The sequence below is a fragment of the Aegilops tauschii genome, chromosome 5 (assembly GCF_002575655.3).
Source record: "Aegilops tauschii subsp. strangulata cultivar AL8/78 chromosome 5, Aet v6.0, whole genome shotgun sequence".
NCBI lineage: Eukaryota > Viridiplantae > Streptophyta > Magnoliopsida > Poales > Poaceae > Aegilops > Aegilops tauschii.
In genome coordinates this window covers 279994485-280066573 of record NC_053039.3, presented here as the reverse complement: position 1 = coordinate 280066573, position 72089 = coordinate 279994485, and the positions used below count along the sequence as shown (strand labels likewise).

The 72089-nt window shown below is 42.0% G+C and overlaps 2 protein-coding genes and 1 long non-coding RNA gene across 13 annotated transcripts; all 3 read right to left on the bottom strand.

Moving 5' to 3' along the window:
- Window positions 1-38100: 38100 nt before the first annotated feature.
- On the bottom strand, window positions 38101-39193 carry LOC109756851 (ribulose bisphosphate carboxylase small subunit, chloroplastic 3). The gene is made up of 2 exons (XM_020315697.2): window positions 38877-39193; window positions 38101-38751 (listed from the first exon to the last, which is right to left on the bottom strand). The coding sequence occupies exons 1-2, from the start codon at window positions 39021-39023 to the stop codon at window positions 38371-38373; spliced, it is 528 nt and encodes a 175-aa protein (XP_020171286.1). The 5' UTR covers window positions 39024-39193; the 3' UTR covers window positions 38101-38370.
- A 2402-nt stretch (window positions 39194-41595) lies between these two features.
- LOC141022248 (uncharacterized) lies at window positions 41596-46807 on the bottom strand. Of its 11 annotated transcripts, none has more exons than XR_012183529.1 (8): window positions 46298-46783; window positions 46036-46205; window positions 45590-45645; window positions 43630-44051; window positions 43102-43323; window positions 42825-42968; window positions 42014-42068; window positions 41596-41872 (listed from the first exon to the last, which is right to left on the bottom strand). It is a non-coding gene; the product is annotated as an uncharacterized lncRNA (long non-coding RNA). The 11 variants fall into 11 exon arrangements; XR_012183537.1 differs by having other exon boundaries at window positions 43851-44051; XR_012183530.1 differs by lacking the exon at window positions 45590-45645 and having other exon boundaries at window positions 46298-46807.
- A 341-nt stretch (window positions 46808-47148) lies between these two features.
- LOC109756887 (uncharacterized protein At1g32220, chloroplastic) lies at window positions 47149-57367 on the bottom strand. Its single transcript, XM_020315726.3, has 10 exons — window positions 57021-57367; window positions 56633-56771; window positions 55744-55832; window positions 54363-54418; window positions 54226-54281; window positions 53229-53322; window positions 52094-52173; window positions 51147-51189; window positions 50669-50760; window positions 47149-47677 (listed from the first exon to the last, which is right to left on the bottom strand). The coding sequence occupies exons 1-10, from the start codon at window positions 57080-57082 to the stop codon at window positions 47504-47506; spliced, it is 885 nt and encodes a 294-aa protein (XP_020171315.1). The 5' UTR covers window positions 57083-57367; the 3' UTR covers window positions 47149-47503.
- Window positions 57368-72089: the final 14722 nt, after the last annotated feature.

Sequence of the window (72089 nt, the reverse complement as noted above, 5' to 3'; positions counted from 1 at the left end):
CTAGGAAGAAGTCAGCCAGGACTAGGCCCAGAGTCAAGCTCCACCATCACCTCTTCCAGGCGAATGCGATCATAACTCAGCTTCCCCGAGCCTCCAAGAGGAGCGCCAAGCCAACACTGCAGTCCTCCCAGATGATTGCTCAAGATGTTTTCAACAGCTCACAGCAAGCAAGAAGATGATGAGGATCATTACATCTGGCGGAGTTCAAGGAGCGTGCATCTCCAGCCTTCAATAAGGCTACTAACCCCTAAGTCAGAGTAGCTCCTTGCAGACCCTGTTTTCTTAAGATCATGAGGTTGTACATGGTCTTAGGAATGAGTTGGCTCGTCAAGCACCACGGCTCGCTAGACAGTGCCGACCATACTAACACCCTGACCTATGACTAAGGAGTCGAAGTTAAGTTCACTTCCAACCACCTCCCATGCTCAGGCCCAAGATAACCGTCTGGCAGAAGTTGATTTGGATCAAGTACCAATAGCATGTGAGTACCCCGATGTCTTTCCTGATGAGTTGCCGGGAATGCCTCCTATCCGTGACATCGAGTTCATTATTGAGCTCATGCTCGGAGCAGGCCCCATCTGTAAGAACCCTTAAGAATGGGATCAGAGGAAATGGCAGAGTTGGAGAAGCAACTAGCCGAGCAGTTGAGGAAAGGATTCATCCGCCCAAGTGCCTCACCTTGGGGATCACATGTTCTGTTTGTGGAAAAGAGGGGCGGTACCATCCCATTATGTGTTGACTATCGTTCCCTTAATGAAGTCACAATCAGGAACAAAGTATCCGCTCCCTAAGATTGAAGACATGTTTGATCAGCACAACGGAGCCAAGGTGTTCTCCAAGATCGATCTCAGGTCTGGGTACTATCAGCTAAAGATTAGACCCCAAGACATTCCGAAGACGGCATTTGTAACCCGATATGGCTTGCATGAATACAGGTGATGTCATTTGGACTAACCAATGCCCTAGCCTACTGTATATGTACCTCATGAACAAGGTCTTCATGGAATATGTGGACAAGTTCGTTGTCGTCTTCATCGATGACATTCTTGTCTACTCGAAGATGGAAGCAGAGCATGAGCAACACTTGAGGATGGTCCTAGACAAGCTTCGAGAGCACCAGTTGTATGCCAAGTCCAGCAAGTGTGAGTTTTGGCTACACAAGGTCGGGTTCTTGGGTCATGTTCTGACTGAAGATGGATTGTCGGTAGACCCCACGAAGATTGAAGCTGTGACCAAGTAGCAACCCCCAACCACCGTCAAGGAGGTAAGGAGCTTCCTCGGATTAGCGGGATATTACCGCAAGTTCACAGAAGGATTCTCCAGCATTGCCCGACCAATGACTCAGCTCTTGAAGGACAAGAAGTTTGAATGGACGCCAAAGTGCGAAGAAAGCTTCCAGGAACTGAAGAAGAGATTGACCACTGCCCCAGTTCTGGCGGCACCTGATATTCACAAGGAATTTGTGATATATTGTGATGCCTCACGAACCGGACTGGGGAGCGTTCTAATGCAAGAAGGCAGAGTCGTAGCTTACCTTTCAAGGCAATTGTGGCCTCATGAAGAGAACTATGCTACCCATGATCTTGAGATAGCATCAATTGTTCATGCCCTGAAGACATGGCGACACTACCTCCTAGGGAAACGGTGTGAGATATACACATATCACAAAAGTCTGAAGCATATCTTCATCAGAGAAGATGGATTGAACTGATCAAGGATTATGACCTCAGTGCTCAATACCACCCCAGGAAGGCAAACATGGTAGAAGACGCCTTAAGCGGAAGGGCTTGCTCCCTGAATACCACAATCGAAGAAAGGCAGCCAACACTGTTTAAAGAGCTGAAACAATTTGGCTTAAAGTTGGTTACATATGGGTATTTAGCCATTATGGAAGTCAAGCCTACCCTGATGGACGACATCAAGGAAGCATAGAAAGGGCACGCAAGCACCAAAGGCATCAAGAGGAAGATGAAGTAAGGCAAGGCCCCAGGATTCTCCGAAGACGAACACGGAGTTGTGTGGTTCCAGGCTCGCATCCGCATGCCTAACAAGAAGGATCTAAAGGATTTGATCCTGTCAGAAGCCCACGAGACCCCATACTCCACCCATCCTGGAGGTACCAAGAAGAACCAAGACCTAAAGAAAAGCTCGCACCAACTTTCGCAGGCCCCTTCAAGGTCACCGCAAGATGACGAGAAGTCGCTTGTTAGCTGAAGATGCTACTAGAGTTATTCGTTGAGCACGACGTTTTTTGCGTATGACGAACTTGGCTGTGTTTCCAACTTCCTAACTAAACCCGCTCTCTACAAACACATCGATCACCGAGCCATCGGCCTCCATCCTGACCTGGCCTACGCGAGAGACCCATTTGCAACCTGAATTAAGTGGAATGTTATACATGAAGCCGCATCATCGAGTACTTCAAGGTAAATGGAGCATCACACGGAAGCAGAAGCAGTATGAGGACGTGAAGACTACCCCAGATCTAAGTTTCCGTATTCCTTTCTGCGCCTTGTTTGGGAATCTCGGGGACGAGATTCTTGTAAGGGGGGTAAGTCTGTCACACCCTGATTTTCATGCCACAACACTTAAGCTAATAAATCTTGATAAAATGTGGTTTGACAAAAACTTTTGAGTGTCTTGGCCTTTGCTTTAACTGGATTTTGTCTACTGTTTGCAAGTGCTCTAAAATCAAATAAATCCTACAACTCCTATACTTCTTTATCCTAACCTAAAACTTTACCCAATGATCATGCCATGTGTATAGGCCATAAAAGTATTATCTTGCAAAAATAATTTGGCCAAAAAGTATTTTCTAAATTAGGTTTTCCAAAAACCCCTGAATTGAGACTTGAACTACAAGTACTTAATTTAGGGCATGAAAAATCTTTCAAAATTTATATTTGACTCCTATTAGATACAGGAATCCCATAAACCACAAAAATATTATTTCAAAACTTGTTTTACTATTTTATTTAAAGGCTTTTCTTAAGGCCAAAAATGGTCTTTAATAGGTTAAAATTATTTTAATGTTTCAAAAACATTTGAGAAAATTTAGGGCGACTCAGTGGACATATATAGTCCATATATAAGAGTTTCAACACATGGTCATGTTCAAAATATTGGTCAAATCCATCAAAAGCCCTTTCTGGATATTTCAAGCTTTTGAAATGTTTACAAAGGAAACATTTTCTAAATATTCCAAGAAAATTCTAGCATGTCACAAATGACATACTTGATGATCTTGCCAACGCTCATGTCTTGGAAATCAAAAGAACCCCATCAGAACCCCTCAAAACCATTTCTGTCTATTTTGAAGTTTGAGCAACTTCACATTACCAAACATGTCCAAATGTTCTCACACTGGGTACACATGCTCAAATGGTCTAATTGATCATCTGGACAAAATTGCACAAGTTGAAGAACAAGATAACTTGATCAAAGTGCCCCAAAACCCTCTCTGTCCAAATCCAAGTTTGAACAACTTTACATTGCCAACTGTCTCCTTTTGATCCGAAATATTGTGGACATGCTCTAATCCCCAAACGATGACACTACACCAAGTGGTGCATCAAGGAGAAAAGATTTGCATGACTAAATCTTGGAAAAACCATTTCTATGGATTTCTTGGGTTTGCCAAAGTTACATGGGCAACTTTCTTCATTTGACCTCAAAATTGGTGGGCACTACTAATTTGTGATGCCACTCAATCCTGTTAAATATCATGGCAAGGGGAATCATTTTACTAGCTCAAACCACCATCAAACACCTTCTAACACAATTTTGTGATCAATATTTGGGGCACCAAATGGATTCTCCTTGAGCCACAATTTTTACCACAGCATGTCCTAGTACCCCTCTAGCACTGGCAAAAGTTGCATGACTTCAACTCAATTATTTGGGGTTGAGAACCTCATTTTTCCTCTCTGTCCAGCAACTTTCTCTCTTTCTGCTCCCCTCGCTCTTTATTTGACCTTTCTGGCTCTCGAACGTCACCCCAGGCTTTAGTCCATCACCCAGCACACTCCAGATGCAAGTGGACATGGCAGAGCACGCAAAACGCGCTCATGCCGGCCAAAAGCCTGCTCTGGGACGCGCTATAGTGGTGGCCGAGCCTTGCCACCGCGCTCCCGTCCACCTAGGGTCGCACGAGCGCGCTAGTCGATGCGCCTCAGCGTCCGCATCACGCTAGCAGGCCGCCCACTTGCCCCCGCACCCTCCTCTCGCCCCTGCGGTGCGTGCCCGAGCGCCGCCCGCGCCCGCCAGTCGCTGCCCGCGTCCCTAGCCCGCCTCACGCTCGCTCCCCTCTCCCTCTCTCTTTCCCTGGTCATGGACCACCCCTAGGAAGGCCCCCGACTCCAAGCCGAGCCTTCCCGTGGCATCCAGCGACAGCTACGACCTCGCCAGTGCACGAGCCCGTGGTGCACCTCGCCCCTTTCATAAAGCCACCAATGAGCCCCCTCTCTACTCCTTTCGCTCTCTATCCCTCCCGTGCACCCCCTGGACTGACCCACTCCCCTCCTCGTGCCCTCCATAACTCTCCATGGTCGGAGAACCACCGTCGGCACTGGGCTAAATTCAGGCTATCCCGAGCCTCTCGTCTCTCCCTAGCACTCCAGTGCCCTCATACCACCACCACAAGGCCCTCCATCTCCGTCGTTCGTCCCCGGGAAGGCTATGCGCTCACGACCAAAGATGGGCGACGACCTCCCCCGCGGCCATCCAAGCCATCACCACTACGGCCCTCCCTGGCGTGCGTGAAGCACATGGATGGATGCGATGCAGCCTCCTGAGCACGCCGGTGGGCGGAGCATCATGGGAGACGCCCTATAGCGCCGGCAGTCGGCGTCGAATGCCTCCTATGTCTCCCGTCGCGCCCGCGCGGGAGGTTGAGGACGAATCTGCCAGCAGGCCCCACCTATCGGCCAGCCCGCAGGGCTGAGCCACTGACGGGAGGGCCCTGCCTCGTTTAAGTGGATACAAGCTCTGCCCGCTGTCGCCTTTGCTCAGGAAAGGCATATTCCCCGGAGTACGCCTCCTGCAACGACAGCCCGCGCGCGGCTGAGCCGTTGGGTCGGCCCACTCCTATCTTCGGCACCGTGCGCAGGATAAGGGTAAAGCCCTTTCCCTTTCCTTTTTTTCTTTTACAGATAGTTTGTACAATCTCTAGAGAGTTCAAATCAAGACCAAATTTGATGATTCAAATTTACAGTGACTCCATAAATCAAGATCTATTTAATGAAGGACAATGAACATTTTTACTGTGCTTGGTTTTCACTGGATCCATTAAATAGGTCATTTATCCACATAAATCCACTTCAAAATCCATACGATATTCATTTGGACTCCAAATCCAGTGAAAGCAATTTCTAAATGTTTCTAAAATCATGCCTGATTTAATGGGTGCTTTTACTCATTTTTATAAAAAGGAATTCTGTAGACAACTTGCAGATCCATTAAATCCATTGATTCCATCATATTGAAATGTTATTTTTCACTGATCTGTAGAAATATCCACTGATCCAATTCCAATGAAACCACTCTGGTTATTTTTCATATAACAAGAGAAATCCTAGAAAAGTCAACTTCATATTTTTAGAGCACTTTTATTTTCTGTCTTGTTGTGTTGCTTATTATGATTGCTTTCGATGATAGTTGACGAAGTAGACGAAATTCTCGGAGATGGACCAGAAGATTTGAAGACTTTGCTGAGCCAGGCAAGCAGCCCTTTGACCATGTCTATGAAACCCTTTTTATGCATTTCATATAGCACCTTATTATTGTTGCATAGGAATCATGATGAGATGGTAACCACCTTAGTGGGTTGCCTCCATTACTACCTCGTTGATACTTGCATTGTGCATGACCCTACCTTCCTATGAGGGTTATGTGGGTGGGAGTAGATAAGATGCTAAAGTAGTTGCTACGCAAGTGGGGCAGGGTATATGCATGGTGATGAAGATAAAAGTATTCTCAAAGACTTTTTGAAAACCCCGTCGGGTGCCACTAGTGCCCGAGGGAGATGTTGAGCTAGGTAACCACTTGATAAAGAAGTGGTGTACCGAGGCAAGTGAGTGTGTTGTTTTCGAAAGCGAACTAGTTTAAGTTGCGACCGTTACTCCAACCTTACATGCGCAACCACTCTACCCTTATGTGGGAAAGGGCATTATTGATTACCTAGTTCGTGCTAACATGGATGCTCGCATTACTAGTGACTGGAGTGGCGTGGTCACTCTCGGGACGGGGTCGTGCCAGGTAGGGCGGCCATGACTATTTTCACAGGGCACCGGACACACCGTTGGTCCCTTCGTGTAGTTGTGAAATGGAAAGGGCAGAGTCCCAAGATCTTTATGAAAATACACGAGGGGTGTGTAGCAATGAGTGGACTCTATGTTAGTCACGGCTAGGGAAAGGTAGTGATCGGGTGCTTCCCCCAAGTACTTGAGGTACTGCGGAATCGTGGACGACTTGAAAGCTTCTCGGATCTTGTGGGTAAAGTGTGCAACCACTGCAGAATCTCAAACTATTCGGATAGCCGTGTCCACAGTCAAAGACAGTTGGGTAACCGCTCTTGGGCTACATCCAAATGTTTGCGAAACCTGGTGTGTGTGTGTGTGTGTGTGTGGATGAGTGGAAAGGACTACTTGGGTCAAGTCAAAAGACATGTTGATTAAGCTGGAATTGATCCAAACTCTGTTGATGTTGATATATGTAACTTGTCCTCATGGTTACTTAAATTCTTATGATGCATGCTTTACGAATTGTTGAACATGTCATAGCACTCAAAACTAGCTTTCTGCAAAAAATTACCTATATGATGCATTGTGTACCTTGATCCAAAACATGGGTTGCGTGCGAGTACATTCAAAGTACTCATTGGCTTGCCACTGATTATTTAATTAGCCAGGCATGGAAGAGCAGGAGTTCAAAGAAGAGTTCTTTGGTGACGAACATGCGAACTAGGATGCTTTCCCAGTCAGAATGCCTATAGGGTTAAGGCAGATGTCATGGGTTCTACTTATCGGTGAAGATTTTCACTGCTTGTATTTCATCCGATGTTTAGCCCATAAGGCTTTATCTATGTAAGACTTGACCATAATGATCATAATTTGTGTAAGACAGCATGTATGGATGTAAGACTCTTGTTATTCAGCTTCTGTGTGTTCAGTGAGCATTGGTCTCTGGGATCACTGTACACGTGCATTCGGTGATCACGACTTATGAGTCGAGGTCCCCACAGATGTAATGTTTAATTCTTTGCCAATTAACCACTCTCGGATTAGTGCCTTCGGCATTGGAGATGTTGATAGCTCCGGAGCGATAAATTTCTTCGATGATATATGGTCCTTCTTATTTAGAGAGAAGTTTTCCTGCAAAGATACTGAAACGAGAATTGTACAATAGAACTTGTTTCACCAATTTTAAATTCCATTTTTGAATTCTTTTGTCATGCCACCTTGTAACCTTTTCTTTAAATAACTTGACATTTTCATAAGCTTGGGTTCTCCATTCATCTAGAGAATAGTTTGAAATCATAATTAAGTTCTTTTATTGCCCAATAGGCTTTATGTTCTAGTTAAGAGGCAAATGACATATTTTTCCATAGACCATTTTATATGGGGACATACCCATAGGATTCTTAACAGTTCTATAAGCCTATAATGCATCATCAAGTTTCTTAGACCAATTCTTTCTAGATCTATTAACGGTCTTTTGCAAAACTAATTTTATTTATCTATTGCTCAATTCAATTTGACCACTAGGCTGAGGGTGATAAGGTGATGCAATTCTATGGTTAACATCATATTTAGCTAGAAGTTTGCGAAATACACCATGAATGAAATGTGAACCACCATCAGTCATTAAATATCTAGGGAATCCAAACTTCGGGAAGATAACTTATTTAATCATTTTAATATAGGTGTTGTGATCAGCACTACTAGTTGGAATAGCTTCTACACACTTAGTGACGTAATCAATAGCAACTAAAATATGAGTATACCCATTAGAGGAAGGAAAAGGTCCCATATAATCAAAGCCCCAAACATAAAATGGTTCTATAACAAGTGAATAATTCATAGGCATTTCCTAACGTCTACCAATATTACCAATTCTTTGACATTCATCACACGAAAGGAAAAACTTATGTGCATCTTTGAAGAGAGTTGACCAATAAAAACCAAACTGTAGTACCTTATGTGTAGTTTTTTGTATCCTGCATGGTGTCCTCCATATGCTTCGGAGTGACACTTTCATAGGATTTGTTCCTGTTCATGCCCAGGTACACAACGTCTAATAACACCATCTACTCCTTTATATAAATGTGGGGTCATCCCAAAAGTAATGTCTTAAATCAAAGAAAAACTTTTCTTTTGTTGGTAGGTGCAAGTGCAACTGGGTGGTATATATTTAGCAACAATGTAATTAGCATAGTCTGCATACAAGGATTATTACGAGAAGTAGAAGCATTTATAACAACTAATTTCTCATCACGAAAACAATCATCAATAGGCAGTGGGTCATCAAGAACATTTTCCATCCTAGACAAATTATCTGCTACATGATTCTCAGCTCCTTTTTATCAACAATATGCAAATCAAACTCTTGTAATAGTAGAACCCACCTAGTCAGTTTACGTTTAGCATCTTTCTTTCCATAAGATATTTAATAGTAGCATGCTCGGTGCGAATAGTAACTTTAGAATCAACAATGTAAGGTCTAAATTTATCACATGCAAATACAACTGCTAAAGATTCTTTTCAGTAGTAGCGTAATTCTTTTAAGCACTATCCAGAGTCTTACTAGCATAATGAGTAACATTCAGTTTCTTCTCAACTCTTTGTCCCAGAACAACACCAATAGCATAATCACTAGCATCACACATAATTTTGAAAAGCAGATTCCAATCGGGTGGTTGAATAATGGGTGCAGAAATGAAGGCTTTCTTAAGTATTTCAAAGGCTTCTATGCAATCATCATCAAGAACAAATGGAACATCTTTTTGCAAAAGATTAGTAAGAGGCCTAGAAATTTTAGAGAAGTCTTTAATGAATCTCCTATCGAAACCAGCATGACCAAGGAAACTTCTTATACCTTTAATATCTTTAGGACATGGAATTTTCTCAATTGCATCAACTTTAGCTTTATCTATTTCAATACCTCGTTCAGAAATTTTATGCCCAAGTACTATACCTTCGTTCACCAGGAAGTGGCACTTCTCCCAGTTCAAGACAAGATTGGTTTCTTCACATCTCTGTAAAACTTGGTTAAGATTGCTTAAGCAATCACCAAAATAAGTTCCGTAAACAGAGAAATCATCCATGAATACCTCAACAATCTTTTCACAAAAATCAGAGAATATAGCAGTCATACATCTTTGAAAAGTAGCGGTTGCATTACATAAACCAAAAGACATACGTCTATAAGCATAAGTTCCAAAGGGACAAGTAAAGGTAGTTTTCTCTTGATCTTCTTTTGATACAGGTATTTGAGAAAAACCGGAATATCCATCAAGGAAACAAAAGTGTGTATGCTTAGACAATCTTTCTAACATTTGATCAATAAAAGGCAAGGGGCAATGATCTGTTCTAGTAGCTTTATTTAATTTCCTGAAATCAATCACAATTCTATAACCAGTTACAATTATTTGTGGGATAAGTTCATTTTTATCATTAGGAAAAACAATAATGCCTCCTTTCTTAGGGACACAACGAACATGACTTACCCATCTACTATCAGCTATAGGATAAATTATACCTGCTTTTAGAAGCTTTAATATTTCAGCTCTTACCACATCCTTCATTTTGGGATTCAGACGACGTTGATGATCAACAACTGGTTTAGTGTTTGGTTCCATATTAATTTTGTGTTGACATAAAGTGGGGCTAATGCCCTTAAGATCATCAAGAGTATATCCAATAGCAGCACGGTGCTTCCTAAGGGTTTTAAGTAACCTCTTTTCTTCATGCTCTGAAAGGTTAGCATTGATAATAACATGATATATCTTCTTTTCATCAAGATAGGCATATCTCAATGCATCAGGTAGTTTCTTTAATTCAAACATAGTGTCACTCTTAGGTGGGAGAGGATCTCCTAAAGTTTCAGCAGGTAAATTGTGTTTAAGGATAGGTGCTTGTTTAAAGGATATCTCATCTATTTTTTCCATTCATATGCATATCATTTTCATGATCTAGCAAATATTGTTCTAGTGGATCAGTAGGAGGTACAGCGATAGAAGCAAGACAAATAATTTCATATTTACTAGGTAATTCCTTATCATGTGGTTGTCTACTAAACTTGAAATTAAATTTATGAGATACATCACCGAAATTAACACTGACAATTTCCCTAGTGCAACCAATTTTAGCATTAGCAGTATTCAAGAAAGGTCTACCAAAAATAATGGGACAAAAATCATCTCTAAGAACTAGAAAATCAGTAGGGTATTTGATCTTACCACAGAAGACTTCAACATCTCTAACAAACCCAAGCGGTGAAATAGTATCTGTATTTGCAAGCTTAATAGTAACATTAATGTCTTCTATGTCAACAGGTGCAATATTATTCATAACTTCTTGATAATGAAAAAATGGAATGGCACTCACACTAGCACCCATATCATGTAAACCATGATAACAATTATCTCCAATCTTAACAGAAACAACTGGCATGCCAACAACAGGTTTATTTTTATTGAGGGTATCCTCCTTATCAATTCTAGTTGCTTCCTCGCAGAAGTATATGACATGGACATAAATATTATCAACTAATAGATCTTTAACCATTGCAACATTAGGTTCCACCTTAATATGTTTAGAGGGTTTATGTGTTTTAATATTACTCTTATGAACCACAGTTGTAGCTTTAGCATGTTCCTTAATCCTAACAGGAAAAGGGGGTTTCTCAATATAAGCAGTAGGCACAACTAGATCAACATTATAGATGATTGTCTCATCTTTAGCTATAATAGGTTCCTCATAATTTTCTTTAATAGGTGGATGAAATTTAAACCACTTCTCCTTAGGGAGATCAACATGAGTAGCAAATGATTCACAAAAGGTGGCTACTATCTCAGAATTAAGTCCATATTTAGTACTAAACTTATGAAAAACATCGGTTTAAAAGATTTAACACAATCGAACTCAAGATTTATACCTGACTTTTTACCTTTGTCGATTTCCCAATCTTCAGTGTTGCATTCTTTCCAGAAGATACCATTTGAATTCAATAGTCTTCCTAATAAAGAAACTAATACAAGAAGTATCGAGTATGGATTGATCATTATGAGAAATCTGAGCATAAAAGTTTTGTATAATAATTTCTCTTGAGGGCTAATGATTGGGGCATGCTGTGGTACACGGGGACGACTGCAAACAGAAATGGCGTAGGCATCTTGATCAACAAGAGCCTCAAGTATGGAGTGATAGACGTCAAGAGACATGGGGACCGGATTATCCTGGTCAAGATGGTAGTTGGGGACTTAGTTCTCAATGTTATCAGCGCGTATGCCCCACAAGTAGGCCACAATGAGAACACCAAGAGGGAGTTCTGGGAAGGCCTGGAAGACATGGTTAGGAGTGTACCAATTGGCGAGAAGCTCTTCATAGGAGGAGACCTCAATGGCCACGTGGGTACATCTAACACAGGTTTTGAAGGGGCGCATGGGGCCTTTGGCTATGGCATCAGGAATCAAGAAGAAGATGTCTTAAGCTTTGCTCTAGCCTACTGTTGGGAAACGTTGCATGGAAAACAAAAAAGATTCTACGCACATGTAAGATCTATCCATGGAGATGCATAGCAACGAGAGGGGAGAGTGTGTCTACGTACCCACGTAGACCGTAAGCGGAAGCGTTTAACAAAGCGGTTGATGTAGTCGAACTTCTTCATGCTCCAACCGATCAAGTACCGAACGTACGACACCTCCGCCTTCTGCACACGTTCAGCTCGGTGACGTCCTCCGCCTTCTTGATCCAGCAAGACGGCGAGGTAGTAGATGATTTAAGGCAACACGACGGCATGGTGACGATGATGGTGAAGCTATCTCTGGAGGGCTTCGCCTAAGCACTACAAAAATATGACCAGGGCTGTAAACGGTGGAGGGGGCACCGCACACAGCTAAGGGATTGATGTCCTTGTGCTAGGCGCCCCCTCCCACATATATATAGGTGGGGGGAGGAGGGAGCAGCCAGGAGGGCGCCCCAAGTAGGCCGAATCCTACTTGGGGTCCTCCCCAAGTGGCGCCCCCTTTCCTTATTTGCCGGAGAAGAAAGGAAAAGGGGAAGAGAGAAGGAAGGGAAGGTTGAATCCTCCCCCTTTCCTTTCCCCACTTGGGCGGCTGCCATGGGGGGTGCGCTAGCCCCTTGTGGGCTGGTGTGCTCCCGTCTTATGGCCCAATAGGCCTAATACTCTCCCGGGAGTGACTGGTACCCCCTCCGATACTCCGATGACTATCCGGTTTTCTCCGAAACACTTCTGATGTCTGAATACCATCGTCCTATATATAATATTTACCTCTCGACCATTTTGAGACTCCTCATCATGTCCGTGATCTCATCCCGGACTCCGAACAACATTCGGTCACCAAATCATATAGCTCATATAACACTATATCGTCCACGAACGTTAAGCGTGCGGACCCTACGAGTTCGAGAACTATGTAGACATGACCAAGACACCTCTCCGGAAAATAACCAATAGCAGAACCTGGATGCCCATATTGGCTCCTACATATTCTACGAAGATCTTTATCGGTCGAACTGTTACGACAACATACGTAATTCCCTTTGTCCATGGGTATGTTACTTGCCCGAGATTCGATCGTCAGTATCTTCATAACTAGTTCAATCTCGTTACCGGCAAATCTCTTTACTCATTCTATAATACATCACCTCGTGACCAACTCCTTAGTGATTTGCTTGCAAGCTTATGATGTGTATTATCGAGAGGGCCCAAAGATACCTCTCCGATACTCGGAGTGACAAATCCTAATCTCGATCTATGCCAACTCAACAAACACCTTCGGAGATACCTGTAGAGCATCTTTATGATCACCCAGTTACGTTGTGACGTTTGATAGCACACAAGGTATTCCTCCGGTATCCGGGAGTTGCATAATCTCATAGTCGAAGCAATATGTATTTGACATGAAGAAAGCAATAGCAATAAACTGAATGATCATTATGCTAAGCTAACGGATGGGTCTTGTCCATCACATCATTCTCCTAATGATGTGATCCCGTTATCAAATGACAACACATGTCTATGGTTAGGAAACCTTAACCATCTTTGATCAACGAGCTAGTCTAGTAGAGGCTCACTACGAACACGGTATTTGTTTATGTATTCACACATGTATTTAAGTTTCCGATCAATACAATTCTAGCATGAATAATAAACCTTTATCATGAATAATAAATATAAAATAACAACTTTATTATTGCCTCTAGGGCATATTTCCTTAGTCTCCCACTTGCACTAGAGTCAATAATCTAGTTCACATCGCCATGTGATTGACACCCATAGTTCACATCGCCATGTGACCAACACCCAAAGAGTTTACTAGAGTCAATAATCTAGTTCATATCGCCATGTGATTAACACTCAAAGAGTACTAAGATGTGATCATGTTTTGCTTGTGAGAGAAGTTTAGTCAACGGATCTGCCACATCCGTATGTATTTTTGCAAATTTCTATGTCTACAATGCTCTACATGGACCTACTCTAGCTAATTGCTCCCACTTTAAATACGTATCCAGAATGATACTCAGAGTCATCTAAATCGGTGTCAAAGCTTGCATCGACGTAACCCTTTACGATGAACTCTTTATCACCTCCATAACCGAGAAACATTTCCTTAGTCCTCTTAGGTCACTAAGGATAATTTTGACCGCTGTTAAGTGATCCACTCCTGGATCACTATCGTACCCCCTTGCCAAACTCATGGCAAGGCACACAACAGGTCTGGTACACAGCAAGGCATACTTTATAGAACCTATGGCTGAGGCATAGGGAATGACTTTCATTCTCTCTCTATCTTCTGTCGTGGTCGGGCTTTGAGTCTGGCTCAATTTCACACCTTGTAACACAGGCAAGAACCCTTTCTTTGACTAATCCATTTTGAAATTCTTCAAAACTTTATCAAGGTATGTGCTTTGTGATAGTCCTATTAATCTTCTCGATCTATCCCTATAGAACTTGATGCCCAATATATAAGCAGCTTCAACGAGGTCTTTCATTGAAAAATTCTTATTCAAGTATCCTTTTATGCTATCCATAAATTCTATATCATTTCCAATCAATAATATGTCATCCACATATAATATCAGAAATGCTACAGTGCTCCCACTCACTTTCTTATAAATACAGCCTTCACCATAAGTCTATATAAAACCATATGCTTTGATCACCTCATCAAAGCGTACATTCCAACTTTGAGATGCTTGGACCAGTCCATAGATGGATCGCTGGAGCATGCACACTTTGTTAGCACCTTTAGGATCGACAAAACCTTCTGGTTGCATCATATACAACTCTTCTTTAAGAAATCCATTAAGGAATGCAATTTTGACGTCCATTTGCCAGATTATTATAAAATGCAGCAATTGCTAACATGATTCGGACTGACTTAAGCATCGCTATGAGTGAGAATGTCTCATCGTAGTCAACTCCTTGAACTTGTCAAAAACCTTTTGCGACAAGTCGAGCTTTGTAGATGGTGACATTACCATCAGCGTCTGTCTTCTTCTTGAAGATCCATTTATTCTCAATGGCTTGCCGATCATCGGGCAAGTTCACCAAAGTCCACACTTTGTTCTCATACATGGATCCTATCTCAGATTTCATGGCCTCAAGCCATTTATCGGAATCTGGGTTCATCATAGCTTCTTCATAGTTCGTAGGTTCGCCATGGTCTAGTAACATGACTTCCAGGACAGGATTACCATACCACTCTAGTGCGGATCGTGCTCTGTTCGACCTACGAGGTCCAGTAGTAACTTGGTCTGAAATTTCATGATCATCATCATTAGCTTCCTCTCTAGTTGGTGCAGGCATCATGGGAACGGATTTCTCTGATGTGCTACTTTCCAATTCAAGAGAGGGTACGATTACCACATCAAGTTCTACTTTCCACCCACTCACTTCTTTCGAGATAAACTCCTTCTCTAGAAAGGATCCATTCTCGGCAACAAAGCTTGCCTTCGGATCTGTGGTAGAAGGTGTACCCAATTGTTTCCTTAGGGATCCTATGAAGACGCACTTCTCCGATTTGGGTTCGAGCTTATTAGACTAAAGCCTTTTGACATAAGCATCGACCCCAAACTTTAAGAAACGACAACTTAGGTTTCTTGCCAAACCACAGTTCATACGGTGTTGTCTCAATGGATTTAGACGGTGCCCAATTTAACGTGAATGCGGTTGTCTCTAATGCATAACCCCAAAACGATAGTGGTAAATCGGTAAGAGATATCATATATCACACCATATCCAATAAAATATGTTTACGATGTTCAGACACACCATTACGCTGTTGTCTTCCAGGTGGAGTGAGTTGTGAAACAATTTCACATTGTTTTAAATGAAGGCCAAACTCATAACTCAAATATTTGCCTCCGCGATCAGATCGTAGAAACTTTATTTTCTTGTGACGATGATTCTCCACTTCACTATGAAATTCTTTGAACTTTCAAATGTTTGAGACTTTGTTTTTCATCAAGTAGATATACCCATACCTACTCAAATCATCTGTGAAGGTGAGAAAATAACGATGCCCGCCGCGTGCTTCAACTTTATCGGACCGCATACATCGGTATGTATTATTTCCAATAAGTCATTAGCTCGCTCCATTGTTCCGGAGAACGGAATTTTAGTCATCTTACGCATGAGGCATGGTACGTAAGCATCAAATGGTTCATAATCAAGTGATTGCAAAAGTCCATCCGTATGGAGTTTCTTCATGCGCTTTACACCAATATGACCTAAACGGCAGTGCCACAAGTATGTTACACTATCATTATCAACTTTCCATCTTTTGGCATCAATATTATGAATATGTGTATCACTACGATCGAGATTCAATAAACCATTCACATTGGGTGTATGACCATAGAAGGTTTTATTCATGTAAGTAGAACAACAATTATTCTCAGACTTAAATGAATAACCGTTGCAATAAACATGATCTAATCATATTCATGCTTAACGCAAACACCAAATAACATTTATTTTGGTTCAATACTAATCCCAAAGGTAGAGGGAGTATGCGATGGTGATCGTATCAACCTTGGAATCACTTCCAACACACATCGTCACCTCGCCCTTAACTAGTCTATGTTTATTCTGCAACTCCTGTTTTGAGTTACAAATCTTAGCAACTGAACCGGTATCAAATACCGAGGGGTTGCTATAAACACTAGTAAAGTAGACATCAATAACATGTATATCAAATGTACCTTTGTTCACTTTGCCATCCTTCTTATCCGCCAAGTATCTGGGGCAGTTCCGCTTCCAGTAACCATTCCCTTTGCAGTAGAATCACTCAGTTTCAGGCTTGGGTCCAGCTTTGGGCTCTTCCCGGGAGTGGCAACTTGCTTGCCATTCTTCTAGAAGTTCCCTTTCCTCCCTTGCCCTTTTTCTTGAAACTAGTGGTCTTGTTAACCATCAACACTTGATGCTCCTTCTTGATTTCTACCTCCGCGTCCTTAAGCATTGCGAAGAGCTCGGGAATTGTTTTGTTCATCCCTTGCATATTATAGTTCATCATGAAGCCTTTGTAGCTTCGTGGCAGTGATTGAAGAACTCTGTTAATAACACATTCAACTAGAAGATCAACTCCCAGTTGAGTCAAGTGATTATAATACCTAGACATTTTGAGTATGTCTTCACTGACAGAACTGTTCTCCTCCATCTTGCAGCTATAGAACTTGTTGGAGACTTCATATCTCTCAACCCAGGCATTTTCTTGAAATATTAACTTCAACTCTTGGAACATATCATATGCTCCATGATGTTTGAAACATCTTTGAAGTCCCGGTTCTAAGTCGTAAATCATGGCACACTGAACTATCGAGTAGTCATCAGATCGAGCTTGCCAGACATTCAAAACATTAGCTTCTGCTCCTTCAGCAGGCCTTTCACCTAGCGGTGCATCAAGGACATAATTCTTCTGCGCATCAATGAGGATAATCGTCAGATCACGGACCCAGTCCGCATTATTGCTACCATCATCTTTCAACTTAGTTTTCTCTAGGAACATATCAAAATTAGGGGAGCTATATCGTGAGCTATTGATCTACAACATAGATATGCAAAACTATTAAGACTAAGTTCATGATAAATTAAGTTCGATTAATCAAATAACTAATGAACTCCCACTTAAATAAACATCCCTCAAGTTATCTAAGTGATACATGATCCAAATCAACTAACCCATGTCCGATCATCACGTGAGATGGGGTAGTCATCAATGGTGAACATCTCTATGTTGATCATATCTACTATATGACTCATGTTCGACCTTTCGGTCTCCAGTGTTCTGATACGTCTCCAATGTATCTATAATTTTTTATTGTTCCATGCTATTATATATTCTGTTTGGACGTTTAATGGGCTTTATTATACACTTTTATATTATTTTTGGGACTAACCTATTAACCGGAGGCCCAGCCCAAATTGCTGTTTTTTGCCTATTTCAGTGTTTCAAAGGAAAGGAATATCAAACGGAGTCCAAACGGAATGAAACCTTCGGGAGAGTTATTTTTGGAACAAACGTGATCCAGAGGACTTGGAGTGGACGTCAAGAAATCACCGAGGAGGCCACAAGGCAGGGGGCGTGCCTACCCCCGGGGCACGCCCTCCACCCTCGTGGGCCCCTCGTAGCTCCACCGACCTACTTCTTCCTCCTATATATACCTACGTACCCCCAAACCATCAGACATGGAGCCAAAACCCTATTTCCACCGCCGCAACCTTCTGTACCCGTGAGATCCCATCTTGGGGCCTTTTCCGGTGCTCCGCCGGAGGGGGCATCGATCATGGAGGGCTTCTACATCAACACCATAGCCTCTCTGATGATGTGTGAGTAGTTTACCTCAGACCTTCGGGTCCATAGTTATTAGCTAGATGGCTTCTTCTCTCTCTTTGGATCTCAATACAAAGTTCTCCTCGATTCTCTTGGAGATCTATTTGATGTAACTCTTCTTTTGCGGTGTGTTTGTCGAGATCCGATGAATTGTGAGTTTATGATCAAGATTACCTATGAACAATATTTGAATCTCCTCTGAATTATTTTATGTATGGTTGGTTATCTTTGCAAGTCTCTTCGAATTATCAGTTTGGTTTGGCCTACTAGATTGCTCTTTCTTGCAATGGGAGAAGTGCTTAGCTTTGGGTTCAATCTTGCGGTGCTCGATCCCAGTGACAGAAGGGGAAACGACACGTATTGTATTGTTGCCATCGAGGATAAAAAGATGGGGTTTATATCATATTGCATGAGTTTATCCCTCTACATCATGTATCTTGCTTAAAGCGTTACTCCGTTCTTATGAACTTAATACTCTAGATGCATGCTGGATAGCGGTCGATGTGTGGAGTAATAGTAGTAGATGCAGGCAGGAGTCGGTCTACTTGTCACGGAAGTGATGCCTATATACATGATCATACCTAGATATTCTCATAACTATGCTCAATTCTATCAATTGCTCGACAGTAATTCGTTTACCCACCGTAATACTTATGCTATCTTTAGAGAAGCCACTAGTGAAACCTATGCCCCCCCCCCTCTATTTTCCATCATATTAATCTCCCGTCAACTATCTATTTCTGGCGCCGTTTATTTTGCTTTCTTTACTTTTACTCTTTACCATAAAAATACCAAAAATATTATCTTATCATCTCTATCAGATCTCACTCTCGTAAGTGACCGTGAAGGGATTGACAACCCCTTTATCGCGTTGGTTGCGAGGTTCTTATTTGTTTGTGTAGGTGCGTGGGACTCGAGCGTGGTCTCCTACTGGATTGATACCTTGGTTCTCAAAAGCTGAGGGAAATACTTACGCTACTTTACTACATCACCCTTTCCTCTTCAAGGGAAAACCAACGCAGTTCTCAAGAGGTAGCAAGAAGGATTTATGGCGCCGTTGCCGGGGAGGCTTACGTGAAGTCAAGTCAAGATTTGATTGCCTGACAACGAGCCATTTCTGGCGCCGTTGCCGGGGAGTCTACGCACAAGTCAAGACATACCAAGTACCCATCACAAACTCTTATCCCTCGCATTACATTATTTGCCATTTGCCTCTCGTTTTCCTCTCCCCTACTTCACCCTTGCCGTTTTATTCGCCCTCTTTTCCGTTCGCTTCTTTTTCGCTTGCTTCTTATTTGCTCGTGTGTTCGATTGCTTGCTTATCACGATGGCTCAAGACAATACTAAATTGTGTGACTTTACCAATACCAACAACAATGATTTTCCTAGCACTCCGATTGCTCCTCTTACCGATGCTGAATCTTGTGAAATTAATGCTGCTTTGCTGAATCTTGTCATGAAAGATCAATTCGCCGGCCTTCCTAGTGAAGATGCCGCTACCCATCTAAATAGCTTTGTTGATTTGTGTGATATGCAAAAGAAGAAAGATGTGGACAATGATATTGTTAAGTTGAAGCTATTTCCTTTTTCGCTTAGAGATCGTGCTAAAACTTGGTTTTCGTCTTTGCCCAAAAATATATTGATTCATGGAATAAGTGCAAAGATGCTTTTATCTCTAAGTATTTTCCTCCCGCTAAAATCATCTCCCTTAGAAACGATATTATGAATTTTAAGCAACTTGATCATGAACACGTTGCTCAAGCTTGGGAGAGAATGAAATTAATGATACGTAATTGCCCTACACATGGTTTGAATTTATGGATGATTATACAAAAAAATTATGTCGGATTGAATTTTGCTTCTAGAAATCTTTTAGATTCGGCCGCGGGAGGCACTTTTATGGAAATCACTTTAGGAGAAGCTACTAAACTCCTAGATAATATTATGGTTAATTATTCTCAATGGCACACTGAAAGATCTACTAGTAAAAAAGTGCATGCGATAGAAGAAATTAATGTTTTGAGTGGAAAGATGGATGAACTTATGAAATTATTTGCTAATAAGAGTGTTTCTTCTGATCCTAATGATATGCCTTTGTCTACTTTGATTGAGAATAATAATGAATCTATGGATGTGAATTTTGTTGGTAGGAATAATTTTGGTAACAACGCGTATAGAGGAAACTTTAATCCTAGGCCGTTCCCTAGTAATTCCTATAATAATTATGGTAATTCCTACAACAATTCCTATGGAACTTTTAATAATATTCCCCCTGAATTTGAGACTAGTGTTAAAGAGTTTATGAATTCACAAAAGAATTTCAATGCTTTGCTTGAAGAAAAATTGCTTAAAGTTGACGAATTGGCTAGGAACGTGGATAGAATTTCTCTTGATGTTGATTCTTTGAAACTTAGATCTATTCCACCTAAGCATGATATCAATGAGTCTCTCAAAGCCATGAGAATTTCCATTGATGAGTGCAAAGAAAGAACCGCTAGGATGCGTGCTAAGAAAGAATGCTTTGTAAAAGCGTGTTCTTCAAATTTTTATGAGAATAAAGATGAAGATCTAAAAGTTATTGATGTGTCCCCTATTAAATCTTTGTTTTGCAATATGAATCTTGATAATGATGGGACTGGAGATGAGTCAACTTTAGTTAGAAGGCGTCCCAAAAATTCGGAGTTTTCATATCTTGATGCAAAATTTGGTAAAAGTGGGATTGAAGAGGTCAAAACTTTGGATATCAATGATCCCACTATCTTGGATTTCAAGGAATTTGATTATGATAATTGCTCTTTGATAGATTGTATTTCCTTGTTGCAATATATGAAAATTCTCCTCATGCTTATAGTCAAAATAAAGCTTTTACTAAACATATTGTTGATGCTTTAATGCAATCTTATGAAGAAAAACTTGAGTTGGAAGTTTCTATCCCTAGAAAACTTTATGATGAGTGGGAACCTACAATTAAAATTGAAATTAAAGATCATGAATGCTATGCTTTGCGTGATTTGGGTGCTAGTGTTTCCACGATTCCAAAAACTTTGTGTGATTTGTTAGGTTTCCGTGAATTTGATGATTGTTCTTTAAACTTGCACCTTGCGGATTCCACTATTAAGAAACCTATGGGAAGAATTAATGATTTTCTTATTGTTGCAAATAGTAACTATGTGCCCGTAGATTTCATTGTTCTTGATATAGATTGCAATCCTTCATGTCCTATTATTCTTGGTAGACCTTTCCTTAGAATGATTGGTGCAATCATTGATATGAAGGAAGGGAATATTAGATTCCAATTTACGCTAAGGAAAGGCATGGAACACTTCCCTAGAAAGAAAATTAAATTACCATATGAATCTATTATGAGAGCCATTTATGGATTGCCTACCAAAGATGGCAATACCTAGATCTATCCTCGCTTTTATGCCTAGCTAGGGGCGTTAAACGATAGCGCTTGTTGGGAGGCAACCCAATTTTATTTTTAGTTTTTTGATTTTTGGTTCTGTTTAGGAATAAATCTTTGATCTAGCCTCTGGTTAGATGTGTTTTTATGTTTTAATTAGTGTTTGTGCCAAGTGAAACCTATAGGATCTTCTTGGATGATAGTTATTTGATCTTGCTGAAAATTCCAGAAACTTTATGTTCACGAAAACAATTGTTTAAAATCACCAGAACATGATAAAATACTGATTCCAATTGCAGAAGATCAATAAACAAATTATCTAGGTCTTCCTATTTTGGTAGATTTTTCTGAGTTCCAGAAGTTTGCGTTAGTTACAGATTACTACAGACTGTTCTGTTTTTGACAGATTCTGTTTTTCGTGTGTTGTTTGCTTATTTTGATGAGTCTATGGCTAGTAAAATAGTGTATAAACCATAAATAAGTTGGAATATAGTAGGTTTAACACCAATATAAATAAAGAATGAGTTCAATACAGTACCTTTAAGTGGTTTTTTGTTTTCTTTCGCTAACGGAGCTCACGAGATTTTCTGTTAAGTTTTGTGTTGTGAAGTTTTCAAGTTTTGGGTAAGGATTTGATGGGTTGTGGAACAAGGAGTGGCAAGAGCCTAAGCTTGGGGATGCCCAAGGCAACCCAAGGTAAATCCAAGGACACCAAAAAGCCAAAGCTTGGGGATGCCCCGGAAGGCATCCCCTCTTTCGTCTCCGTCCATCGGTAACTTTACTTGGAGCTATATTTTTATTCACCACATGATATGTGTTTTGCTTGGAGCGTCTTGTATGATTTGAGTCTTTGATTTTTAGTGTACCACAATCATCCTTGCTGTACACACCTTTTGAGAGAGACACACATGATTCGGAATTTGTTAGAATACTCTATGTGCTTCACTTATATCTTTTGAGCTATATAGTTTTTGCTCTAGTGCTTCACTTATATTATTTTGAGAGTCCTACAAAACAGCATGGTAATTTGCTTAAATTGAGAAATTAGTCCTAATATGATAGGCATCTGAGATTAGTAAAAACTTTCTTATAAGTGCGTTGAATACTAAGAGAAGTTTGATACTTGATAATTGTTTTGAGATATGAGGATGGTGATATTAGAGTCATGCTAGTTGAGTAGTTGTGAATTTGAGAAATACTTGTGTTAAAGTTTGTGATTCCCGTAGCATGCACGTATGGTGAACCGTTATGTGATGAAGTCGGAGCATGATTTATTTATTGATTGTCTTCCTTATGAGTGGCGGTCGGGGACGAGCAATGGTCTTTTCCTACCAATCTATCCCCCTAGGAGCATGCGCGTAGTACTTTGTTTTGATAACTAATAGATTTTTGCAACAAGTATATGAGTTCTTTATGACTAATGTTGAGTCCATGGATTATACGCACTCTCACCCTTCCACCATTGCTAGCCTCTCTAATACTGCACACTTTTTGCCGGTATCATACACCCACCATATACCTTCCTCAAAACAGCCACCATACCTACCTATCATGGCACTTCCATAGCCATTCCGAGATATATTGCCATGCAACTTACCACCGTTCCGTTTGCTATGACACATTCCATCATTGTCATATTGCTTTGCATGATCATGTAGTTGACATCGTATTTGTGGCAAAGCCGCCGTTCATAATTTTCATACATGTCACTCTTGATTCATTGCATATCCCGGTACACCGCCGGAGGCATTCACATAGAGTCATATTTTTGTCCTAAGTATTGAGTTGTAATTCTTGAGTTGTAAGTAAATAAAAGTGTGATGATCATCATTATTAGAGCATTGTCCCATTGAGGAAAGGATGATGGAGACAATGATTCCCCCACAAGTCGGGATGAGACTCCAGACGAAAAAAGAGGCCATAAAAAAAGAGAAAATGCCCAAATAAAAAAATAAAAATAATGAGAGAAAAAGAGAGAAGGGACAATGTTACTATCCTTTTACCACACTTGTGCTTCAAAAGTAGCACCATGATCTTCATGATAGAGAGTCTCCTATGTTGTCACTTTCATATACTAGTGGGAATTTTACATTATAGAACTTGGCTTGTATATTCCAATGATGGGCTTCCTCAAAATGCCCTAGGTCTTCATGAGCAAGCAAGTTGGATGCACACCCACTTAGTTTCTTTTGTTGAGCTTTCATACACCTATAGCTCTAGTGCATCCGTTGCATGGCAATCCCTACTCACTCACATTGATATCTATTGATGGGCATCTCCGTAGCCCATTGATCCGCCTAGTTGATGTGAGACTATCTTCTTCTTTTTTGTCTTCTCCACAACCACCATTCTATTCCACATATAGTGCTATATCCATGGCTCACACTCATGTATTGCGTGGAGATTGAAAAAGTTTGAGAACATCAAAAGTATGAAACAATTGCTTGGCTTGTCATCGGGGTTGTGCATGATTAAATACTTTGTGTGATGAAGATAGAGCATAGCCAGACTATATGATTTTGTAGGGATAACTTTCTTTGGCCATGTTATTTTGAGAAGACATGATTGCTTTATTAGTATGCTTGAAGTATTATTATTTTTATGTCAATATTAAACTTTTATCTTGAATCTTTCGGATCTGAATATTCATACCACAAATAAGAGAATTGCATTGAAAATTATGCTAAGTAGCATTCCACATCAAAAATTCTGTTTTTTATCATTTACCTACTCGAGGACGAGCAGGAATTAAGCTTGGGGATGCTTGATACGTCTCCAACGTATCTATAGTTTTTGATTGTTTCATGCTATTATATATTCTGTTTTGGACGTTTAATGGGCTTTATTATACACTTTTATATTATTTTTGGGACTAACCTATTAACCGGAGGCCCAGCCCAAATTGATGTTTTTTGCCTATTCCAGTGTTTCAAAGGAAAGGAATATCAAACAGAGTCCAAACGGAATGAAAGCTTCGGGAGAGTTATTTTTGGAACAAACGTGATCCAGAGGACTTGGAGTGGACGTCAAGAAATCACCGAGGAGGCCACGAGACAGGGGGGCGCGCCTACCCCCCTGGGCGCGCCCTCCACCCTCGTGGGCCCCTCGTAGCTCCACCGACCTACTTCTTCCTCCTATATATACCTACATACCCCCAAACCATCAGACACGGAGCCAAACCCTATTTCCACCGCCGCAACCTTCTGTACCCATGAGATCCCATCTTGGGGCCTTTTCCGACGCTCCGCCAGAGGGGGCATCGATCACGGGGGGCTTCTACATCAACACCATAGCCTCTCTGATGATGTGTGAGTAGTTTACCTCAGACCTTCGGGTCCATAATTGTTAGCTAGATGGCTTCTTCTCTCTCTTTGGATCTCAATACAAAGTTCTCTTCGATTCTCTTGGAGATCTATTTGATGTAACTCTTTTTTTGCGGTGTGTTTGTCGAGATCCAATGAATTGTGGGTTTATGATCAAGATTATCTATGAACAATATTTGAATCTCCTCTAAATTCTTTTATGTATGATTGGTTATCTTTGCAAGTCTCTTCGAATTATCAGTTTGGTTTGGCCTACTAGATTGATCTTTCTTGCAATGGGAGAAGTGCTTAGCTTTGGGTTCAATCTTGCGGTGCTCGATCCCAGTGACAGAAGGGGAAACGACACGTATTGTATTGTTGCCATCGAGGATAAAAAGATGGGGTTTATATCATATTGCATGAGTTTGTCCCTCTACATCATGTCATCTTGCTTAAAGCGTTACTCCGTTCTTATGAACTTAATACTCTAGATGCATGCTGGATAGCGGTCGATGTGTGGAGTAATAGTAGTAGATGCAGGCAGGAGTCGGTCTACTTCTCACGGACGTGATGCCTATATACATGATCATACCTAGATATTCTCATAACTATGCTCAATTCTATCAATTGCTCGGCAGTAATTCGTTTACCCACCGTAATACTTATGCTATCTTTAGAGTAGCCACTAGTGAAACCTATGGCCCCCGGCTCTATTTTCCATCATATTAATCTCCCGTCAACTATCTATTTCCGGCGCCGTTTATTTTGCTTTCTTTACTTTTACTCTTTACCATAAAAATACCAAAAATATTATCTTATCATCTCTATCAATCTCACTCTCGTAAGTGACCGTGAAGGGATTGACAACCCCTTTATCGTGTTGGTTGCGAGGTTCTTATTTGTTTGTGTAGGTGCGTGGGACTCGAGCGTGGTCTCCTACTGGATTGATACCTTGGTTCTCAAAAACTGAGGGAAATACTTACGCTACTTTACTGCATCACCCTTTCCTCTTCAAGGGAAAACCAACGCAGTGCTCCAGAGGTAGCATGATCTGAGACCATGTTTGTACATTGTAGGCTCATCAAGTTTAACCCAAGTATTCTACATGTGCAAAACTGTCTTACACCCGTTGTATGTGAACGTAGAGTCTATCACACCCGATCACCATGTGGTGTCTCGAAACGACGAACTGTAGCAAAGGTGCATACTCAGGGACAACACTTCTATCTTGAAATTAAGTGAAGGGATCATCTTATAATGCTACCATCGTTCTAAGCAAAATAATATGTATAAAGGATAAACACCACATGCAATCAAAATACGTGACATGATATGGCCATCATCATCTTGTGCTTTTGATCTTCATCTCCAAAGCATCGTCATGATCTCCATCGTCATCGGCTTGACACCTGGATCTCCATCGTAGCGTCGTTGCGTCGAGGTCGTCACACCAACTATTGCTTCTACAACTATCGCTAACGCATAGTGATAAAGTAAAGCAACTACATGGTGCTTGCACTTCATACAATAAAGAGACAACCCTAAGGCTCCTTCCGGTTGTCGATATTACAAAACATGATCATCTCATACATCAACATTATATCACATCATATCTTGACCATATCACATCACAACATGCCCTGCAAAAACAAGTTAAATGTCCTCTACTTTGCCGTTGCAAGTTTTACGTCGCTGCTACGGGCTTCTAGCAAGAACCGTTCTTACCTACGCATAAAACTACAACGGTGATTCATCAAGTTTGCTGTTTTAACCTTCTTCAAGGACTGGCCGCAGTCAAATTTGATTCAACTAAAGTAGGAGAAACAGACACCCTCCAGCCACCTTTATGCAAAACTAGTTGCATGTCAGTCGGTGGAACTAGTCTCATGTGCATGGACATGTAAGGTTGGCCTGGGCCACTTCATCCCACAATACCGCCGAATCAAAATGAGACGTTGGTGGTAAGCAGTATGACTATCACCGCCCACAACTCTTTGTGTTCTACTCGTGCATATACGCATAGACCTGGCTCGGATGCCACTGTTGGGAAATGTTGCATGGAAAACAAAAAAGATTCAACGCACACGTAAGATATATCCATGGAGATGCATAGCAATGAGAGGGGAGAGTGTGTCTATGTACCCTCGTAGATCGTAAGTGGAAGCGTTTAACAACGCGGTTGATGCAGCGAACTTCTTCGCACTCCAACCGATCAAGTACCGAACGTATGGCACCTCCGCGTTCTGCACACGTTCAGCTCGGTGACGTACTCCGACTTCTTGATCCAGCAAGATGAGGAGGTAGTAGATGAGTTCCGGTAGCACGGCGGCGTGGTGACGGTGATGGTGAAGCTATCTCCGCAGGGCTTCGCCTAAGCACTATGAAAATATGACCGGGGTGTAAACGGTGGAGGGGGCGCCGCACACGGCTAAGGGATTGATGTCCTTGTGCTAGGCACACCCCCTCCCAATATATATAGGTGGGGGAGGAGGGAGCAGCCAGGAGGGTGCCCCAAGTAGGCCGAATCCTACTTGGGGTCATCCCCAAGTGCCCCCTCCCCTTTCCTTATTTGCCAGAGAAGAAAGGAAAGGGGGAAGAGAGAAGGAAGGGGAGGCCGAATCCTCCCCCCTTTCCTTTCCCCACTTGGGCGGCTGCCATGGGGGGGCGCCAGCCCCTTGTGGGCTGGTGTGCTCCCCTCTTATGGCCCAATAGGCCCAATACTCTCCCGGGGGTGACCGGTACCCCCTCCGATACTCCGATGACTATCCGGTTTTCTCTGAAACACTTCCGGTGTCTGAATACCATCGTCCTATATATCAATCTTTACCTCTCAACCATTTCAAAACTCCTCGTCATGTTTGTGATCTCATATGGGACTCCGAACAACATTCGGTCACCAAATCATATAACACTATATCGTTAACGAACGTTAAGCGTGCGGACACTACGGGTTCGAGAACTATGTAGACATGACCGAGACACCTCTCCGGTCAATAACCAATAGCGGAACCTGGACGCCCATATTGGCTCCTACATATTCTATGAAGATCTTTATCGGTCGAACCGTTATGACAACGTACGTAATTCCCTTTGTCCATCGGTATGTTACTTGCCCGACATTCGATCGTCGATATCTTCATACCTAGTTCAATCTCGTTACCGGCAAGTCTGTTTACTCGTCTCCTAAAACATCACCGTGTGACCAATTCCTTAGTCATTTGCTTGCAAGCTTATGATGTGTATTACCGAGAGGGCCCAGAGATACCTCTCCGATACTCGGAGTGACAAATCCTAATCTCGATCTATGCCAACTCAACAAACACCTTCGGAGATACCTGTAGAGCATCTTTATGATCACCCAGTTATGTTGTGATGTTTGATAGCACACAAGGTATTCCTCCGGTATCCGGGAGTTGCATAATCTCATAGTCAAAGGAATATGTATTTGACATGAAAAGCAATAGCAATAAACTCAATGGTCATTATGCTAGGCTAACAGATGGGTCTTGTCCATCACATCATTCTCCTAATGATGTGATCCCTTTATCAAATGACAACACATGTCTATGGTTAGGAAACCTTAACCATCTTTGATCAACGAGCTAGTCTAGTAGAGGCTCACTAGGGACACGATATTTGTTTATGTATTCACACGTGTATTTAAGTTTCCAATCAATACAATTCTAGCATGAATAATAAAACTTTATCATGAATAAGTAAATATAAAATTACAACTTTATTATTGCCTCTAGGGCATATTTCCTTAGTTTCCCACTTACACTAGAGTCAATAATCTAGTTCACATCGCCATGTGATTGACACCCATAGTTCACATCGCCATGTGACCAACACCCAAAGAGTTTACTAGAGTCAATAATCTAGTTCATATCGCCATGTGATTAACACTCAAAGAGTACTAAGATGTGATCATGTTTTGCTTGTGAGAGAAGTTTAGTCAACGGATCTGCCACATCCGTATGTATTTTTGCAAATTTCTATGTCTACAATGCTCTACATGGACCTACTCTAGCTAATTGCTCCCACTTTAAATACGTATCCAGAATGATACTCAGAGTCATCTAAATCGGTGTCAAAGCTTGCATCGACGTAACCCTTTACGACGAACTCTTTATCACCTCCATAACCAAGAAACATTTCCTTAGTCCTCTTAGGTCACTAAGGATAATTTTGACCGCTGTCAAGTGATCCACTCCTGGATCACTATCGTACCCCCTTACCAAACTCATGGCAAGGCACACAACAGGTCTGGTACACAGCAAGGCATACTTTATAGAACCTATGGCTGAGGCATAGGGAATGACTTTCATTCTCTCTCTATCTTCTGTCGTGGTCGGGCTTTGAGTCTGGCTCAATTTCACACCTTGTAACACAGGCAAGAACCCTTTCTTTGACTAATCCATTTTGAAATTCTTCAAAACTTTATCAAGGTATGTGCTTTGTGATAGTCCTATTAAGCTTCTCGATCTATCCCTATAGAACTTGATGCCCAATATATAAGCAGCTTCAACGAGGTCTTTCATTGAAAAATTCTTATTCAAGTATCCTTTTATGCTATCCATAAATTCTATATCATTTCCAATCAATAATATGTCATCCACATATAATATCAGAAATGCTACAGTGCTCCCACTCACTTTCTTATAAATACAGCCTTCACCATAAGTCTGTATAAAACCATATGCTTTGATCACCTCATCAAAGCGTACATTCCAACTTCGAGATGCTTGGACCAGTCCATAGATGGATCGCTGGAGCATGCACACTTTGTTAGCACCTTTAGGATCGACAAAACCTTCTGGTTGCATCATATACAACTCTTCTTTAAGAAATCCATTAAGGAATGCAATTTTGACGTCCATTTGCCAGATTTCATAATTATAAGATGCGGCAATTGCTAACATGATTCGGACTGACTTAAGCATCGCTACGAGTGAGAAGGTCTCATCATAGTCAACTCCTTGAACTTGTCAAAAACCTTTTGCGACAAGTCAAGCTTTGTAGATGGTGACATTACCATCAGCGTCTGTCTTCTTCTTGAAGATCCATTTATTCTCAATGGCTTGCCGATCATTGGGCAAGTCCACCAAAGTCCACACTTTGTTCTCATACATGGATCCTATCTCAGATTTCATGGCCTCAAGCCATTTATCGGAATCTGGGCTCATCATAGCTTCTTCATAGTTCGTAGGTTCGCCATGGTCTAGTAACATGACTTCGAGGACAGGATTATTGTACCACTCTGGTGCGGATCGTGCTCTGTTCGACCTATGAGGTCCATTAGTAACTTGATCTAAAATTTCACGATCATCATCATTAGCTTCCTCTCTAGTTGGTGTAGGCATCATGGGAATGGATTTCTCTGATGTGCTACTTTCCAATTCAAGAGAAGGTATGGTTACCTCATCAAGTTCTACTCTCCTCCCACTCACTTCTTTCGAGAGAAACTCCTTCTGTAGAAAGGATCCATTCTCGGCAACAAAGATCTTGCCTTCGGATCTATGGTAGAAGGTGTACCCAATTGTTTCCTTAGGGTATCCTATGAAGACGCACTTCTCTGATTTGGGTTCGAGCTTATCACGCTAAATCCTTTTGACATAAGCGTTGCAACCCCAAACTTTAAGAAACGGCAACTTAGGTTTCTTGCCAAACCACAGTTCATATGGTGTCGTCTCAACGGATTTAGATGGTGCCCTATTTAACGTGAATGCGTTTGTCTCTAATGCATAACCCCAAAACGATAGTGGTAAATCGGTAAGAGATATCATAAATCGCACCATATCCAATAAAGTATGTTTACGACGTTCGGACACACCATTACCAACAGGTCAGTGAAGCAAGGGGTCGGGCATATGAGGACCTCTACCAACGGTTAGGCACGAAGGAAGGCGAAAGGACATCTATAAGATGGCCAAGATCTGAGAGAGGAAGACAAGGGATATTAGCCAGGTCAAATGCATCAAGGACGGAGCAGACCAACTCTTGGTGAAGGACGAGGAGATTAAGCATAGATGGCGGGAGTATTTCGACAAGCTGTTCAATGGGGAGAATGAGAGTTCTATCATTGAACTGGACGACTCCTTTGATGAGACCAGCATGCGTTTTGTGCGGCGAATCCAGGAGTTTGAGGTCAAGGAGGCTTTAAAAAGGATGAAAGGAGGCAAGGCGATGGGCCCTGATTGTATCCCCATTGAGGTGTGGAAAGGCCTCGGAGACATAGTATAGTATGGCTAACCAAGCTTTTCAGCCTCATTTTTTGGGCAAACAAGATGCCAGAAGAATGGAGACGGAATATATTAGTACCAATCTTCAAGAACAAGGGGGGTGTTCAGAGTTGTACTAATTACCATGGAATTAAGCTGATGAGCCATACAATGAAGCTATGGGAGAGATTCATTGAGCACCGCTTAAGAAGAATGACAAGTGTGACCAAAAATCAGTTTGGTTTTATGCCTGGGAGGTCGACCATGGAAGCCATTTTCTTGGTACGACAACTTATGGAGAGCTGCAGGGAGCAAAAGAAGGACTTGCATATGGTGTTCATTGACATGGAGAAGGCCTATGATAAGATACCACGGAATGTCATGTGGTGGGCGTTGGAGAAACACAAAGTCCCGGCAAAGTACATTACCCTCATCAAGGACATGTACGATAATGTTGTGACAAGTGTTCAAACAAGTGATGTCGACATTGATGACTTCCCGATTAAGATAGGACTGCATCAGGGGTCAGCTTTGAGCCCTTATCTTTTTGCCTTGGTGATGGATGAGGTCACAAGGGATATACAAGGAGATATCCCATGGTGTATGCTCTTTGCGGATGATGTGGTGCTAGTTGACGATAGTCAGACGGGGATAAATAGGAAGTTAGCATTATGGAGACAAACCTTGGAATCGAAAGGGTTTAGGCTTAGTGGAACTAAAACCGAGTACATGATGTGCGATTTCAGTACTACTAGGTGTGAGGAGGAGGAGGTTAGCCTTGATGGGTAAGTGGTGCCTTAGAAGACACCTTTCGATATTTGGGGTCAATGCTGTAGGAGGATGGGGGTATTGATGAAGATGTGAACCATCGAATCAAAGCCGGATGGATGAAGTGGCGCCAAGCTTCTGGCATTCTCTATGATAAGAGAGTTCCACAAAAGCTAAAAGGCAAGTTTACAGGACGGTTGTTCGACCCGCAATGTTGTATGGCGCAGAGTGTTGGCCGACTAAAAGAAGACATGTTCAATAGTTAGGTGTGGCGGAGATGTGTATGTTGAGATGGATGTGTGGCCACACGAGGAAGGATCGAGTCAGGAATGATGATATACGAGATAGAGTTGGGGTAGCACCAATTGAAGAGAAGCTTGTCCAACATCGTCTGAGATGGTTTGGGCATATTGAGCGCAGGCCTCCAGAAACTCCAGTGCATAGTGGGTGGCTAAAGCATGCGGAGAATGTCAAGAGAGGTCGGGGTAGAATTTGACATGGGAGGAGTCCGTTAAGAGAGACCTGAAGGATTGGTGTATTACCAAAGAACTAGCTATGGACAATGGTGCGTGGAAGCTTGTTATCCATCTGCCAAAGCCATGAGTTGGCCGCGATATCTTATGGGTTTCACCTCTAGCCTACCCCAACTTGTTTGGGACTAAAGGCTTTGTTGTTGTTGTTGTTGTTGCTCATGATTGGGGCATATCAGGATGTACTGCTCCATCTCATGCATAAGGATTGGATAACAGTTTCTCTAACATACCTGAAGGAATCTCATAATAAATAATTTTAGTAGGTTCTATAGGTTGAGGGGCAACTCTTATTGCTTCCGGTCGAGGTGAAAATACCCTGAACAAGCCCCTCACGGGATTGTTTTCCATAGTGATAAGTGACAATAAATTTCAACACGTAATAAAAATGTTTCCTTACCAAATTCCACTACCAAAGGCGCTTCACTCCCCGGAAACGATGCTAGAAAAGAGTCTTGATGACCCACAAGTATAGGGGATCAATAGTATTCCTTTCGATAAGTAAGAGTGTCGAACCCAATGAGGAGCAGAATAAAATGATAAGCGGTTTTCAGCAAGGTATTCTCTGCAAGTACTGAAAGTAGCAGTAACAGATAGTTTTGTAGCAAGGTAATTCGTAACAAGTAACAAGTAGCAATAGTAACAAAGGTGCGGCAAGGTGGCCCAATCCTTTTTATATAAAAGGACAAGTCGGAACGTTCTCTTATGTAAAGCAAAGTGTTCTCGAGGACACATGAGAATTCTCGCCTAGTCGCGTTCATCATGTTTAGTTGGTTCGCCTTCGCTACTTTGATAATTTGATATGTGGGTGGACCGATGCTAGGGTGCTACTCTTACTTCAACAAGCAACCCTCTTATGGTTACCCCCTCTCGCAAGCATCCACAACTACGTAAGAAGAATGAAGATAAATCTAACCATAGCGTGAAATATATGGATTCAAATCAGCCCCTTATGGAATAACGCATGAACTAGGGTTTAAGCTTCTATCACTCTCGCAACTCATCATCTACTTATTACTCCCCAATTCCTCCCCTTAGGCCCAAATATGGTGAAGTGTCATGTAGTCGATGTTCACATGACACCACTAAAGGAAGAACAACATACATATCATCAAAACATCGAATGAATACCAACTTCACATGATTACTTATAATAAGACTTCTTCCATGTCCTCAAGAACAAAAGTAACTACTCACAAATAATATTCATGTTCAAGATCAGAGGTGTATTGAATATGCTTAAGGATCTGAATATATAATCTTCCACAAAATAAACCAACTAGCATCAACTATAAGATGTAATCAACAGTACTAGCAACTCACAGGTGCCAATCTGAGGTTTTGGGACAAAGATTGAATACAAGAGATGAACTGGGGTTTGAGATGAGATGGTGCTGGTGAAGATGCTGATGAATATTGGTCCTCCCACGATGAGAGGATCGTTGGTGATGTCGTTGGATTCAATTTCCCCCTCCCGGGGGCAAGTATCCCCGGCGAAATCGCTCCACCAAGGAGCAAAAGTGCTCCTGCCCAGGTTCCGCCTCGAGACGGTGGCGCTTCGTTACGAAAGCCTTACTCCCATTTTTTCTAGGGAAAAACCCTTTATATAGCAGAAGAAGGGGGCCAGAGGCCAGCTGTGGGACCCAGAAGGCATCACGGTGCGCCCTGTTGCCTTGTGAGCAGCAGGTGCCCCCCTCTGGTATTTCTTTATTCTAGTATTTTTTATATATTCAATAAAAATCCTCGTGAAGTTTCACTTCATTTGAAGCTCCGTAGAATAGCTATCTCTGTTGTAGCTCTTTTAGGTCCAGAATTCCAGTTGTCGGTAATTTCCTTCTCCATGTAAACCTTGCAAATTAAGAGAAAAAAGGCATTAGAATTGCAACATAAAGTGGAATAATGACCAAAAACATTATAAATAATAGTAGGAAAACATAATGTAAAATGGACTTATCAGACTCCCATACAACCATAGTTGTCGGGTCAAGTTGAAGGCTGGCAAACCTGCACGCGTAGGCTGATGCACGACATTAGGCTCCCAAGCCCATCTCACAATGTCCATCATGCCCGGCTCCAGGGTGACCACGCTGACTTGCTCCCATAGGTGCAGGTACTCCTCAATTTCTGCCGCATTTAAGTCTGGACCCACGTCACTTGGCCATGCGCCGTTTACCGCCTCCTCCACCGTTTTGGCAGCCCTAATTCATGGTTGGACTCAATCATACAGTTTTGGGGCAATCTCCTGAGTCCTTATTCCACTAATCCATCAGTCCTCCTAGAAGAAAGTACCTCCCATCTTCGAGATCCACGAACACCGCGGCCTGACATATAGCACGAGACTCTGGCGGCACATTGGGATGGAACTCCGCCCACGGTCAGGATCCATCGACACGGTTAGCCATAGCCATCTCGCACGAAGTGCAAAGTTGAGCCAGCGCGGATTAGGTATGGCTAATCCACCCGACCACTTCAGAGTACACAGCCACTGCACACTGTCCGCCTCTCACATCTGCACTCCCAGCCCACGGGAACCCGTGCAAATTTTGATCATGCTGGTTATAACCTTTGATGGCACATCAAGGGCGATCATGGCATGGATGTGCATCGCACATAGCACCGATAGGGCAAGAACCAGACGCCTAGCCTTGTCCATGGAAGTGGCTCTCCATGATGGTAATTTTTTGACGAACCCATCCTCAATCTCTTGGAATTGCACCGCTGTTGGCTTCCTTAAGCAAAGTGGAAGGCCCAAATATCTGCATGGAAAATTGTGCATCCAAGTCCATCCCAGAGTAGATCCACCTAATTCGCACAACATCTAATCGGCACAAGCACACACTTCGATGGTTTGATCCTTAAACCAGAATCTTAAAGTCCTCACGAATTGCCGCACACATCCTAATGTCCCGATCCAAGGGCTTCAGGAAGAGCATGGCATCATTGGCAAATATCGACAGACGGTGGGAGAGTCCACGATTACTCAAGGCAGAAAGCATGCCATGCTCAGTCACAGACCGGAACAAATAATGAAGGGCCTCAATCACAATATGTTATTCCTTTTTTTAGGGAAAGCCTTCATGGCATACTTTATTGAAATTTAAACAAAGTTACATTGTTTATTACATCTGAAACAATAAAGCTAGGAGGATTATCAATCCAAAAAACACTAGAATTTGTACTAACTGCATGTCTAGCTAAATTTTGCGCCACCAAATTTGTTTCCCGGTTGCAATGATGCAATGAAGTAGGTCCAATGCTTTGAGCTAATTGAAAACACTCTGCAAGTATCGCTGAGTAAGGACTCAAAACTGGAGCAATTCGATTGAAAGCCTGAACTAGCTTGAGGGAGTCGATTCCATAATAACTGGCATACATCCAACTCTTTCTACGAGCTTGACCCCTTCCTGGAGGGCCGTTGCTTCATACGTAGCCACATCTAGCAAGTGATTTAGGGGTATACACGAGCCAGCAATTACTTCTCCCTGATCATTACGAATAACAGCTCCTGCACCTCGTGTTCCATCACTGAAGAAAGAGGCGTCCACATCCAGTTTGTACGTGTTCTTTGGTGGCTTGCTCCATAGTATTTCATTTGTGACAGCTTTAGGACCTACAGCACCAAAATCACTTGCAAGTGCTTGTATTCTGAACGCTGATTGTGCCGGCGGTGCAACGTACGCATCCTTGACAAACTCCCTCCGTTGCCACCAAATATACCAGGATCCAACAACAATTAATTCTTTCAGCCCAACATGACCAAGTACATGAGACTTGTTGTTTGGTTGCCGCAAGATCTCTTCCAACACAATCGATCCAGACCTATCAATGACTGTAGCTTCCTCAATTATGTCCAGAACGCCCAAGGCTCGCCATACCTGCTTTGCTCGATAGCAAGTAAACATTAGATGCTTGATGTCCTTCGCACCCTTTGTACAAACCGGGCATTGGCCTATAGTCGGGATATGCCTGTTTCCCAGTACAGCCAACCCTAGGAGAATCCCATGCAAGGCCTTCCACGCGAATATTTTCAATTTGCGTGGAACCCTCAAATTCCACAGAATCTCCCATACCGGATTCCGACTTGATGTCCCTTGTCCATCCACTCGCGTCAACATGTGACGATGAGAATGGTCCCACTCAATATAATAGGCAAATCAAACGGAGAACGAATAAGATTTTTATAATTCCAAGCCATAAAATCTTCCTCTTAATGTTCGCTTAATGGAATCCGCAAGATTCTATCCACATCTACAGGTTAAAAAATATCCCGAATTAACCACTCATCCCATTTGCCAGTCGTTGGATCAATAAGCTCATTAAATGTTTTCAATATTATTTGTCCCTTGGGAGTCTATATCATGCGATTTATACTTCCTGGAATCTAGTGATCCTCCCAGATGTTGATCATCTCCCCTGAACCCACTCTCCAAATGTGTCCTCTACAAAAAGTACATAGACCTACCACTATGCTTTGCCAGGTAAAAGATGACCCCTTCTTCGGACCCGCCTTCAACAAGTGACAATTTGGGTAATATTTAGCTTTAAGAACTCTGGTGCATAGAGAATCTGGATTTGAAATCAGTCTCCATGATTGTTTCACCAACATAGCTAGACTAAAGGAGTGCAGATCACGAAAGCCCATACCTCCATCCTTCTTTGGGATGCACATTGTCCACCATGCCATCCAATGCATACGTTTTTGGTCCTCTGTATCTCCCCACCAGAATTCAGACATTGCATTAGTCATTTCTTTGCATGATTTCTTCGGTGTGTTAAAGACAGACATAGCAAAAATTGGAATGGATTGTATAACTGCCTTCATTAAAATTTCCTTTCCTCCCATAGACAGAAATTTCCTTTCCAGCTCTTCAGCCGCACTATATTCTCTCCAAGAGTTGAATAAAACTATCACTCCTGCCCGCACCCACCATAGCCGGCAGCCCTAAATATTTATCTGATAGAGCTTTAGACATAACATTCAATTTTGTGCATATGTCGGCCTTAGTCTCCACACTCACATTAGGACTAAAGTAAATGCTGCATTTTGCTTCACTAACCAGTTGGCCAGAACTTGCACAATATTGATCTAGAACCTGTCTCAATGAGGTTGCATTATTCATATCAGCTTTCATAAGGATAAGGGAGTCATCAACAAAAACTAAATGTGAAATTGATGGTGCATTTTTGCAAACCCTGACACCTTCAATGCCATGAACCTCCTCTCTATGAGCCAGAAGACTAGAAAGCCCTTCTGCACAAATCAAAAACAAATATGGAGATAGGGGGCTCCCTGTCGGAGTCCCCTTCCAGGAATAAAATATTATGTTTCTTGATTATTGAATCTGGCCTTATATTTAACTGACTGGACACATGCCATCAATTTACAAACTCTACATGAAAGCCTAAGCGTGTCATCATTCTGCTAAAAAAGTCCATTCAACCCTATCATATAGGCTTGTGCATATCCAGTTTAACTGCGCAATAGCCCCACTTGCCTTTCTTCTTATTTTTTTTATTATATGAATACTCTCATAAGCCAACAAAATGTTATATGTAATGAGTCGACCCGGTACAAAGGCACTCTGTATCGGAGAGATGATATCATCTAGAATAGATTTTAGCCGGAGAGCTATCATTTTGAAGATTACCTTATATAAAACATTACACAAGCTAATGGGCCTGTACTGTGTAATGAGCTCGGCAGATTCCACCTTTGGTATAAGAACAATTACCGTGTTATTCTTGATTGCTCATCGTTCCAACATAAACTATGTCTGGCGACGGAAATAAAAGGTGCGTGTGCGGTGGCAAAGATGTTTCTCATTATTAATTACCCGAATACATAGTCGACAGATTGTATAATATATTATGTGCATGTGCATATACATAGCCACCGATTGCATTCACATACGAGCACGCTTTCTCGAGCCATGTTGTTACATGAACATGGACATACACATATTCTTAGGAACAAGTAAGAAAGACAAATGGAGAAGGAAAACCCAAAGCAATGTCAGAGTTGACAAAACTGCAATGGCACTTTATATGTGGCCCGTGGTGAGTGAGCTGTTTAGGCCTTGCCGGACTCCTCGCAGCCCGGTGGCTTGAAGGCAATGAAGCTGACGCACTGCACCTGGCGCATGTTGTCGAATCCGATGATGCGGACATACGCGTCAGGGTACTCCTTCTTGACCTCCTCCACCTCGTTGATCACCTGTGTGGCGTCGGTGCACCCGAACATAGGCAGCTTCCACATTGTCCAGTAGCGGCCGTCGTAGTACCCGGGAGACGCATTGTGCTCACGGAAGATGAACCCGACCTTGCTGAACTCGAGGCAAGGCACCCACTTGGAGCGGATCAGGTAGTCCACCTGCTTGAGGAGGGCCTCCGTGCTGAGCGGTGGCAGGTAAGACAGGGTCTCGAACTTCTTGATGCCCTCGATGGGCCACACCTGCAGATCAGATTGACATTTTTGATACATTAACAGACTATAATTCTAGTTCTACACATTTGATGTTATTGACTTCCGTCCGTCAGCTAGAAAATGAGTAGAAAGACAGAGACGATGTTGTTTACCTGCATGCACCTGATCCTTCCACCGTTGCTGACGCTGCCGAGGCTAGCGCCGTTGGAGCGGCGGCTGACGGGGAGGCCGGCGGTGGACTTGAGCCCCTGGAAAGGAGCGACGGAGGTGGCCGACGAGGCCATCACGGTGGGGGCCATGGCTGTACTATGTAGGTATATAGCTTGCTAGGAGGAGGCACTCTGGCTTGAGGACTGCTGCGTTGGGTCAGCAAGGCTTATATAACCCTTGGGCCCTTGCTGAGCAACAACAAGATGTGGAAGGGGTGGCTGATGTTCCGCGGCGGCGATTAGCCCCTGCGCATCATCGGCATCCTGATAAGGTCGAGATAAACAACCACATGTCTGCGCGCCTTATCCTCTGTGCCATCCAATCAACGGCCCTGTGCCCTGCTATGCTGGTCCTACTCCTTCCTGGCTACTTGCACTCGTGCCCATTGGCCCTGTGCCCTGCTATGCTGGTCCTACTCCTTCCTGGCTACTTGCACTCGTGCCCATTTGCATTATTCTCTAGGTTTGCTGTACCGTATGTATGGTGAGATAGTGAGATGTATCAACATTGCTACTCCTACTAACTAGAGGTAATTTTTCTTCGAGGGAAACTAGAGGCAGTTATATTGTGAAAGGGCATCCGCATTAGGTACACTACCAACCAGAGTATACCTGGCAAACATAGCTTCCTTTACCTGACACGGTTAGTATGCTAATTATGAAGTGTTATAGGAGTATGTAATATGGTGGTCTCAAGTCTCAATGCACAGGACAACCTTTCCGAGTTCTAACTTCCAAACCTATAATTTGGTTTGCTTGTTTGCTTCCTGTCTGACCTATCAATCAAATAAACGTCTAGTTCCGTGATACAAGCTTGACTTTCGCTTCAAGACGGTAGATTTCTTGGTTGGGTCCCTTTTCATTTTCTTGGTTGGGTCCCTTTGATACAGGCTCCCTTCCCTACCGATGATCATACAACAAATGAACAGTAGATTTCTTGGTTGGGTCCCTTTACTTTTCTTGGTTGGGTCCCTTTGATAAAGGCTCCCTTCCGTACCGATGATCATACAACAAATAAACGTGCATTCCTTTTTGTTTTTTATGCATGGCCACTTCATATTTTTATGTCTAATTTTGGTCATTAATTTTATCAATAAACTAAGTTATAGTATGCCATAAAAAGTATTGCCATTAGATGTACATTTCAAAAAAATTAGATGATATATTTTTTATGACATATAATCTATATTTTATTGACCAGAATTATAAGTGAAATTTTGACCCCAAAAAATGATGTGACCATGTATAAAAAAAAGAGGGGGTATTTTAATTTAATAAGTTGGTATTTATTCAAACTAGTAGACTGCCCGTGCGTTGCCACGGGCTTTTTAAATTTTATGTCGCTTGCATCTTAGAGAAATAATGACAGGGAGATGTTAAGTTCATCATAGTGTTCATTTGGTTATACTGAAGAGATAAGATAACATCCCCTAGACAAATTTATTTTTATTGATAAATGAATTCCCTCCTGCCTATGTGGTTGACCTGGAAGGCAAAGGCGAATTTCATAACATGTATATGGTACCTTGCTAGAACAAAAAAAATAACTGATATATTTGCCTCAAAATCAGAATGGATGACAGAAATTCCCACAGAAAATATAGCGTGTGATTACGAGGATTGTAATAGCACACTAAATCGTATCTCTAAATGTGTAGGACTGCAGAAGTGTTATTTCTTTGGAAAAAATGGACAGAGCAAATGAGGACGGTCCAATGCAGGTTCTGCCGCTTATTGTACACGTGTTTTTATACATAATCTGTTGGAAACAAAAAGGAACAAAATATGTTTGAGTAGGCAACGGTATGTTTTAAAAGATGATGACTTCCTCATATTGAAGTACATAACTGAACTCTACTGAACAGTGGTAGATGAATCATAGGTATAGGAAAAGAGTGAACAAATAGGTATTATTTCGGTTACTCACAGCCTACATGTACAACATTGAGAAGCTCCTCTTGGATCAAGCTTACAACAGTGAGCATTGAACAATCATTCTCTCTTGTTGCTAGCCGGTGTTGAGAACACCTGTGCAACAATTAGTATTGCAATGTTCTCCTTGATAGGTTCATGAAGATTGCCAACAATGAGAATCACATTAAGTATTTACGCCTGAAAATCTCACCATTGGTACTCATGGGAATTAATTAGTAGTACTCAAAAGAATGATATAGCTCTTGCAAGGAACTTCATATAACTTCAGTGCTGGTTTTTCCAAGTCAAAATTTCAGCATATAACTTCAGTGATGGTCCTTCGAAGTCAAAATTTCAGCATATATGTGAATATTAAATTGACATCGCATACCTAAAGAAATTAGGAAAAACTGCAAGGCTATAGTGCGGTTGGTGCGCCTACTGTGTCCTCAAATGTACAAATTTATTTGAATAAACAACTAAAGTACAAATGTACTTAAAATAACAAAGTTTTGATCAAATTCACTAAAAATACCATGCACCAAATAACTATGTATATTATACAAGGTCAAGGCTGATTCGAGTAAGGCTGTTACCCAGTAGTATGACAGTTATCACCAGTTGCAAACTCTACAAGCGAGCGATAGTGTTACTTGCAGGAGTCCAAGTGTGAGACTTTCAGGCAACTCCATGTATATGTGTGTAGTAATTTGCACAAGAACGTAACATCACTCTATATGCAATATGATTTTAGAGTGAAACATATGATTATTTACTATTGGACCAACCAAATGTGGTTTCAACTCCACATGAGAAATACCATGTAGGAACTGAAACATACATCCGAGCATACAAAACCAAAAAGTCAAGCAAGAATTTGATAGGGCATCTAAGCCACGATAACATTCAGTCACGTTGGTATGCAGTGTTGGTAGGGCGAAATGTGTCAATGCCACGATAACATCCACATGTCCACCGTCATGCCTCCCCGGCTCCTCCTGTCAACCACGCGCCTCTGCCAGCAGCTGCGCCAGCAAGAATACCATGTGGGGACATTAGAAATCTGTGGGGTCAATCTTCTCAAGTTACAAGGACTAATGCGTACAATTTAGAAAAACAAAGGGGTGCTATAAAAAAGCTATGGGTTACCCTACGCCACGGCTTACACGTAGATTCGGCACTGGCCTCTGCCATGGCGTGTCCCCACCTTCCTCTTCGCGCCTTCTCAAGTACTCCCAAGAAGATAACAACAATAACAGACTGTTTCAGTATTATAATTAATATTATTCGACAGACGTTCAAACTTGCACACAAATCATGTAAAATGCAAAACTACTAATGCCAGCTTAATAAAATGACTCCGCTGCATCATACATGGCCAATCAAAGATCATGCTTGGTCACTTCAGATGGCACAATGGAACAGGAAGATTTTACAAAATGAAAAGGCAATCTCTTCAATTCTTAAATTAGCAGCATTTCAGTATTTTGCAGCTGTTGAAAACTGGGTTGTTATTGCCCTACAGTCAATATACAACTTCAGATTAAAGATTACTTACTTGGTGAGCGATTAGCTAGATTACCTACTGGTGAGCGGTTAGCTAAATTAGTGACGGCGGTTTTTAACACTCCCAAGTTCAATTTAGTGTGAACGATGATAGATTGGTGAAATTTTATCATCCTGATATAAAATGCAGGTTCAGACACTTTGTAGCATAGTTACCAAGGTGAGTTGTGTCACAGGACATTCTATTTGAAGTGTCTAATTATATATGAACTTAATCATGGTTGAAGAACATTGCCATGCCTCCCAAAAGTTTAACAGTTATTAGGAATGTAGTGCAATTACTAATTAGCCATGTCGTGTTCTAGCATATAAGGAAATTGTTTTTGTCCAATATGTAGTACTGGAACAAGTAGTGTTTGGAATCATATACATCAAATAAAAATAGTTGAAGGCCCAACGATAATTTCATACCTGTAGGAGAGGCATCGCCTCAACAAACAGTACTACGAATGAACATTGCAATATTTGTTCATAGTAAATAATCCTTGTACGTCAGAAACCAGAAATTTTGTGTCAGTGTGTTTCGTGAGAAGAGGACGCCAATCCGTCCTATTCCTGGCACAACAGCAAATCAAAGGGAAGCACACTTTACATGGCAGAAGTTCCAGGTAAGAGAAGAAAATCTAATATGATACTTATCTAACTGTATGAATACATTAGAAAATATCATTTCCAATTCTGAATTTACCATCCAGAAATCACAACCCTCCATTACTACTGCCAGCATCATGCCATTAACTGGTTCTGTAAATCCAGTAGATCATAATCCTTCGTGGCAACAAGGAGGGCCAAACGTTTATGTTCTGGCAGTAGATATCACTACCATGACCACTGCCTCAACGACTAACTTCCAGGTTCAGTATTGCAGGTCCTCATATATGCCATCAAGACGATCAGAAGACATATAGCCCTGCAAACAAAAGCAATTTTGTATTGTTGCATAGCACCTTCCAGGGATAAAGAGAACTATAATCAATTAAGTCGTCCCTTAGACAATATAACTTTCGTCACGCAAGGGTGACATAAAGCAGAAAAAAATCAGTTGGCTCATTTCAACAAGCATTTATCATAATCAAACGAGCAACATAGGGTCACCAAATTTGAGATTCTTTTTTCAACCCCATAAAACAAACATCAATAACTGAATTCCATTTAAGTATTGCACATTGCAGGATAAAAAGAAAAAGAAAACGGGTATTACACATTATAAACTCACCTTCTTTGTATTTGTTGGCGGGTTGCTTGACCAAATTTAGTAATATGCATGCCAACATGTCAAAAACGTTGAGCACCAATAAAGCACAGAAAACCATAGGTAGAAGATAAATCAATATACTTCATTCATATGCACTAAACGCATTGTAAAAAGGTACAAGTACTGAAATAGAATAAAAAAATCAGAAATAAAATTTGCATAATGGAGTGAGATATGATTACGTTAGTGATGTTTAAGACAGCGACCAGAGCTTGTAGAGTTAGTCGTTGGGTTTTGCTTCTCTACCACAGCAGCTCCGTCATGCGCGAGGTTCTTGCACTGGTACTGCTGCCCATGCACTCTGCAACTTTGCCTTCGACAATCTACATCGTCCTTGAAGTCCCGGTGCTCTTACTTCCTGATCCAACAAAACTGAAGGATCCCTGACCCGACAAATCCGAAGGATTAAAATAAAATAAAGAGTTCAGTTGTGAACAGCGGTAAGGGCTCCATCGCACACAATGCTGGGCGTTACTAATTTAACAACCGATGACGGAAGGAGAATACTCTTCGGATCTCTATACCCTGTCCTTGACATGTCATTTCTGAAATCTTAAGAGCAAGTAGTACGTTCTACTATACTAATGTGGTATCTTTTGATTTCCCCCCGAAATAGTCAGTTCCACCTCACTTTCACACAATCACACAAAAGTACATGAAAAATTAGAGGTTCAGTTCATCTCTGAATAAGGAAGGACGGAATGAAACTACAGTATGCAACTGTAGATGCAAACTCCCATATACTAACCATTCCACTATGTAGAACTCTAAACTCAGAATGCAGAAACCAAGACATGTTGAGCTGAAATTGCCGGAGATGACATTTGGCAAACCTAAAGATTACGCACCATGTTTGAAAGCAAACACATGCATCTATGATCTATCTTCTGGTGGCAGCGTCAGTGCACGATCTAATTAGCAGTAAATTTCATCAGATAAGCCCACAAAGAAAAGAAAAATCACCAAATCATCTGCAGACACCAAGACATGTTGAGCTGAAATTGCCGGAGGTGACGTTTGGCAAACCTAAAGATTACGCACCATGTTCGAAAGCAAACACATGCATCTATGATCTATCTTCTGGTGGCAACGTCAGTGCACGATCTAATTAGCAGTAAATTTCATCAGATAAGCCCACAAAGAAAAAAATCACCAAATCATTCAGCAACAGAGTGATAAACACAGACAAAAGAAAGAAGAAATCCATAAGAAGAGAAGCATGAACCAATCTCTACAAAAATCAAAATAAAAAATGTGCACACGCACGCACATATCAGACAGTTCTAGCATGCATCGATCCATCAAAGCATCAGGCCATCAGCCACCCATTAGAGAAGTGAAAAATGAAAGGATTCAAACTCTTACGCATCAATCCATCTAAGCATCAGTCCAAAGGCAGCGGGAGCGAAGTGCTCTGATGAATCCGCTTGGCGCAGCTCCGATCCCCTCGCGCATCTCAGCAGCGACGCAACCCCGCCCCCTCGCTCACCTTACTGTGGCGCCAACCTGACCCCCTTTCTCTACCTTGCCCTCCTCACATCGCCCCCGATCGACATCCAGACGGGGCGCCATCCGAGCTAGCGACATTGTCCAATCCACTTTCATTCCCGTAGCAAAATCTCAGTGTGGCAATATCTCTTAACAGTTAAGAAATATTACAAAACAACACAATTGTACAAGAAGTAGCAGTAGCAAGCAACATGCAATCCTGACAAAAAAATTGTACTGTACACTACAAAAAATCTATTCATAAGGAGGGTAACTAAAATAAACATACTGTGCACTACAAAAATATCTATTCTCATGAAGAATTACGCCAGTTGCGTTAATTAGCAAATGAGGAAAATAGTCCATTCATACATCAGAAGCAATGCAATAGAAATTGGACCAGCACCACCAAACATTCATAGGAGGTGATTACCTTGTGAAGAACTGCTAGTGCTCCCAGTTTTTCAGTTAAAAGAGCATAAGGTCCTACTAAAAAAAGAATTGGTTCAGAAGTTCATAGGCTGTTTGTTGTTTGGGCTACATAAAACAACTCCCCAATGGAAGAAACATCATAGTTTAATATTCAGTGAACTACTAAATGGAACATTTAAGATAATTTTGTAGACTCAGCAAGTACCAACTATTTGGCTTATCTAATCTCACAGATTCCTTATTATTTTGATATACCAAGACAAAGTAGGTACTCTGCTCTCAGCTTTATGTTGGACCCAACAAAATACAGCGCAACTATCATGGATTTTGTAGTTGAGATTCATCAATGAAGATTGGGGTAAAGCATGTCTCTACTTATCTGATGAGGAACAAAATTAAAATTAATTCCACGCTGGTTACTGAATCTGACGAGATATAATACCGCACCCAATCTGAAAGTCTGATCTCTCGCCCATAAACTGTATTCCAGAGTAGCCCCATCAGAAACAAATAATATGACACAGAAATTATTGTGTTCCCTTGTCTTCTCCTTCTTCATCCATAGAATGGATCACAGGAACAACTATTGACCATCTTATTTGAGCAGGTAGCTAAATCTATCAAATATAAGCATGGAAAAACTGGATCAAAAAATAAAGCACAAAAGAAACTAAGATAAAAGGGAAGGATGAGAGAGAGGAATACGTACCCCCGAATGGAGATCCTCAGCAGTCAATCATTGGCGACGGCGAGCACTTTCCCGCTGACTGTATGGCCTTCTGTAATTCTGCTAGCAGCATGCCTCGAGTCATTAGCCTATCGAGGACAACAACACCAAGGAGATAGCTTGACGCCGATGTGGGTTGGGGGTGGCTGGCGGCGGGGCTCTTCGAGCCTGGAGACGAAGGGCGCACGCGGCAGCGGCGATAGCCGAGCCCGTCGCGGCTCGGGCCCGAGCTGCGCGTGGCAGTGGATCCGCGGCGGCGTCGGCATCCTGGGGATCCTGATCCATGACGGGCGACGTATCCGAGGCGCCGGTGGTGACGGTGTCCTCGTGATCCACGACGGCCGCATCTGCCCGGATCGGCGTCGGCGGATGCGGCTGCGTATCCTCGGGAGACGAGGAGGAGCAGATCGGAGGGCGGCGGCAGCGAGATCGCACGAGAGGACGGCGGCTCTGTGTCCTCGAGGGATCGACAGGAGAGGTTTTTTGCGGGGTGTTTTCTGGCTGCGTGTGTGGGGTGGGATGGGGGAGACGAAAAAAAACCAGCGAAAAAAAACCGGTTGAAAAAAAACCAGTCGAAAAAAAACCAGACGAAAATGGGGAGACTATTCAACCAACTCGTCCATTAGGAGTAGAGATTAAATCCTTCAAGTATGTTAAAAGCCAATTTAGTCTTCTGTTAAGGCCACATCCAGACAGAGCCGACTACTGCTGGCTAGGGTCTAACGATGGATCGGGAGATTATACAGGCGAGGTAAACATGTTCTATGCTACTAGTTCTACCAAAAGCACCAATCGGTACAGATAAACTACAAAAATTGTCCACAATCAGTACACGACCAGGAATAGAGTTTTCCTTATCCTTCTCATAAACTCAAAGGATACAACTATCAGAGAATCTTAACCTGCTCTCTACAGTAACTAAAAAAGAACACTTTCAAGCAGCAAACATGTAAAAAACAGTTTCCAACAGGAAACTCGAGGTTAACTGTTTCTTTATTGAGCATCCTTGGCTAGTGAGTAGATCAGGCAAACAGGGCCACGCCAGGATACAACTATCAGAGAATCTGCGACCGTAGCTGAGGCCTCATGGCCTTGTGATGTCTTGCTTACACATTTAGAGCAAATAGGAAAAACCAGGTAACAAAAGATGGGTGGTGACACGCCTTATCATCCTGTACAAGCATACGCTTACTTCTGCTCGCTGTAACGCATGATGCCATACACATCGACGATACCAGGAGGGAACACCGGATCCGTCGCTGCTCTTACAGCGACCTTCGCTACCGAGGTAGCACTCACTGGAGGAGTTAGCATCGGGCCGACAAGTGGCAATCTGGTTAATGGTTTTGCATTTTGGAGCACCTGCAGATGTAGAGGGATCTCAGATTTGGGCTATACCACCTCGGGAAGAAATAATAATGCAGTACAAAAACAGAAATGAATCATTCAAGGGGTATACCTTGCATCACAAACAATACCAACATTAACAGTAATTGCAAGCTGAATATGGACATTTGCACAAGAGATGAATTACGATCTTTGGATACTGGATTACTACAGGCAAGTTTTATCTTTGGGCATTGCACCTGATTGGCATCTATTGAAACAGAAAAGATTGCTCCCGGCCATTGTAACCGTTAACAATATAGCTGTGAAGTAATGCAACCAATGCCCGGTTTGGGTACTAAATCTATATGAAACATTTACCAAAAAGACACCCTGGGAAAATCAGACTTGGTTTGAAAGAAAAAAACTGATGATACATGCATCATCATTATCCATCAACCTCATGCCTATGGAACTCGGTGCAGCCGTTAAGGGGAGGCAGCACCAGTACTAGCAGGTGAGTTAGATGTGTGATACACTTTTCAAGGAATTGTTTTGTTGTTAATATCTTTACTGGAAGCATACATTTGATCTAACCCAACTAGTTCAATCCGAAGCCTTCACATTCAGTCTAATCTGGGTAAATAAAATCATATTACATTGACATCCTGAAGCTCACCATATCCCTAGCACTGTCCGTTCTATTCACAATCCCTACCAGGCCAGGGCATCTACAGATAATTAGGATAACTTATAGCAATTCTAACGCATAGCACTACTAATTCCTGTGAGACAAGATTTGATGCTAGACACTGTTATGGGGCTGCTAGAAGGAGGGCGCGAGAGGGCCGGCCGGGGGCCTTTTTGCCCACGGCCGGGCAAGAGGGAAGGGATTTCCTTCTTAATTCTTGCTTGATTAGATTGATACATCTCCTCTCTTTATATTGAGAGGTTTACTTGACTCCCAAGCAAGGCTTACTTGATCCCTAAGCAAGCGACCCTTATCTCTAATTAACCCTAAGACTAACGGGCTATACCGCCAGCCCAGGCCATTAGGCCCATTACGTACTCTAACACTACACCCCACCTGGACATGCAGCTTGTCCTCGAGCTGCAGCCTAACTAACTTATAACCATGACTCGACGCAACACAAACCTAACACCTAAAAACAAGCCTTTTACATCTCGGCTTGTTTTATTACTCTCAACCTAAAATGGACCGGGACGCTTTATTTTGGACCCCTTAACAAAAAGTGGACACCTCCGGACGTGCACGTGTACAGCCTCCTGGATCCCATGCCTCCTGGATCCCATGGACACCATCTGGACAAAAAGATTGAATGTGTATGGCCACCTGTAAGTGGTCGCAAGAGCGACCAGCAGAGGCGCCCTCGCGGCAGCCGGCGGCGGAATGCAGTGGTGCTATGCGGTGCGCTCCTGTCGGTGACACCATGCCTACTCTCCGCCGGACGGCTATTGGTCTGCACCGCACAGAGAAGAGTAGAGGGCTTTCGATGGAGAATGGCGAGGAGGGGTGCGCCCCCCCAACCGCCGATGTCGCGGACTTTGAGGTCGCTGTCCGTGGGGAAAACAGCAATGCCCAAGATCCCCGACGCAGCGGACGAGATCGAGGTCCTTTGCGCAGTGAAGCGCAACTGGAAGGAGCGGCAGCTGCAGACCACGCATCTCCTGCACACGCCGACGCGCTAGGAGGCCGCGCGCAGCAACCTGCAGCCTCACCGCCGCCGACACGTGGCGGGTAGTGATCCAAGCCAGAAGCGGTGACGGCGACGGCGGGAACGTGATCTGCTGGATGGGGACGCCCTGGGGAAGCGGTGATGGCGACGGCGGGAACTTGATCTGGTGGATCGGGACTCCCGCCGGCGCGGTCGATGCGGGGCCAGAGCTAACCTGCGGTGGCTGCTGCAGCGGGGCGCCGGGCGCGACGGAGGCCGCCAGGAGCGGCGGCTGCGGCGGAGCGCCGGGCATAGCGGAGGCCGCCAGGAGCGGCGGCTACCACTGCAGCCAGGGCGGGGCGGTGGTGGCGGTGGATGGCAGCTGCAGCGGCTGCTGTAGCGGCCCGGCGAGCGCGGCGTAGGCCGCTTGGTGCGGTGGCTGCCACGGCGGCGTGGTGGCAGCGATGGGCGGCGCAGCCGAGTGCGTCCCGTAGGACGCGGCCAAGAAAAGGCGGATCTCATGGACCGCCTGGGTTAGGGCCCGCAGCGCCCCAGACACCTCCGGGGTGAGGACGGCAGGGGCAGGCGCGACGGAGGAGCCTGGCGCAGGCAGGAGCGGGTCGACGGTCGTGGTGGTCACCGGAGGCGACGAGGTGACCGGCAGCGGAAGAGACGGGTTGGGCGGCGGTGAAGACATGATCGAACCGAAGCTAGCTGATACCAAACTGTTATGGCGCTGCTAGAAGGAGGGCGCGAGAGGGCCGGCCGGGGACCTTTTTGCCCACGACCGGGCAAGAGGGAAGGGGTTTCCTTCTTAATTCTTGTTTGATTAGATTGATACATCTCCTCTCTTTATATACAGAGGTTTACTTGACTCCCAAGCAAGGCTTACTTGATCCCTAAGCAAGCGACCGTTATCTCTAATTAACCCTAAGACTAACAGGCTATACCGCCAGCCCAGGCCATTAGGCCCATTACGTACTCTAACGGACACACACAAAATGATGCTCACATTTAGTCTAAACTCCATTAGATGCCCTTGCTTATTACTCCCTCCGTTCGGAATTACTTGTCTCGGAAATGGATGTATCTAGAACTAAAATTACATCTAGATACATCCATTTATGCGACAAGTAATTCCAAACGGAGGGAGTAGTTCAATTCAAATAACCTTCAAAATCCACTGTCAACCACAGTTGATCTTCATATATGGTACATAATAATTGCTTGGGATCAGAAAGGTCGAACTACAATGTATTCGGTTATGAGGAGCCGGGCACTAGCACACCATGGGAAGTTTCCTTTTGTGCGTGTTCGAGAAAGTATGCCCATGAGAAGAGAGAAACTTTACCATTTGCATAGGTGAGCCCACAAGTCCAAGGGGTATGTTCACATTACCCACTCGACGAGTTCCATGAATAAAACCAGGCCGCAATATCACTCCTACAAATAAGAAAATAATTGTTTGCACCATCAAGGAAGATTCCAGTAGAGAAGGAGCATCAGAAATACAAATCAATAAAATAATACTTCGAAGGGATCTCAAAAACCATTTTAAACCATGAGGGATTCATGAGTTAATTTACACCAATTTAGTGACTTCAATATATAGGATTTACTTCGGTTTGGTACTTTGGTAACACTCAAGGTTGTCCTCTCTGCGCATAGTTTTACAATTAATAATTCATGGAGTAGATATGACCTTTACTGGTCAAGGCCTGCTTTTACAATTAATAATTCATGGAGCACATCTGACTTTTACTGTCTTGCTTTTTAAAGCAATTAGTCTGGCTTCTGAATATAACTATTTGCACCAGGTTGGAACTTACCTCCATAGGTAAACTTCGACAGCAGTTCAGCTTCAGCAGCTCTCTTTGGTAAACAAAATAAAGGAGGTTAATATGTTGCACAACTATATGTGCTTAAAGAGGGTGGATACGAAAAATGTCAATGCAACAAAACAAACGTCAACGTTTGGAAAGAATCGAGTACAAAGAGAGCAATTGGAGGGTCAATTAGGATTACAGTATCATGCTAATCATGTAATTATCTGAATATTTCACACCAGATTGTGATATCACTACTCATCAGTCCGTAATCAACATTTACCTATTCTAACAATCCCTCCATCAAGAATATAATAAGGCATATAATTTTGCCTATTACAACACAGGGTTTGGCATGTGAAGTTCATGACAGTTTCTCTTGTTTGCCCTTGTTTATCTTCCGTCACTCTTCAACATTTATGACTAAACTATAACTTATCTGCCTCCTATTACCAAGACATTAATGCCATGAATAGCATGGTCATTTCCTGCTAGTAATCTCTTGTTTTTATGACTTTCCACAACATGATAAACTAGAAAATACCTTATATCTTTAATGGGGTAGCAGTATATGGCTTTTTATTTGGCTTGAAATACCAAATTCATATTATCATCTAACCTGTCCTTATTGGTTTGAAACAATTTAACTATTAAAGGGAAGAATTCATGGATCTTTGCAGAAAATTCAATAGTAGTAACGTTTAAAGAGGCACTATATCTGACATGAACAGCGGAACAAAACGTACTACTACTAATTTATGATAAACCCAAATATAAGTACTCCTGGAGGGAACACAAATAAAAATATACAATACATGATTTCTACAGTTCAACTGGCACTGATAATAGTCAACATATTGCACACCATACAAATCAAATATATATATAGCTATTTTAGAAGGGAAAAAATGAATGGGTCCTTAATCATGTCAATAATCCAGACATCTTACCTTGCCCTCATAATAACCTTGCAATAAGTAATTCACTAAACCGAAGTCTGCAGCTGACACATACACAAATCTTTTTATGCCTGCAGGTAGAAACAGAGGTAAATTGGAGAAATCCTGGCAGAAAATCTATCTTTCCAGTTTAAATTCATAAAGCATGAAATTTTCAGAGCTGGTTGGAATACTATATCTTGAGTGCTTTTACAGTACAGATTTATACAATACAAATAGATAAATTGCATCGTATCTAGAAGAGTGGACTTTATGCAGCATTTATCTCCCCAAAATCAGAAAGAACACTTGGAAGTTTTAAAATTCTGAACTAAATTGGTGGACATCCATTTGTTGATGAAGCATAAACCTGGCAATTTGGGCCAAAAATTATATCCAGTTGCGTTGCTCAGAATAGGGAGGTGGGTCTAAGACACATTGTAAGTGTGCACAGTTCCTTTATTAGGGATGCAGCATGTGGCGAGCATACATTTTGTTAGAGGTCCAGCATCCCACAAACATACTTCTTGCCCAAAATATGCAGGTTCACACTTCACCAGAAAATGTACAACCAGAATTGGTACCAACAATTATTCTCAAACTTCAAGGTGCACAAAATCAATGGGGTGCATCCACACATTTTCCTCGTATCAACACTACGAGTGATAGGTCGCAATATGATGCATTGGAACTTAGCAACTTACAGAGATGATAGGAAGAGTTGGAAATTGTACAAATCTCTTTTGTGCAACTACAACAGGGAACTTTATCTTTATTATTCAGGGAAAGCAAACCAACAATAGAATAATTGTGTTCCGAAAATTCATGCCAATTGTGAAATTCATTACCCGAATATTTCTCTATGGGTAGGTTTTATATATCATACTATATGTACACCAAAGACTGGGCAAGAATCCACACTGAAGGCAAGGAAATGCCCAATAGTGGTCCATTATGAAATCCATTACCCAAATATTTCTCAATGGGTAGGTTTTATATATCCACATCATAAGGCCACTCTGATTTTAACAGTAGAAAGGAACAGAAGTTCTCACTTAACAGGGAAGGCCGAATAAACCAAGTAAATTTAAAAAAGTTGCATGGCATGCCAGAGTCAATATAGGACCTAGCTTATGTTGCAAAATACCTTTCTCAGCTGCAACCCTGATGGCATTGATGTTTGCAGTCCCATTTATTTTGAACATTTGAGAATTTGACCCAAAGCCTCCAACACAGGATACCTACGACAGTTTTGCCTCGTATTAGTAATATTTCTTATGAATCCACTTCAGCATAAAATGTCTGAAACATGTCTGTCTTAATTAGGTGTAAGTACATAATGATATCTGCGCTTATCTCAGATATGAAGCCATGCAACAAGTAGACATTAATTTAACTACAAATGGGTTGCTGAAAGCAGCTCGTGTCAACAAAAAGTGTTTTCGGTTTAGGATTTCTAGCTCATCAAATAAAGTGTGTTACATTGAGTTTTGAAGTTGCATTAAACCCAACAATTGTTGTACTTACAAATAGTGCATAAGGTACACAAACCAAACTTAAGCATGGTTCATATTTGTATAATATCCTAAATCCCTATGGTTGGCTTCTCATTGCCACATTGGTGTAGTTCTTATCATGTCTTTTGTGGCTCGGTTTCAACCATTCACGAATAAAAACTGGATCAGCTGCTAAATGTATCACAAAAATGATGAAGTACCAGCTGTTATTGAAAACCAAACACCCCTATAATATTGCAAATTTGAAGAATGGAACTATGCCTTCAACTGTACATGGTTAGAGTGCACATTTAAGCTTGCACTGCTTTAAGCATGGAAAAATATTGGAATCTCACTTGCTTCGAGAACTAGCGTCAACAGAGTATCCCTGCCTACCGATGTTGCATTCTTTTGGATGAGTATGGCATTCAATAACAAACTGATAATTATGCAATAATAACTGTACACGTTATCAAAACCATAATATGTGAAATTAAGAAACTAGAAAACTAAAACATAAACATACCAGACATATAAAGTGCACTTAACTATACAATATCAACTGACCAGGTCTCAAAAATATGCACAATATGAAATGTTCAATAATGAAATTAACATGTTAGAAGGGAGAAAAGAAGTTAAGCATACAACAGCAGAGACACCATCCATACTATCCTCCAGTGAAGCGGGTTCAAGAAGATTGCCTGTTCAAGAGAATAAAATAGATAGTGAACAACATAACCATTTATAATTACGCAAGCAAAATTAACTTCATAATGAGCAACCTTGGTTCCATATAACTTTGTCAGCCCAAGATTCACTTATCGATGGCTTCCCAGATCTGTTCATAGAAGGTCAAAACACACTTGGTGAGAACAGGGCAACATTACGGTTGGGCTAAGATATACAACTATTCTAGCTGTATATAACGCAATTACATTTTCAATCGTAGGCATTAAAGTTCTACAGAAAATACAATTGTATTTTCAAAACCAGTTGCGGAATTATGTCTAGTTCAGTCAGCTATTTGAAGGAAATCCCAAAATGCGCATATTGCAAAGAAGAAAGAATCGCGCTGGGGTAAAGGATTGTTTGCAAATTGTCATGAAGTGTTAACTAGGGCTGTTTGATAGTAGAAATCTTTGTTTCTCGGAGAAACTATAGCATGGAAAACCTAATGCAAATTTTAACAAGCAGAATTAACCCAATTTTTTTCTACGAAGATTTCTGTGAGTCCATTCTACTAAACATATACCAGATGCTTATGTTGTGACATTAAAGAACGATTATAATATCCAAACAGCTCGGTGACCATCATTGAAAGAGCTGCTAGAAGGCATGGCTTGAACGGTGTTAAGAGTCTCTTGGGGGAAGCATAGACAAAAGATTGAGATGAAAAATTTGTTGTGAGAGAGATAAATATTCCCACGATTCTAAAGAAGTGAAGGCCATCTATTAGGAAGATGTTTTTGTGTCTAGTTTGGAAAGTGAAGAGTCCGGATAGGTTCTCCTAGTAAATTAACATGCTTGTTCCAGATCACTTGCCCACTCGCGCGGATCTGTTTGGCCTCGACTCAACTGTCAGCTTCCTATCAAGCATGTGTAACCTATGCTAAATAGGACAATTTGTGTAGCTTAAGTGAACAAAACCAACGATTTCATCTTCAAAGCAGAATTCCAAGTGTATCTTATGGTTCCTAAGATGTACAGACGAACCACGGTTGACAACTTGATATCGTGAATTCATGAGGTAAGTGGAATTTTCACAAACAGCTTTATGAGAGTTTTTTCAACATATATCCAACAAACTGAGAGCTACCACAGAAGTAGATACAGCAAACAAGCAAATCATCATCAGAACAACTATGATGACACAATGGAGAAATTTGAAGCTTTCATGTAGTGCTGAAGCCAAGAGCATCAACAGAAAATTGGAGGACTTTGTCATCTTATCTACAGGTAGAATAAAGGATTATCGATAACTATATGTTTAATTTTCAGTTAACATCCAGGAGACCAGGATAGATAGTGAATTCTTATTTATTCTTTTACAATAGTTTTCAACAGCTTACGGACAAATAAAAAAGTGCAACCCACATGCATGCAAAGGCTAAAGAAGAAGTAAAGAATGAAATATCAGTTCACAAAAATAGCTTATGGAATTACCTATTTAGACTAGAGACAACAAATCCTCTCTCCAAAGCCTCCTTGCAAACATGTGAACCAACAAAACCACTTCCACCTAGCACAAGCAGCTATATCGACACAAACGTCAGAGGCAGCTCGGTAATCCTAACAGAAGATGGAACACAAGAACAAACACACTCACAAATAGTGTCAAACATGCCAAAAACATATAACGAGCTACACCAGTTATACCAAAAAGAAAACATCTCTACAAATAAAACAGTATACATGCACAGTTGTGCATGGATGAAACAGCATTCCATGTGGAAATGTCGTGCATACATGTATAACATGATTATCAATGTGAAGTATCAACACAAATGTTAATGAAGCAAAATAAGGGTGAAGGTAGAAAGTAAACAGGGATATCCAATTTTCTCCACTTGTCCCCTGATATTCTCAACTATATATGTGTGGTATTTCTGCTTTCTGATGTATAATTGGTTTATCTTATTAAGACAAGAAGCAGGTCTTATGTTCATTTATAAGAGTTTCACTCCCAATAAAAATTATCAACTAGTCAACTAGTAATATAAACTGATAAAGTAAGGTCAGAAGTACCAGCATTCTCACCCCCCAAAAGAGGAACACTAAACCTTACAGTTACAGCGACGATCAAAGCACTAACCGAGGAAACTGAGTGCTACCAACCAACATCGGACATGATTGCATACAATGTAATTCCAGTGGGCATGGGGGAAAGTGTTCCATCCACAAAAGGACGGATCTATTGGTGGCACGGTGCTCATCCACATGGAAAAACCAATGAGCCTCTCGGAGCATATGGGTATGATGAACAGTACCACCAGGTTGTAACAAAACGATCTCCAGCAAACTAGGAATATGCACTCATGGCACTATATATTACCTTATCAGGAGAAGGCGGCGGCGGCGCCGCCTTCACGGGTTCTGCCTCCTCGACTTTGAAAGGCTCGTCGACCCGCCCGGAATCCCTGGGCGTGGCATCGCTCGAGAACGCCTTGCCGTTCTTCAACAAAACTGGCGAGCTGCTCACATCATCATCCCACAAGGTAAGGAAAAACACAGAGTCGGCGATAATATCCCGGCAACAAGAAAAATACGAGGATTTCGCGCCACAATCCGGTCGCCAAATGCGGCTCGCGACTGCGGTAGAACCGCCGCAATGTCACAAATTGACAAATTGAGGATTATTCCCCCCCCCCCCCCCCATTCCCCGAGCTCTGTCCTCGGGGACGTATGAAACGCGTGACACGAGAAGAGACGCCGGGAGTCACCTGAGACGGGAGGGCGAGACGGAGCAGGAGGAACGGATCAGGCGGCTAAGGGCCGACCTCATCGCCGCCGCCGCCGAACTCTCCTCGCGGCCGCGCCGAAAACGGAGGGGCGGGGGATCGAGCCGGGGGAGGACCGGGGGGGGGGGGGGGGGGGGGGGGGGGGGGCACAGGTGTGTGTAACAGTGGAATGTTCGCGAGAGGGGGTTTGGGATCTCCTGCTATATGGTCCGCGCGGTGGGCGGAAGCGGCCCGGGCGGCGCAGCCGGGGCGTGCCAGGTCGCGGCTTGACGTGCGGTTCCTAGGCGGCGAACGTAGCGGCTCGAGGTGGTGTCTCGTGTGCCATGGCGCGGCCGTTCCGGGTGTTTTGGGTGTGTTTTAGGTTGGTCAAAACTCACGTTACCATCTCTTATTTTTTTGAAAAAGGTGTGTATTATATTTTCATTACGATCATCGTCGACCGGTCGCAGCACGCAGATCGGGGCTGTGTCGATCACAACACACTTACTCACACCGCTCCTACCGTACCTAGCGAGAACATGGACAACCCTATTGTCATTTTTGAAAATCTTAGCAATAGTAAAATCAGGAAGTTGGCCCAGCAAACTCAAAATTTCCCGAACCAAGCTCCCAATGGGGATCTATTAAATTCCTTAGAAGAAAGTTGTCTAACGACATTCGCGCAGTCGCTCTCAATAACTACTCACCGGTCTATGAGCAGCATGGTTTCTTGGATTCCTTAAAGACAAGCCTTAGCTTCGACTGCCTCAGCACTAGCAAAGTTACAGACTATGCTCCAAGCAGAACCACGCACCAATCCATTCGTATCACGGAGAACCCCCCCCCCCCCCCAAGCTCCATGGTTTGTTTCTTGAATAGAGCTAGCGTCAACATTCAATTTAAGCCATCCCAAATTAGGTTTCACCCAATGATCATCCTCTTGTCTCTATTTAATCTCCGAAGTTGAAATATCTGGTATCACTTTTCCTTTTCCTTTATGGTCAGAAACATTAATAACGGCTTTGATTGCCTCAAAAGAGCTAGCATAACTTTGTAAGAATTCTACTGAAGCATTTATTGTAGCCTTCCCGTCACCAAAAATACTATATTCTGAGATGCCACGCTCGCCACTAGAGAAAGAGTAGGTGTGTATGCTCCTCCTCATTAGCCTTGGCCAGAGTTAGGAGAACCACTCACGCCCCGTACAGGTCAGATCAGTGTCTTTAGGGAGCGTCCAGACCTCTTGCATGATCTCACACAAAGCTTTAGCTTTAGTACATCTCATGACCGCGTGGTATCCATCTTCTGGTTCCATACCACAAATAGAGCAAGTAGGGAATATCTCCAGACCTCTCTTATGTCTAATTGTCTGAACTCCAAATGATTCTGTCGCCAGACGCCATCCGAAGTTTTTAATTTTGGGAGGAACATTTGCTTTCCAAAGTACGCTCCAAATCTTTCTTTCTCCAGATGGCTCGGTACTACTTTGTCCCAAATCACCATTCGCATCCTTATCGTTAACAGTCAGCCTGTACGCACTACGAACCGAAAAATACACTTGAGGGTTCAAAATGCCATGCAATAGAATCCTCAGAGGTAGATTGTGAGAGTCGAATTTTTAACACTTCATCCACATCATGAGGTAGGAATATTTTCCTAACCAATTCCTCATTCCATGTCCTTGACATTGGGTCGATAAGCTCGGAGACCCATTTTATTCTAGTTCGAGATTGTTTCCCGGAGATTTTTCAATTTCCCCTTAGAATCCAATTATCCCTCATACTTCAACTTTATCACCTTCACCAATTCTTCAGATAATGTCTTTCTTAAGAAGATCCAGACCATTACAGATTCCTTGCCAGCACGGCGACGCGTTCTGGATAAAGGCAGTATCAGCCAGGTTGCCATGTGGATAATATTTCGCCTTCAACAATCTAGCACATAAGCTATCCGGAAATTGAATAAGTCGCCAAGCATGCTTAGCAAGGAGGGCTTGGTTAAATAAGCGAAGGTCCCGGAAACCCATACCCCCCTTATCTTTTGGCTTTAGCAGCTTATCCTAGGCAAGCCAGTGTATCTTCCTTCTATCATTTTCATCCCCCCACCAAAAGTTTCTGATGATCTGTGAGAGCTCCTCGCACAGGCCAGCAGAGAATTTGAACACACTCATAGCATAGGTGGATGATGCTTGTATTACTGACTTTATAAGGCTTTTCTTAGCCGCACTGGATAGGTATTTCTCACACCAGCCAGTACATCTCTTCAAAGAACACTCCTTAATGGGCTGAAATTTACCATTCTTCATCCTTCCTTCAAGAACCGGAAGTCCAGGATAATTTTCTTCAAGATCAATTTTCTGCAAACCTAATATTTGTGCCACACTCTTTCCTTCCTCCTGATTGCAGGATTTACCAAGCATAATAGAGCATTTACTAGGACTTAACCGTTGGCCCGTAGCCATTTCATACCTTGTTAGAACATTCTTAATTCTCAAGGCTTGGTCCCGATTCTCAAGGCTCTACATATCTTAAAATCTTGAATATTACCTTTATTGATCTCCGAGTGTAACAAAGTATAGAGACCATCAGCGACGAGAAGGAATAGGTAACAAGAATACGGGTCACCTTGTCGCAGGCCCTGAGATGGCGTAAAGGACTAGAGGAGAGTCCCATTAAGTCTCACAACATACTTGACTAACGTCACACACCTCATCGTCCATCTGATCCATTGGTTTGCAAAGCCAAATTTCCTCCAAACATCCTCAAGGAAGTCCCGGTCCACACGGTCATAGGCTTTTGTCAATTCTAACTTTTAAGCGCAGAAAGACCCTTTAGCATCGCATGACTTTTGCATAGTATTTATACACTCAAAAGCTACCAAGGCATTATCAGTAATCATCCGCCTAGGAATGAAAGCACTTTGAGTGGGGGCTATAATATCCTCGAGCAAAGGCCGAAGACGATTTACCAGACACTTAGCTATGATTTTATAAACAACATTACATAAACTAATTGGTCTAAAATCATTTAAATTAACTGGATCTTTCTTCTTTGGTATAAGAACTATAACTGTATCATTCACCCCATCAGGCATAACTCCGTCAGCAAAGAATTTCTTGACAGCACGAATAATACCCTCTTTTAAGGTAGCCCAGTGTCTCTGGAAAAAATTGGCCGGGAAGCCCTCCGTCCCAGGTGCTTTTAGTGGGCCGATTTGAAATAATGCATTTGCAATCTCATCGTCAGAGAATTCCCTACATAACGTGTCATTCATTGCAGCATTAACCCGTCCTTGGACATGGTCCAGAATTATATTGGGTTCGACCTGGTCATCTTTTGTAAAGAGCTCTTGGAAAAACCTTGTGGCCATGTTCTTCAAATCCTCTTTTTTATTAATAAAACACACAACTCAAACCAATCACGATCATCAATTAACCCATAGGACAAAATGGATCTACTCAAACATCATAGGATAGTCACATATCATTGGATAATAATATATAGCGTTGAGCATCGTTTAAGTAGAGATTACAGCGGGTAGAAGAGGTGTTACACTGCTGCATAGAGGGGGAGAGAGTTGGTGATGACGGTGGCGAAGTTGTTGGTGTAGATCACTGTCACTATGATGGCCCCGACGACGTTCCAGTGCCACCGGGAGAGAGGGGGAGAGAGCCCTCCTCCGTCTTCTTCTTCCTTGACCTCCCCCTAGATGGGAGGAGGGTTTCCCCTCTGGTCCATGGCCTCCATGGTGGCGGAGGGGCGAGAGCCCCTTCGAGATTAGATCTCTCCCTCTGTTTCCTTCTATTTCTGCGTTCCTGTTTTCTGGCCTTTAACCGTTTATTAAATTTACGGAGATCCGTAACTCCGATTGGGCTGAAATTTTAACTCAAATTTTATCCGGATATTATCTTTCTTGCAGAGAAAGAAGGGCACCAACCACCTTACAAGGACCCCAAAAGCCTCCTGGCCGTGCCCAGGGTAGGGGCGCGCCCCTCAAGCTTGTGGTCCCCTCGGCCATTTGTTTCGCGTTGATTTCGATTCCCAAAAATCACATATATTCCAAAATAATTCTTCGTAAAAATTTATCGCGTTTGAACTTCGTTTGATATGGGTATTCTGCGAAACAAAAACTGTTGGGGAACGTAGTAATTTCAAAATTTTCCTACGCACACGCAGGATCATGATGATGCATAGCAACGACAGGGGAGAGTGTGTCCACGTACCCTCGTAGACCAAAAGCTGAAGCGTTAGCACAACGCGGTTGATGTAGTCGTACGTCTTCACGATCTGACCGATCCAAGTACTGAACGCACGGCACCTCCGAGTTCAGCACACGTTCAACTCGATGATGTCTCGCGAGCTCCGATCTAGCAGAGCTTCGCCGGAGAGTTTCGTCAGCACGACGGCGTGGTGACGGTGATGATGATGATGCTACCAACGCAGAGCTTCGCCTAAGCACCGCTACGATATGATCGAGGTGGATTATGGTGGAGGGGGGCACCGCACACGGTTGGGAGAGATCAACAGATCAACTTGTGTGTCTAGAGGTGCCCCCTGCCCCCGTATATAAAGTAGAAAGGGGGGAGGCCGCCCGGTCCTCTATGGTGCGCCAGGAGGAGGAGTCCTCCTCCTAGTAGGAGTAGGACTCCCCTCTTTCCTACTCCTACTAGGAGGGGGAAAGGAAGGGGGAGAGGGAGAAGGAAAGGGGGGCGCGCCCCCCCCCTCTCCTAGTCCAATTCGGACCAGAGGGGGAGGGGCGCGCGGCCTGCCCTAGGCCAGCCCTCTCTCCCTCTCAACTAAGGCCCATAAGGCCTATTATTTCTCCCGGGGGGGTTCCGGTAACCCTTCGGCACTCCGGTTTTCTCCGAAACCACCCGGAACACTTCCGGTGTCCGAATATAGTTGTCCAATATATCGATCTTTATGTCTCGACCATTTCGAGACTCCTCTTCATGTCCGTGATCATATCCGGGACTCCAAACTACCTTCGGTACATCAAAACACAAAAACTCATAATACCGATCGTCACCGAGCTTTAAGCGTGCGGACCCTACGGGTTCGCGAACTATGTAGACATGACCGAGACACGCCTTCGGTCAATAACCAATAGAGGAACCTGGATGCTCATATTGGCTCCCACATATTCTACGAAGATCTTTATCGGTCAAACCGCATAACAACATACGTTGTTCCCTTTGTCATCGGTATGTTACTTGCCCGAGATTCGATCGTCGGTATCTCAATACCTAGTTCAATCTCGTTACCGACAAGTCTCTTTACTCGTTCCGTAATACATCATCCCGCAACTAACTCATTAGTTGCAATGCTTATAGTGATGTGTATTACCGAGTGGGCCCAGAGATACCTCTCCGACAATCGGAGTGACAAATCCTAATCTCGATATACGCCAACTCAACAAGTACCTTCGAAGACACCTGTAGAGCACCTTTATAATCACCCATTTACGTTGTGACGTTTGGTAGCACACAAAGTGTTCCTCCGGTAAACGGGAGTTGCATATTCTCATAGTCATAGGAACATGTATAAGTCATGAAGAAATTAATAGCAACATACTAAACGATCAAGTGCTAAGCTAACGGAATGGGTCAAGTCAATCACATCATTCTCCTAATGATGTGATCCCGTTAATCAAATGGCAACTCATGTCCATGGCTAGGAAACTCAACCATCTTCGATTAACGAGCTAGTCAAGTAGAGGCATACTAGTGACACTATGTTTGTCTATGTATTCACACATGTATTATGTTTCCGGTTAATACAATTCTAGCATGAATAATAAACATTTATCATGATATGAGGAAATAAATAATAACTTTATTATTGCCTCTAGGGCATATTTCCTTTAGTCTCCCACTTGCACTAGAGTCAATAATCTAGTTCACATCGCCATGTGATTTAACATCAATAGTTCACATCTTTATGTGGTTAACACCCATAGTTCACATCGTCATGTGACCAACACTCAAAGGATTTACTAGAGTCAGTAATCTAGTTCACATCGCCATGTGATTAACACCCAAAGAGTACTAAAGTGTGATCATGTTTTGCTTGTGAGAGAAGTTTAGTCAATGGGTCTGCAACATTCAGATCCGTATGTATTTTGCAAATTTCTATGTCAACAATGCTCTGCACGGAGCTACTCTAGCTAATTGCTCCCACTTTCAATATGTATCCAGATTGAGACTTAGAGTCATCTGGATCAGTGTCAAAACTTGCATCGACGTAACCCTTTACGACGAACCTTTTGTCACCTCCATAATCGAGAAACATATCCTTATTCCACTAAGGATAATTTTGACCGCTGTCCAGTGATCTACTCCTAGATCACTATTGTACTCCCTTGGCAAACTCAGGGCAGGGTATATAATAGGTCTGGTACACAGCATGGCATACTTTATAGAACCTATGGCTGAGGCATAGGGAATGACTTTCATTCTCTTTCTATCTTCTGTCGTGGTCGGGCTTTGAGTCTTACTCAATTTAACACCTTGCAATCCAGGCAAGAACTCTTTCTTTGACTGTTCCATTTTGAACTACTTCAAAATCTTGTCAAGGTATGTACTCATTGAAAAAACTTATCAAGCGTCTTGATCTATCTCCGGTGCCCATCTTCTGCTATATGAAGTCTTTCGTCTGAAGAAAAATCATAAGCAAGCTTTCGGGACGAGACTCCGCCGCCACGAGGCGGAACCTTGGCGGAACCAATCTAGGGCTCCGGCAGAGCTGTTCTGCCGGGGACACTTCCCTCCGGGAGGGGGAAATCATCGCCATCGTCATCACCAACGCTCCTCTCATCGGGAGAGGGCAATCTCCATCAACATCTTCACCAGCACCATCTCCTCTCAAACCCTAGTTCATCTCTTGTATCCAATTCTTGTCTCTAAGTCTGGGATTGGTACCTGTAGGTTGCTAGTAGTGTTGATTACTCCTTGTAGTTGATGGTAGTTGGTTTATTTGGTGGAAGATCATATGTTCAGATCCTTTATGCATATTAATACTCCTCTGATTATGAACATGAATATGCTTTGTGAGTAGTTACATTTGTTCCTGAGGACATGGGAGAAGTCTTGCTATTAGTAGTCATGTGAATTTGGTATTCGTTCGATATTTTGATGAGATGTATGTTGTCTCTCCTCTAGTGGTGTTATGTGAACGTCGAATACATAACACTTCACCATTATTTGGGCCTAGAGGAAGGCATTGGGAAGTAATAAGTAGATGATGGTTTGCTAGAGTGACAGAAGCTTAAACCCTAGTTTATCATGATATGAGGAAATAAATAATAACTTTATTATTGCCTCTAGGGCATATTTCCTTTAGTCTCCCACTTGCACTAGAGTCAATAATCTAGTTCACATCGCCATGTGATTTAACATCAATAGTTCGTAAGGGGCTGATTTGGATCCATATGTTTCATGCTATGGTTAGGTTTACCTTAATACTTCTTTTGTAGTTGCGGATGCTTGCAATAGGGGTTAATCATAAGTGGGATGCTTGTCCAAGTAAGGACAGCACCCAAGCACCGGTCCACCCACATATCAAATTATCAAAGTACCGAACGCGAATCATATGAACGTGATGAAAACTAGCTTGACGATAATTCCCATGTGTCCTCGGGAGCGCTTTTCTCCATATAAGAGTTTGTCCAGGCTTGAACTTTGCTACAAAAAGGATTGGGCCATCTTGCTGCACTTTATTTACTTTTGTTACTTGTTGCTCGTTACAAATTATCCTATCACAAAACTATTTGTTACCTATAATTTCAGTGCTTGCAGAGAATACCTTGCTGAAAACCGCTTATCATTTCCTTCTGCTCCTCGTTGGGTTCGACACTCTTACTTATCGAAAGGACTATGATAGATCCCCTATACTTGTGGGTCATCAAGACTCTTTTCTGGCGCCGTTGCTGGGGAGTGAAGCGCCTTTGGTAGGTGTAATTTGGTAAGGAAAAAATTATATAGTGTGCTGAAATTTACTGTCACTTGTTACTATGGAAAGTAATCCTCTGAGGGGCTTGTTCGGGGTATCTTCACCCCGACCAGTAGAGCAAAGAGTTTCTCCTCAACTTACTGAACCTACTGAAAATGAAAATGTCTACTTTGAAATTCCTTCGGGTATGTTAGAAAAACTGCTAGCTAATCCTTTTGTAGGAGATGGAACAATGCATCCTGATGAGCACCTAATCTATGTGGATGAAGTTTGTGGATTATTTAAGCTTGCAGGTATACCCGATGATGTTATTAAGAAGAAGGTCTTCCCTTTATCTTTGAAGGGAGATGCATTGACATGGTATAGGCTATGTGATGATACGGGGTCATGGAACTACAAACGATTGAAATTGGAATTTCACCAGAAGTTTTATCCTATGCATCTTGTTCATCGTGATCGCAATTATATATATAATTTCTGGCCTCGTGAAGGAGAAAGCATCGCTCAAGCTTGGGGGAGGCTTAAATCAATGTTATATTCATGCCCCAATCATGAGCTTCCAAGAGAAATAATTATTCAAAAAATTTATGCTCGACTTTCTGATAACAATCGCACCATGCTCGATACCTCTTGTGCTGGCTCTTTTATGATGAAGACTATTGAATTCAAATGGGATTTATTGGAAAGAATTAAACGCAACTCTGAAGATTGGGATCTCGACGAAGGTAAGGAGTCAGGTATGCCACCTAAGTTTGATTGTGTTAAATCTTTTATGGATACCGATGTTTTCCGTAAATTTAGCACTAAATATGGACTTGACTCTGAGATAGTAGCTTCTTTTTGTGAATCTTTTGCTACTCATGTTGATCTCCCTAAAGAGAAGTGGTTTAAATATCATCCTCCCATAGAAGTAAAAGTAGATGCACCTATTAAAGTTGAAGAAAAGACTATCACTTATAATGATCCTATTGTTCCTACTGCGTATGTTGAAAAACCACATTTCCCTGTTAGAATAAAGGATCATGCTAAAGCTTCAACTGTGGTTCGTAAAAGCAATATTAGAACCTATACACCTCCTGAGCAAGTTAAAGTTGAACCTAATATTGCTATTGTTAAAGATCTCTTGTCTGATAATATTGATGGGCATGTTATTCATTTTCGTGATGAAACTACTAGAATTGCCAAACCTTGTGCTAAAGATAAACATAAACCTGTGGTAGGCATGCCTGTTATTTCTGTTAAAATAGGAGATCATTGTTATCATGGCTTATGTGACATGGGTGCCAGTGCTAGTGCAATACCTATTGACTTATACAAAGAAATTATGCATGATATTGCACCTACTGAGTTAGAAGATATTGATGTCACAATTAAACTTGCCAATAGAGATACTATTTCACCAATGGGAATTGTTAGAGATGTTGAAGTCTTGTGTGGGAAAACTAAATATCCTGCTGATTTTCTTGTTCTTGGTTCCCCACAAGATAGTTTTTGTCCCATTATATTTGGTAGACCCTTCTTGAACACTGTTAATGCTAGGATAGACTGCGAAAAGGATATTGTTACTATTGGTTTGGGTGATATGCCTCATGATTTTAATTTCTCTAAATTTCGTAGACAACACCGTGATGAGGAATTGCCTAGTAAGGATGAAATTATTGGTCTTGCTTCTATTGCCGTGCCTCCTAGTGATCCTTTAGAACAATATTTGCTAGACCATGAAAATGATATGTTTATGAATGAAAGAGGGGAAATAGATGAAGTATTCTTTAAACAGGAACCCATCCTGAAACACAATTTGCCTGTTGAAATCCTAGGGGATCCTCCTCCACCCAAGGGTGATCCTGCGTTTGAGCTCAAACCGTTACCTGATACTCTTAAATATGCTTATCTTGATGAGAAAAAGATATATCCTGTTATTATTAGTGCTAACCTTTCAGAGCATTAAGAAGAGAGATTATTAAAAACTATGAAGAAGCACCGTGCTGCTATTGGATATACTCTCAATGATCTTAAGGGCATTAGTCCCACACTATGTCAACACAAAATAAATTTGGAGAAAGATGCCAAACCAGTTCGTGATCATCAACGACGACTGAATCCTAAGATGAAAGAAGTGCTAAGAAAGGAAATACTAAAGCTCCTTGAGGCAGGTATAATTTATCCCGTTGCTGATAGTCAGTGGGTAAGTCCTGTCCATTGTGTCCCTAAGAAGGGAGGTATTACTGTCGTTCCTAATGATAAAGATGAATTGATTCTGCAAAGAATCATTACAGGTTATAGGATGGTAATTGATTTCCGCAAATTAAATAAAGCTACTAAAAAGGACCATTACCCCTTACCTTTTATCGATCAAATGCTAGAAAGATTATCCAAACATACACATTTTTGCTTTCTAGATGGTTATTCTGGTTCCTCTCAAATACCTGTGTCGGCCGATGATCAATCAAAGACCACTTTACTTGCCCTTTTGGTACTTTTGCTTATAGACGTATGCCTTTTGGTTTATGTAATGCACCTGCTACCTTTCAAAGATGCATGATGGCTATATTCTCTGACTTTTGTGAAAAGATTTGTGAGGTTTTCATGGACGATTTCTCCGTTTATGGATCCTCTTTTGATGATTGCTTGAGCAACCTTGATCGAGTTTTGCAGAGATGTGAAGAAACTAATCTTGTCTTGAATTGGGAAAAGTGCCACTTTATGGTTAATGAAGGTATTGTCTTGGGGCATAAAGTTTCTGAAAGAGGTATTGAGGTTGATAAAGCCAAAGTGGATGCTATTGAAAAGATGCCATGTCCCAAGGACATCAAAGGTATAAGAAGTTTCCTTGGTCATGCCGGTTTTTATAGGAGGTTCATTAAGGACTTCTCAAAAATCTCTCGGCCTCTGACTAATTTATTACAAAAAGATATATCATTTGTCTTTGATGATGATTGTGTAGAAGCATTTGAAATACTTAAGAAAGCATTAATTTCTGCACCTATTGTTCAGCCACCTGATTGGAATTTACCTTTTGAAATCATGTGTGATGCTAGTGATTATGCTGTAGGTGTTGTTCTAGGGCAAAGAGTTGATAAGAAGTTAAATGTTATTCAATATGCTAGTAAAACTCTAGACAATGCCCAGAAAATTATGCTACTACTGAAAAAGAATTCTTAGCTGTTGTATTTGCTTGTGATAAGTTCAGACCTTATATTGTTGATTCTAAAGTAACTATTCACACGGATCATGCTGCTATTAAATATCTCATGAAAAAGAAAGATGCTAAACCTAGACTTATTAGATGGGTTCTCTTGCTACAAGAATTTGATTTGCATAATATTGATAGAAAGGGAGCTGAGAACCCCGTTGCAGACAACTTGTCTAGGATAGAGAATGTTCTTGATGATCCACTACCTATTGATGATAGCTTTCCTGATGAAAAATTAAATGTCATAAATGCTTCTCGTACAACTCCATGGTATGCTGATTATGCTAATTACATTGTTGCTAAATTTATACCACCTAGTTTCACATATCAGCAAAAGAAAAAGTTTTTTTATGACTTGAGACATTACTTTTGGGATGACCCACATCTTTATAAAGAAGGAGTAGATGGTGTTATTAGACGTTGTGTACCTGAGCATGAACAAGAACAGATCCTACGCAAGTGTCACTCCGAAGCTTATGGAGGACACCACGCTGGAGATAGAACTGCACATAAGGTATTGTAATCTGGTTTTTATTGGCCTACTCTCTTCAGGGATGCCCGTAAGTTTGTCTTATCTTGTGATGAATGTCAAATAATTGGTAATATTAGTAGACGTCAAGAAATGCCTATGAATTATTCACTTGTTATTGAACCATTTGATGTTTGGGGCTTTGATTATATGGGACCTTTTCCTGCCTCTAATGGATATACACATATTTTAGTTGTTGTTGATTACGTTACTAAGTGGGTAGAAGCTATTCCAACTAGTAGTGCTGATCATAACACCTCTATTAAGATGCTTAAGGAAGTTATTTTTCCGAGGTTTGGAGTCCCTAGATATTTAATGACTGATGGTGGTTCACATTTCATTCATGGTGCTTTTCGTAAAATGCTTGCTAAATATGATGTTAATCATAGAATTGCATCTCCTTATCACCCGCAGTCTAGTGGTCAAGTAGAATTGAGTAATAAAGAGCTCAAATTAATTTTGCAAAAGACTGTTAATAGATCTAGAAAGAATTGGTCTAAGAAACTTGATGATGCATTATGGGCCTATAGAACTGCATATAAAAATCCTATGGGTATGTCTCCGTATAAAATGGTTTATGGAAAAGCATGTCACTTACCTCTTGAACTAGAACATAAGGCATATTGGGCTATTAAAGAGCTCAATTATGATTTCAAACTTGCCGGTGAGAAGAGGTTATTTGACATTAGCTCACTTGATGAATGGAGAACCCAAGCTTATGAGAATGCCAAATTGTTTAAAGAAAAAGTTAAAAGATGGCACGACAAAAGGATACAAAAGCGTGAGTTTAATGTAGGTGATTATGTATTGCTATACAACTCTCGTTTAAGATTTTTTGCAGGGAAACTTCTCTCTAAATGGGAAGGCCCTTACGTTATCGAGGAGGTCTATCATTCCGGTGCCCATAAAATCAACAATTTCGAGGGCACAAATCCGAAGGTGGTGAATGGTCAAAGAATCAAACATTATATCTCAGGTAATCCTATAAATGTTGAAACCAATGTTATTGAAACCGTAACCCCGGAGGAATACATAAGGGACATTTTCCAGAACGTTTCAGACTCCAAAAAGGAATAGGTATGTGGTATGGTAAGTAAACCGACTCCAAAACAGTTCTAATGGCAATATTTCTCCGTTTTGGAATATTTAGAAAGATAGAAAAATAAGAAGCTGTCCGGGAAGGACACGAGGGCTCCACGAGGGTGGAGGGCGCGCCCTACCCTACTGGGCGCCCCCCCTGCCTCGTGGGCACCTCGTGTGCTCTCCGTACTCCGTTTTCTTGCACGATACATATTTTGGTCGGTAAAAATTCATTATATAATCTCCCGAAGGTTTTGACTCCCGTATCACGCAATTGTCCTCTGTTCTTGTTTCGAGCTGTTTTCTGTCAAGGTTGTCAAGGCCAGGCATCATGTTGTCCCCCTCCCCCAACAATGGTGACAACGATGCTTGGCTAATGAAGATAGAGCTGAAGAGGGAGGAACCCATGGAGATCAACAAGGATGAAGGGATCAAGAAGGCCACGGAGGACCAAGTTCTGGCAACAGAAGACATTCTTCAACTTGATCACAATCTTCTTACCCCAACTGAGATCGAAGCTTTCAAGATGATTGAGTTAGCTCGTATACAAAACAAGTATCTCACACGTGAAAATATTTTGTTGAAGGAGCATATCGTTGCACTCAAGGGCATTATCCGCAAGTTGGAGGATCTCTTACACTCGATGTGCGACTACCCATCATCACCACCATCTTCTTCACCAACAAGGGAGACCTAATCACATGGGTATGGGCACTCCCCTTGGCAACTGCCAAGCTTGGGGGAGATGCCCCGGTATCATATCACCATCACACTCCTATCTTTACCGTTTTTCTTAGTTCGATCCTTGTAGTAGTATCTTGATCTAGTAGAATAAAGTTTTGGTATGATCTAGTTTTGAGTTTTGCTTTATGATCTCTCTATGTAATCGAGTCCGTGAGCTATATAATAAAGATTAGTGTTGAGTCAAGGGCTTGATTGTTTTGCCATGATCTTGAGTGAATAAAAGAAAGAGAAAAGAATAAAAAGAAATAAAAAGATATCATATTGATCTTATGGAGAGTAATGACTTCACATAGAAAGAGTACGATGATTAAAAATTGTTGAGAGTTGACAAACATAGCTTTGGTCATCGTTGCAATTAATAGGAAGTAATAAAGAAACAGAGGTTTCACATATAAATATACTATCTTGGACATCTTTTATGATTGGGAGCACTCATTAAAATATGACATGCTAAAGAGTTGATGTTGGACAAGGAAGACAACATAATGGCTTATGTTTTCTTATATCTGAGATAAAGTATATTGTCATGGATCATCCAACATGTTGAGCTTGCCTTTCCCCCTCATGCTAGCCAAATTCTTTGCACCAAGTAGAGATACTACTTGTGCCTCCAAATACCCTTAAACCAGTTTTGCCATGAGAGTCCACCATATCTACCTATGGATTGAGTAAGATCCTTCAAGTAAGTTGTCATCGGTGCAAGCAATAAAAATTGCTCTCTAAATATGTATGATTGATTGGTGTGGAGGAAATAAGCTTTATACGATCTTGTGATGTGGAAGTAATAAAAGTAACAGACTACATAATAAAGGTTCATATCACAAGTGGCAATATAGAGTGACATTCTTTCGCATTAAGATTTTGTGCATTCAACCCTGAAAGCGCATGGCAACCTCTGCTTCCCTCTGCGAAGGGCCTATCTTTTATTATTATCTTCTACCTTATGCAAGAGTCATTGTGATCTTCACCTTTCCTTTTTTTACATTTTATCCTTTGGCAAGCACAGTATGTTGGAAAGATCCTGATATATATATATATATCTAATTGGATGTAAGTTAGCATGAGTTATTATTGTTGACATTACCCTTGAGGTAAAAGGTTGGGAGGCGAAACTAGAAGCCCCTATCTTTCTCTGTGTCCGATTAAAACTCCGTAACCACAAGTATTGCGTGAGTGTTAGCAATTATGAAAGACTAAATGATAGTTGAGTATGTGGACTTGCTAGAAAGCTCTGACATAGACTCTTTCTGATGTTATGATAAATTGCAATTGCCTCAATGACTGAGATTATAGTTTGTTAGTTCTCAATAAAGTTTCTGACTCATACTTTGCATTGTGAATAGATTATTACTTGAACATAAGAAATCATATGACAATATCCATATATGTTGCTGTTATGAGAATAATCATGATGCCCTCATGTCCGTATTTTATTTTATCGACACCTCTACTTCTAAACATGTGGACATATTTATCGTTATCGGCTTTCGCTTGAGGACAAGTGAGGTCTAAGCTTAGGGGAGTTGATACGTCCATTTTGCATCATGCTTTTATATCGATATTTATTGCATTATGGG

Coding starts and splice junctions, on each gene's coding strand:
- LOC109756851 (XM_020315697.2), bottom strand. CDS start 39,023: ATGGCCCCCACCGTGATGGCCTCGTCGGCCACCTCCGTCGCTCCTTTC. Junction 38,752..38,876: donor GAAGGATCAGGTGCATGCAG/GTAAACAACATC, acceptor TCTGATCTGCAG/GTGTGGCCCATCGAGGGCAT.
- LOC109756887 (XM_020315726.3), bottom strand. CDS start 57,082: ATGAGGTCGGCCCTTAGCCGCCTGATCCGTTCCTCCTGCTCCGTCTCG. Junction 52,174..53,228: donor CAGGGTTGCAGCTGAGAAAG/GTATTTTGCAAC, acceptor TTCTACCTGCAG/GCATAAAAAGATTTGTGTAT. Junction 47,678..50,668: donor TGGGCTCACCTATGCAAATG/GTAAAGTTTCTC, acceptor CTACATCTGCAG/GTGCTCCAAAATGCAAAACC.